Source organism: Tripterygium wilfordii, chromosome 18 (assembly GCF_013401445.1).
Source record: "Tripterygium wilfordii isolate XIE 37 chromosome 18, ASM1340144v1, whole genome shotgun sequence".
Classification (NCBI taxonomy): Eukaryota; Viridiplantae; Streptophyta; class Magnoliopsida; order Celastrales; family Celastraceae; genus Tripterygium; species Tripterygium wilfordii.
In genome coordinates, this window is record NC_052249.1 from 4564204 (window position 1) to 4636292 (window position 72089).

A 72089-nucleotide genomic window follows, 5' to 3' on the forward strand; every position below is an offset into this window, starting at 1 on the left:
TAAGTTGGTTTTCTTTATTTGGATATGGACCTTGTCTAATTTTGTTCGGCATAAGTTGACAATAAGTTTAAATTGATAAGTGACACTTTCCCAATAGTCCATTTATGCCATAAGTTGGTATTTAAAATTAAATCTAATTTATACCATAAGTGGGTATTTTCTTTAAACCTATCCTAAGTTGATAGTGTTTTCCAAAATTTTCTCCAAAACTATCATAAGTTGATAGTAATAATTGAAACTTTTTTTCAAAAACTATCATAAGTTGATAGTAATATTCCAAACTTTTTTCAAAAACTATCATAAGGTGATAGTGTTATTCCAAACTTTTTTTCAAAAACTATCATAAGTTGATAGTATTATTCCAAACCTTTTTCCAAAACTATCATAAGTTGATAGTATTTTTCATATGAACTTTTTCTCAAAACAATTATATCTTGCAAAGAGCAAGTTTCCATGAGATAACATTAAATTAATTAGGGTAACTGTTTTCAAATGGGAGTTGTGGGGTGCCTAACACCTTCCCCACACTCAATCGATCCTCGTACCCATTTTCTCTGGTTCATAGGTCTTTAGGATGTCCAATTGCACCTTAAAACAATTGGTGGCGACTCTAAATGTTTTTTCATCCTCCATCGCCGATTTGCTTCGTGACCCCGGTTGCGACAACTGGCGACTCTGTTAGGGAAACCAGGTTTTTTAAACCTAAGAGGGTCAAGCCCATGTGATTAATTGATTGGCTATGATTACTTCTTTTTGTATGGTTAATTGTTTGTTTCCTTTATATGTTATAGATGTTGATCTATTTTGCTGTGGTAGTTTTTTTTGTCATCTCATACACTTACATTCACTATAGCCTACCACCCGGCCTCTACCTTTAGCATTAGAGAGGGTTGACCACTATTCTCGTGAGATTCTGTATCATCGGATTGACTTCTCTTAAAAGTTAAGGGAGGAGCTTTTGTCCTAATAGTTGGGATTTTAAAAGCAACCTGAACCGAGACCTCGCGAAGTAGTTAGATAAACTTACACATGCACTTTATAAAGCCCTAGTTCCATGTTCGAAACCTCCATAAATTTAGGTTACCCCATGTGATGGCATATTCTATTTTTGTATGATTTATTGGTATTTAATGCTAATGTCTTGTTTTACACATTTTTAATTGTAATTTCCATTACTGATTCCTTTTCCTATGGCATTCACATAGGCACAATCATTGCAATTTGGTTTGATAATATTGTCAACACATATTTCAATTGAAACAGGATGACGTCAAGAGTGTCCACATATGGCAATGATTCAGAACCCGACGTATATTCATCCAGTTGAGACTCATGTGCATGATAATCCGTTCCTAATCAATGATGATACCGCGGGAGTTTTCATTAGCGGAGTAGTGACTGATGGAGTTCAGAATGAAGAAAGTAATTCAATGGATGCAATCATGAAGTTGGAAAAGCGATTAAGGGCCATGGAGGGTTTCAATGCTGCTGGAATGTTGAACCCAGTCAATTTGTGCCTCGTGAGGAATTTGAATATCCCGCACGATTTTGTACTACCAAAATTTAGCTTGTTTGATGGCACTGGAATTCTGTTCGATCATTTAACGATGTATTGTCAGCGTATGCAGCCATATGCAAGTGATGAGAAAGTGTTGGTGCATTATTTCCAAGATAGCCTGACTGGGGCAGCTCAAAGGTGGTTCAATACCCTTAATCCTTCATCAGTATCTTCGTGGGAGGATTTAGCTGAAATGTTTATGAAGCAATATAAGCACAATGAAGAGAAGATCCCTATCATTTATGATCTATAGAACACAGTAATGAAGAATGGAGAAAGTTTCAGGGAGATTGCTCATCGAATGAGGGATTTGGCAGCACAGATAATTCCACCACTTTCAGAAAAGGATTTGTTGAATGCTTTTATTGACGCTCTTAAGGAGCCTTATACTTCTAATTTGACTAGAGGCAGTCATAATAACCTAGCTGATATGATACAAGCAGGAGAACGAGTTGAACATTGTATGAAGAGGGGTACCCTGCACTATCATACCCTTGACAAACTAGACCCAACTAAAGGAAGTAAAGGCAAAAAGACTGAAGTGCATTCTGTGAAATTTGATTCAAATCCAGCCGTTTATAATGCACCTACTTCGGATTATCGCCCAAGGAGCAATGCCCCCAGGATGTCTAGCCTAGGAGCATACTATAATCACCCTCCAAACTCTTATCCATCTCAATTCAATGCATCACCTCCCAATCAATAGCTGTAAAACCCAAACATCTACCAAAACCCTCTCCCAAATTTCCAAAACCCAAGACCCAGAAGGCCAGTTGAACATTTTGATCCTATACCTATGACATATGTTGAGTGTTTCACCAAGTTACAAGCCCAAGGGGCAATAGTACCAATACCGGGTCCGCCTCCATATCCTCCCTGGTGTGACCCAGATTCCATATATCTTTACCACGAGGGTACACTAGGCCATTCAATAGAAGCATGCGTGACATTCAACAGATTAAGACAAGTGATATTGAAAGCGAAATGGCTTAACCTGAATACTGTGGATAAGCCAAATGTTAACAATAACCCGTTACCTAATCATGAAAATGGAGGTGTGAATTGTGTCGACGAATCTCGTGCTGTTAAGAAATGGGTCTCAGAAATTTCAATGCCTTTGGGCCAATTGTTTGAAGTTTTGAGAAATGAGGTATTGGTTGAAAAAGAAACAATGGACACGCCCGTTCAGTATGGATCTTACGATGCAACTAAGATTTGTGAGTTCCATAAGGGACAGAAGGGACATGCCATTGAGGGTTGTTATGGCTTTCAGGAGAAGGTACAAGAACTGATGGATTTGAAATTGATAATGTTTGAATAAGAGGTTAAAGGCCAATTCAATGACATCAACGTCATCGGAGGATACTACAAGGGCCTAGGCCGAATTGTGCTTCGTAATTTGTCTTACAGTATCATGTGGAGGATGCACCACCAGTTGGGCCACCGATCCAAAGATAGATCCTTTGCACAAAAATGACAAGGTTGTGCCATGGAATTATGAAGCAGGAGTTCTTGGAAAGCAAGGAGAAATGGTAGATAATATTTCTGGTGTTAGTGAAGTTACCCAAAGTAAGAGATGTTACGTGAGAAATGAGTCAGAAGGGAATCCGGTTATGGATCTTGAAGCTGAATGCAAAAGAAAGGGGAAGGCAATACCTGAAGTTGAAGGATTAGGTTCTATTCCAGAAGAAAGACTTTTTGTACGTCCAGAAGAGAAAAAGAAAGTTGTAACTGATGTGGAAGTTCAAGAGTTCTTGAAAATTATTCGGCAGAGTGAGTACATGGTAGTGGATCAATTGAAGAGAACTCCTGCAAAGATTTCAATCTTGGAGTTGATAATGAGTTTTGAACCATATCGACAAGTCTTGATGAGGATGTTAAAACAGGCGTATGTATCAGACAAGATTCCTACAGACTCTTTTAATGGCATTGTGGGAAATGTGTTGGCCTCCCATCTGTTATCCTTTGCTGAAGATAATATTCCGCCTAAAGGGATGGGGCACAACAAAGCTTTGCACATTTCAGCCATATGTCGGGGAAAGGAGCTAGCAAGTATCTTGGTAGATAATGGGTTATCACTCAATATTTTACCAAAGGAGACTTTTAAGAAGATGTTGAATGTAGATCTTATTTAAGACAAGTGCCGATGGTGGTGAAGGCATTTAACGGAACTTGTAGAGAAATTATGGGAGAAATCGGAATATCTTTAGAAGTTGCAAGTGTAATGTTTAATGTGCCGTTTGTGGTAATGGATATTTCACCAACCTAGAGTTGCCTATTGGGACGACCTTGGATTCACACTGCGGGATCTGTTCCATCATCATTGCACCAGATGCTCAAGTTTGCTCATGATGGAAGGGTTTATATAGTAAAGGGTCAGTCAGAATGGATGGTTGTCAGCTTGTCCAATAATTCTCCTATTGATGCTTCAACGGAGGGGATTGAAAGTTCATTCCAATCTTTTGAAATTGCTGACGCTAGCTATGTGAAAGAAGGACGTTCTCCCTTGAAGCAGCAGATATCCAATGTTACAAAAAATGTAGCAAAATTTATGTTGAAAAAGGGCTTTTGCCCGGGAGAAGGACTTGGTAAGAATTGATAGGGAATTAAGAAGCCAGTGGAGATGGTGAAACATCCAGAACGTTGGGGTTTGGGTTATAAGCCAACCAGGGCTGACAGGAATCGGGCATAGGTAGAAAAGCAAGCGAATAGGTTTGCTCGTCTAGAAGGAAAGAATTGGAAATTGAAAAGAAATTGATTCCCTGGCTTTATGATAATTTTGTTTATGGAGGGATGCAGAACAAGATAAGTTTGGCTGATACTTGAGCGATACTTTTTATTGCAAGGAATACTTGCAACTCAATACCTACGGGTTTATCCCACTCGCAAGTGTACGTGCTGTCTGACAGTAAAATAGTGAATGGGGTCGAATCCACGAGGACTGTATTAATTACCAACTATAACTACTAACAATAGTGTAGAATAAATATCAGGTGCTTCTAATATTAACTAACAAAATAAAGTTGAACTAAATATCAATAGATGAAAACTAGCTTGGGTTTGGCTTGCCAACTACCTCCACCTGTGCACACAAATTAATACGCAATCACACAATTTAAAAGTTTAACAATGTCAATTGAAAGGCCTTGGTCCAGCTGCAATCAATTAGATTTCCCTAAACAGCGATCCTGACTTTGGTCCAGTTGCAAGATCTTTTCTTATCAAAGGAGTCTTGGTTGGTCTATCCTAAGAGTTTCGTACGATAAGCATAAGCACTAGGAAATCGACAGTTGCACAATCTAGGATAATGGTCTATTACCCAATCAATTATGTTCTATGTTCCCAAAACTTGGATCTTACGCAAGTTCTTGTTACTTCATCAAACACCGGGTAATGGTCAACCGAATATGTTTAACTAACAATTCCTAGAATTATGATGTTGATCAGGCATGCATAACAATAAGAAATAAGCAATCAATCCAGAGAACAAAGAATTAAACTTAGTCTGATTGTCAATCAAATCTGTGCACAAGGTTTATGGTAGAAGAATTACCAAACCCTAGCTAGAAAAGAGTTTAGCTACACATAATCATAATAAAAACCATAAAGATACTCATTAACAATGTTCAAATCAATGGGAGAACTGAGATTTGCCGAAGCTTGATGTGCCTCCTCTCCTCCTTCTTGCCGTCACTCTTTGTCCAAATTAGGTTTCTGTTTTCACCCACTACAGCGTATATTCTCCCCAGCACATGAGCCCCTTTATATAGCTTTAAAACCCTAAGTTGGCCCAGCTGTATTTGCCACATAAGCAACTTAAACGTGTAGACTAATTCCCACGTTCTGCGGCTGCAATAGGTTGCAAAACAGGTTACAAATTCTATCCAATGCCAGCTTTACCCTCCAGTAGTACCTGTTCATAAAAATACCAATATGGACAGTATTTTGCACTAAACAACGTTGAAAAATACTAACTTTAAGCCTAGAAAAATAGGTGTCTTTTACACCTAACAAAATCCCCCAAACTTCAACCTTGCTTGTCCTCAAGCAAGCAATCAAGAAAAAGTTTAAACTATTTAAGCATCATTTGAAAAACTTCAATCAAGAATTAGCAGTACAAGTACTTTCTCATTATTTCAATGCAACGTTGACGTCTGGTAGAGAATTGCACAACCTAAAATCTGCTCACAACTACTCCAGTTTACACACTTATGTTCACACACCCTCACAAAGGTACACACATAATATATAAAAGAAAATTTTCACTCAAGTGTATAAGGGTAGTGTTTACTCTCTTATGAACTCATAACCTGTAGCCATATGCTTGCATGTCCACCAACCTTACTTCACGATAAAATTCTCATTCAATAAATCAAAAGGACTTTATTGGGGGCAAGAAATTTGGCTAAGGAAGGCTCAAAGATGCACAAAATAAATACAAATTGGATTCAAACTAAAGTTATCATAATCCAATCACAAGTAAGTTCAATGTAACAAGGATAAGCTTCAAGGAATAGCATAGGCTAGATAAAGGTACAGTTCAAACAAAACATGTGATGATCATGCCATATACCATAGAGTCTCAAAAATAGGCATCCATCATAAGACTAATCCTAACTCCATCTAACCAACCAACATAATATAATAACAAGAGCTTCCACTCCTCCAAACTAACAAGTCAGAGTATCACCAAAATTAGTGAGATCATCAACATATCAACCAAATAAAATCAGGGCAAGGAGGTCCCGTCACGAATCAAATCAAACATCTCCCTCTGTTGAGCCTCAAATCGCTGCTTCTTACACGCCCGCTTCTTGTCCCTCCTTCAACCTCTGGTAACCATAGATAGATCTTGAATCACGAGCAAACCTTATTAGAATTTTTTTTCTTGAGAGACTTCAGCTTTTTTTTTTTTGAACTGGCTACTTCAGATTTGAGTCTTCAATTTTTGTGTGAGCTTCAGGTAGTACTTAGGTCACAAACAGGTTACAAATTCCCCAGAACTCTATTATACACATCTTTTAATATTCAGAACTGCCTTCTTTCAAACACCATACTTAAACTCCTCCTCATCTTATCAATCACCTTCCAAACGATAGCCTCATGATGGAATTCTATCTTTATAACTTATGAAACATGCATAACACATCACAAAGATGGGAAAGTTTATTGCAAGAGAAGAATATGCAATCAAAGGACTGGGAGCAAAAGCAAGGTTCAAGATAGGCCAAAATTTACAAAGATTGCCTTCATCACTTTCAAAGAATGAAAACTTAGCATTTACTTCAGATGGTCTAATGCAAGTTCTAGCTATACACAGTCATGAAATTCATAGCACACAAAATTTTCTGAAGGCTTCTCACAAGTTAATTGGTGTTGCAAATAATGTGTAAACTAAGCAGACATTCATTGCAAAAGATTATGCAAATAATCACACCATCAGTCTCAAAAGCACTTCATAACAATTAAGCACCAGTATGCCAATTCTCTTCTCAAAACAATTTCAAAATTTTTTTCAAAATTTGTCAACAAAAGCAAATTCCCTCTCCCCTAAACTTGAAATCGACATTGTCCCCAATGTTTAAAAAGAAAGAACAAAACGAAAATTTGTGATGACGAAAATAAATAACAAAATTAAGTGAAGGAAAATGAAGAGAGACTTAGCTGATTTAAGTTGTCAAAATGGTCCTCCTTTTCCACATGGGTTACCTCCCATGAAGTGCTAAATTTATTGTCTTCAGCCGGACATAGTCTTGGACTCTGTCAGAGATCAATAGAGTGAAGGAATACCACTTCATCCACGGGAACTTGTACATTCTCCCAATAAGGCTTCACTCGATGGCCATTAACCTTGAATGTTTGATCAGAATCTTAGTGTTTTAATTCTAATGCACCATGAGGAAACACAACTTGTATTACATACGGGCCATGCCACTTTGATTTGGGCTTTCCCGGAGAAAGTTTCAAATGAGATTTATACACTAACACCTTCTGCCCAACATAAAATTTTTTCCGCACAAGCTTCTTGTCATAGTACCTCTTGGCTCGCTCCTTATGCAACTTTGCATTCTCATAGGCTTTATGCCGTAATTCTTCAAGCTTGTTTAGTTGCAAGCGACGCCTATCTCCAGCTTTGACAACTTCTTTCATATGCGAATTCAATCGCATTTGTGCCTCCCTAGTGGGCTTTGCATCATTCTCCAACAAAATCTGGTGCACACACCCAATTGTGATGATCCCCTTTATGTCAACGATGGTCCACCCAAGAGCTGTCTTATGCTTCCTCAAAATTCGGATCAACTTTTCTTCCTCCCCCAAACTTAGATTTGCAACCACTATCACGGGTAAAGTGTTGTTCTTACCCAAATAGATGTATTTCAAGTGACTAGGCAACTGCTTCAGCTCCAAATCAGGAGCTTTAACTGTTGAGGGAACAAAAGATGTATTAGTAGGCGTCAGTTGCTCAAAAGGAGGAGTAGTCTTACCACCATAGGGCTGGTTCAATTGGAATGCTTGGATAACCTCATCTATTCGGTCATCATTCTCCAAAATTCCTTCAGAAATTGTTCTCATTCAAACCATACGCCACCACTGCTTCAACTGGATCAATACTGGTAACCTGAAACACCTCACTTACAAGATCATGTATAGTATCAACATTAAAACAATCATTATGATAATCATGAGATTTGAGAGCATCAAACACACGAAATTCCAGTTCTTTGTCATTCACCTGCATAGTTATAGTCCCCCTTTTCACACTAATATTCATGTCAGCGGTAATCATAAAAGGTCGTTCAAGAATAATAGGTAAAGATGAGGATCTAGGACTATCCTCCATATCCAACATAACAAAATCAGCAGGCAAGATCAAGTCATTCATAGTTATCAAGACATCTTCTAAAATCCCTTTAGGTCTTTTGACACTACGGTCGGCCAATTGCAAAATTATAGAGGTCTCTTGGAGCTCTCCCACCCAAGTTTTTCATAGACAGAGTAAGGTAACATATTGATGCTTGCTCCAAAGTCTAATAGTGCCATTTCAAAAAATTGATTTCCCACTTTACATGGTATGGTAAAATTACCAGGATCTTTAAGCTTTGGTGGGAGTTTGTTTAACAACACAACACTAACTTCTTCTTTCAAAGCAATTTTTTCATGTGCAGCAAATTTTCTCTTTTGAGTACAACATTTTTTAAGAAATTTAGCATAAGAAGGAATTTGTTTAATAGCATCAAGAAATGGAATATTAATTTCCACCTTATGTAATTTCTCAAAAATATCTAATGCTTTAGAATTAGTTTTCTTTTTGGCAAACCTTTGCGGGAAAGGTGGAGGATCTCTTTCCCATTCCTGTGTCTCCACTGGTGCAGTTTTGTAGCCTGTTTGAACCCTATCTATAGCTTTACTGCAGTTTGTAGTCTCTGTTTGCAGCTGCTCTGTCTTGTTAATTTGTTTGCCACTGCAGAGAGTTGTTAAAACTTTCAATTGCTCTGGTTGCCCAGCTGGGTTATTCAAGGGCGTGAAGGTAATTCTCCCTTCTTTCTTTCACTCATCTCCTTAGCCATTTGTCCTACTTGAGTCTCTAATTTTTGAATGGCTTGAGTTGTTTGTTGCATGAATTGCATCATTGTGATCTCCAGGTCAATCCTCATTGCTGGTTGCTGTGCAGGAGCTGCTGTTTTAGTCGAATTTTGTTCATTCCTCCATGAGAAATTTGGGTGGTTACGCCATGGATAAGCTTGATTTCTCATATTGAAATTTCCTTGCCCCAAGTAATTGGCTTGTTCTTGGTCCGTCATAGAAGTCAATGGATAGGCTTCAGTCACATGATCATTATTTGAACAAATAGCACACACAGTAACTGGCTTTGTTGGCACCGAAGCTTTCATATTCATTCCCTTCATGGCTTCAACGATCATGTCAATTTTTTGATTGATATTTCCCATCTCAACTTGTACCATAGTGTCAGCACTTACTTCGTACATGCCTGGCTTCTTTGTTGAGCTTCTACCCCGTGTAGAAAATTGTTGAGAATCTTCGCTCAATTCTTCGAATAGCTCCATCGCTTCCTCACTACTTTTCCGCATCAACACTCCATTACAAGCTGAATCAACCTTCATCCTATTAACCTCATTCAACCCTTCATAGAAGTGCAGCACAACATCATCCTTATGCAGATTATCAGTTGGGCAATGAGTTAAGCGGCTCTTGAAATCTTTCCAAGCCTCATAGAATAAATCACCATCTTTTTCCTGAAAATTTTGAATTTCTCGCACCAGCTGCTTGGTTCTATGGGCTGGAAAAAATTCCCTTAAGAATTTGGTAGCCATTTGCTCCCATGTGCCAATAGTACTTGCTTCAATAGAGTTGTACTACATCTTGGCTTCTCCTCTAAGAGTGAAGGGGAAGAGTATCAGTTTCAGATTATCAGTAGACATCCCTGTCATATGTTGAGTCCGACAAAGATCGGTAAAATCCTTCAGATGTTGATGTGGATCTTCATCGAACCACCCCTCATAATGTGGCACAGAATTCAGCAATTGGGGCGATAAGCTCACATTAGCTGCTCCCGTAGGTTGGTATATGATACATGATGGCTGGGCAATGTTCTGTGGGATATATCTGTTCATCATGGGTATTCGTGCATTACCCTCAGCATTCCCAGCGCCACCAGCAACTTGAATCTCTCGATTAGATGGATTTTCAGCCATGTTTCTTTGCCTCAAAGCTCTAGCAATTCTTTCAATTTCTAGGTCAAATTCTTCTAGTGGCTTATGTTGAGAATGAGTATTGACCATGCAATTTAAGAGACAATTCTGGACCTGCTCAAGAATTTTTTTTTAGTACGTTTAAGTAGGAAAAATAAACTAAATAAATACACTACTGCCGTAAGAAACAACAGATAATAAACTTAACAGTCCCCGGCAACGGCGCCAAAAACTTGATCGATACTTTTTCTTGCAAGGAATACTTGCAACTCAATACTGACGGGTTTATCCCACTCGCAAGTGTACGTGCCGTCTGACAGTAAAATAGTGAATGAGGTCGAATCCATGAGGACTGTATTAATTACCAACTATAACTACTAACAATAGTGTAGAATAAATATCAGGTGCTTCTAATATTAACTAACTAAATAAAGTTGAACTAAATATCAATAGATGAAAACTAGCTTGGGTTTGGCATGGCAACTACCTCCATCTGTGCATACAAATTAATACGCAATCACACAATTTAAAAGTTTAACAATGTCAATTGAAAGGCCTTGGTCCAGCTGCAGTCAATTAGATTTCCCTAAACAACGATTTTGACTTTGGTCCAGTTGCAAGATCTTTTCTTATCAAAGGAGTCTTGGTTGGTCTATCCTAAGAGTTTCCTAAGACAAGCATAAGCACTACAGTTGCACAATTTAGGATAATGGTCTATTACCCAATCAATTATGTTCTATGTTCCCAAAACTTGGATCTTACGCAAGTTCTTGTTACTTCGTCAAACACCGGTCATGGTCAACCGAATATGTTTAACTAACAATTCCTAGAATTATGATGTTGATCAGGCATGCATAACAATAAGAAATAACCAATCAATCCAGAGAACAAAGAATTAAACTTAGTCTGATTGTCAATCAAATCTGTGCACAAGGTTTATGGTAGAAGAATTACCAAACCTTAGCTAGAAAAGAGTTTAGCTACACATAATCATAATAAAAACCATAAAGATACTCATTAACAATGTTCAAATCAATGGGAGAATTGAGATTTGCCGAAGCTTGATGTGCCTCCTCTCCTCCTTCTTGCCGTCACTCTTTGTCCGAATTAGGTTTCTGTTTTCACCCACTACAGCGTGTATTCTCCCCAGCACATGAGCCCCTTTATATAGCTTTAAAACCCTAAGTTGTCCCAACTGTATTTACCACATAAGCAACTTAAACGTGCAGACTAATTCCGGCGTTCTGCGGCCGCAATAGGCCGCAAAACAGGTTACAAATTCTATCCATTGCCAGCTTTACCCTCCAGTAGTACCTGTTCATAAAAATACCAATATGGGCAGTATTTTGCACTAAACAACATAGAAAAATACTAACGTTAAGCCTAGAAAATAGGTGTATTTTACACCTAACAATAATGGGGCAGTTTTTGGAAAACTGCCATTTGAAAGCTCGATTGATGCAATGGGGCAATTTTTGTAAATTTATGTGATCAATTTGAAGAGTTTCAAGTTGCTGTGCTGGAAGAGGAACAGAGTTCGACCGCTAGACCTTTCTTTGTCATCTCGCGTCTTTCAAATTTCAAACTGGGCAACTGGACTAGTCTAGAGCTCCCAGTATCTCTCAAGAGCCCGCAAGAGTAATCCCGAATGCACTACCATCATTGGCCCAGCTCATGGCCTTCGTTTGGGTCTTTTGTAATGAGTATGCTTATTTTGCTTTCAATAAATTTTATAGTATGGCGATTGCATGTTCTATCTTTGTACATACTTCATTTTTCCATGAAATGAAAGTCTTTTGACATATTCATGCTTCTTTATCTCCATTCAAGTTTTTATCCTCCATTCTCAATACACTTTCATTCATTTCTTTAATAAGATTGAAAATGATGATAATGAAGAGGACGAAGTTAATGAACCAGATTTTGATGCATCCATTAGTAATGTTGAATCTGACTACGAAATAGATGAAGAAGTAGAGATTTTTCCTAAGATGTTAAGACAAGTTAGTCAAGAAGAGAAAATAATACCGCCGCACCAAGAGATAACAGAAGTTGTGAATTTAGGAACTGAAACAGAGAAAAAGGAGGTTAAGGTAGGAGCATCCTTTGAAGGAGAAAGCAAGAAGAAGTTGATAGATTTATTACATAATTACTAAGATATTTTTGCATGGTCTTATCGAGACATGCCCGGTCTGGATACATACATTTTTGTTCACAAGTTGCCATTGATTCCAGAATGTACCCCAGTGAAACAGAAGCTTAGGAGAATGAAAGCAGACATGCTTTTGAAGATAAGAGATGAAGTGAAGAAGCAGTTTGACGCTGACTGTTTAGCAGTGGCGTGATATCCAGAATGGGTGGTGAATATTATACCTATCCCCAAAAAGGATGGTAAAGTTCAGATGTACGTTGACTATAGGGACCTTAATCGCGCAAGCCCGAAGGATAACTTTCATCTTCCTCACATCGATGTTTTAGTGGATAATACGACAAAGCATTATACTTTCTCTTTCATGGACGGATTTTCAGGTTATAATCAGATCAAGATGGGGCCTGAGGATAGTGAGAAAATGACTTCTATTACTTTGTGGGAAACTTTTTGTTATAAAGTCATGCCGTTTGGTTTGAAGAACGCCGATGCTACCTTCCAAAGGGCCATGGTTACTTTGTTTCATGACATGATGCACAGAGAAGTTGAAGTCTAAGTTGATGATATGATAGCAAAATCTAAGGAAGGTGAAGATCTTATCGTGAACCTCCAGAAGTTGTTTGATTGATTAAGGAAGCATCAATTGAAGCTGAATCTAGCTATGTGCACATTTGGGGCAACCTCGGGGAAATTGCTAGGTTTCATTATAAGTAGGAAAGGAATCGAAGTAGATCTTAATAAAGTGAAAGCAATCTTGGAGATGCTTCCTCCTCTCATAGAAAAGGAGGTCAGGGGTTTCTTAAAGAGGTTGAATTATATTGCTCGATTTATTTCACAGTTGACGGCTACTTGTGAACCTATCTTTAAATTGCTGCGTAAGAGCAACTCAACTGAGTGGAATGAAGATTGTCAGATGGCATTTGAAAAGATTAAGCAGTACTTGAAAAGTCCTCCAGTGTTGATGCCTCTTGTGGCTGGTAGGCCACTTATTCTCTATTTGACTGTCTTAGATAGTTCGATGGGATGTGTGCTCGGACAACACGATTCATCTAGAAGGATAGAGCATGACATTTATTACTTAAGCAAGAAATTTACTAGTTGTGAAATAAATTATTCAATATTGAAGAAGACTTGTTGCTCTTTGGTTTGGGCTGGGCATCAACTCAGACAATATATGCTTTATCACACTATATGGTTAGTTTCCAGGATGGATCCTATCAAATACATTTTTGAGAAACCATCTCTTTCAGGAAGGGTAGCCAAATGGCAAATGTTACTGTCGAAATATGATATTTTGTATGTCACACAAGAGGCGAATAAAGGAAGTGCAATAGCAGATTATTTGGCAGATGGAGCGATTATTGATGCTCAGTCTATTGACTTGAAATTTCCAGATATTGATGTCATGAATGTGTCGATAGAAGAGAGGAATCAGAAATGTTTGGCAAAATGGACTATGTTGTTCGATAGTGCTTCTAATATTATGGGATGCAGAATTGGTGCAGTATTGATATCACCTGAAGAAAATGTTATCCCATTTACAGCTAAGTTGTATTTTGAATGTACCAACAATGTGGCTGAGTATGAAGCACGTACGATGGGAATTCAAGCTGCTATTGATATGAAGATTAAAAGGCTACAGGTCTATGGTGATTCATAATTGGTGATTAGGCAATTGAATGATGAATGAGAAACCAAAGATGACAAACTCATTCCATACTACAAGCATATTAAAAAGTTAATCAAGTTTTTCGATTGGGTGGAGTTGGATCATATCCCAAGGGAAAAGAATCAAATAGCAGATGCTTTGGCAACTTTGGCAGTAATGTTCGATGTAGACCCAAGAGGTGAAGTACAAGTGATTAAAATTGAGAAACGAGAGGTCCGAGGCTATTGTTCAAATTTGGAGGAAGAGCCTGATGGTAAGCCACGGTATCATGATATTCAATAGTATATTGAAAAGAAAGAATATGCATCAGGGGCATCAGAGAATGATAAGCGCACCATCAAGAGATTGTCAAGATCTTTCTTCCTGAGCGGAAATGTTCTTTACAAAAGGAATGATGAGATTTTTTCCTACGTTGTGTTAATGTTGCTAAGGCTAAACAAATTATGGAGGAAATTCATGAAGGAATATGTGGGACTCACTCCAGTGGATGTGCAATGGCACGAAAGATTATTAGTGTAGGGTATTATTGGTTAAGTATGGAGAAAGACTGTATAAGTTATGCAAATAGATGTCACAAGTGCCAACAGAATGCATGTCCCCGTTAACTCATTACATGTGTTGATATCACCGTGGCCTTTCTCAATGTGGGGTTTAGATGTCATCGGTCCAATTGAGCCGAAGGCTTCTAACGGGCATCATTTCATTTTGGTTGATATCTATTATTTTACCAAATGGGTGGAGGCCGTTTCATATTCTAATGTGACGAGTAGCGTGGTTGTTCGATTTTTGAGGAAAGTGATTGTGTTGTCGATATGGAGTCCCAGAAAGGATTATTACTAATGGTGAAGGATTTTTGTGACCAATTCAAAATTAATCACCATAATTCAACGCCATACCGCCCAAAGATGAATGGTGTTGTTGAAGCGACGAATAAGAATATTAAGAAGATTATCGGGAAGATGATAGAGAATTACAAAGATTGGCATGAGAAACTCCCTTTTGCTCTATATGGTTACCGGACATCAATACGCACATCTACCGGAGAGACTCCTTTCTCTTTGGTGTATGGTATGGAGGCGATTTTGCCTATTGAAGTAGAGATTCCATCCCTTCAAGTAATTCTGGAGACAAATTTGGAAGAATCGGAATGGACTCGAACAAGATATGAACAGTTGAATTTGATTGAAGAACGAAGGTTATGAACAATTTGCAAAGGGCAATTGTACCAAATAAGATTGATGAAAGCACATAATAAGAAAGTTCAACCTTGCAATTTCGGGGAAGGAGATTTAGCGTTGAGAATGATTTTGTCACCTCAAAAAGATCATCGAGGGAAGTGGACACCGAATTATGAGGGACCCTATATGGTGAAGGCGGCCTTTGAAGGAGGAGCATTAATTTTAACAAGAATGGATGGAGAAGAACTGCCTAATCCGGTGAATGCAGACGCAATCCGAAAAGTACTACCCATAGAAAAAAAGGAAAAGAAAAAGCTCGCTAGATTGAAAACCCAAAAGGGCTGTCTAGACAAAATTAGAGCAACAAAAATCTCGTTGGAGTGAAAACCCCTCGTGAGCGCTTCAGGCAAAAATTAGGGAAAAAGAAAAGTCTCTACTGAAGTGAAACCCTTCCGTGGTGCTTCATGTTACATTGAGATTGGAAGAGGAGTGACAGAAACGATTAAGGAGAATTGGCATAGGCCTTTATGAGAAGTCAAGAAGAATGTGGAGAAATACAGTGATTGACAGATGGCAAGGCTATGCACAGTTGAACTGGTTATGATTAGGGGTATAATTGTAAAGTGGGTGCACACAAAACTGGGGCAGTTTTGTGCGGAATCGGAATTATTTCATTTATATCCTGCAAAGATTTATGCTATTTCCTTTGTTTCTAACCTTTCTGGAATCATATATGTACTTAATCAGTTTCTCCTATTATCTATCCATTTTTAGTACAATACTCTGAGGTCATTCATTTCTGAGTTCTTAATTCATTGATTGTTTTCATCAAGATTCTTATTGCTTGCGTAAAATTCTCATATAGTACAAGCATCGTCATGCTATTGAATTTATTTGAAATTAAGTGAAGTAATAAAAGAATTATGACAAGTGCATTAGGACATTGTTCTTAACAGAAACTTGAAAGATTTTGGCATTCTTGACTGTACAGGAGCTAAAAGGAATTTAAAGGTGTTAAAGGCATGGTGGAACCGGAGAGATGTTGGCATTCTTGAGTGTAAAAGAGCTAAAAGGAATTTAAGGGCATTAAAGGCATGGTGGAACCAGAGAGATGTTGGCATTTTTGATTATCAATGAGCTAAAAGAAATTAAAAGGTGCTAAAGGCTTGGTAGAACCTCTGAGAGATTTTTGATGGATTTGATGGACATATGACTTAAATAGAAAATTGAGAGGAAATTGGGCAAAAGAGAATGAAGGATACAAGGATAAGTGCAATGTGGCATACAGAAAGTAGGAATGATTGATTGTCGTGGAAAGATGTAGTTTTCTCGTGATGGATGATTGCAGGACGATACGAGTGATGAGGCTTTGGACAATTTTATTTTTAAAAAAAAATAATGTTCTTCATATATGTATACATTGTTTCATTCATGAGTGTTTTCTTGCACAAAATTCATCAAAAACATTTTTGGGCAAGCCGGGAATGACCCACTGATCCCGTGAATTTTATTTTAAGCATTTACAGGGCAAGCTGGGAATGGCCCAAAGATCCCATGCACTTTCTTTACTTGTAGGCCAAGCTGGGAATGACCCACAGATCCTGTGCATTTTCTTTACAGGCCAAGCTAGGAATGACCCAAAGATCCCATGCACTTTCTTTTCTTGCATGCCAAGCCGGGAATGGCCCACATATCCCATGCATTTTCTATTTACAGGGCAAGCTGGGAATGACCCAAAGATCCCATGAACTTTCTTTACTTGTAGGCCAAGTGGGGAATGGCCCACAGATCCCTTGCATTTTCTTTACAGGCCAAGCTGGGAATGGCCCAAAGATCCGATGCACTTTCTTTTCTTGCAGGCCAAGTCGAGAATGGCCCACAGATCCCGTGCATTTTCTTTTTACGGGCAAAGCTAGGAATGACCCAAAGATCCCATGCATTTTCTTTTGTTGCAGGCCAAACTGGGAATGACCATAGTGATCCCGCGCATTACCTTTTACAGTTTTTCCGTACGAAACTTGGTTGACTACACCTTTGTTTGCCTTTTCGTCCGGCTGAAGAATAATTAATAAAAGCAAAAATGAGTAAAAAATAAAAAAATATACAAAAATACAAGAATCAAAAATCAAAAATTCCAAGAGCCCGTTTCTCGGGCCCACAAGCCTACAAATATTCAAAAGCCTGTTTCTTGGACCATAAACCCATGAAAATTCAAACCCAAGCCGAATGCAACACAACCCTAGAAAATATCTAAAATAAGAGAAATAAAAAATTTAAAGTAAAACCTTAAAAAGGAAAAGGTGGCACCTTTTTACCTTATGAAATGTTGCACGAAAGTAAACTAGCAAGTTAGACTTCTAAGAATACTAATTAGAGTACAATGGTCCACTTTGATGCTTTGGAATTGCTCAACTCTCTCAATAGATGAGTTTTTCATGTTTTTTTTTTTATAATTTTGAATATAACTTGGTCTATGGGTATCGTTTTATTACGAAATATTGTGTGAAAGCTAAAATAGCATGTTAGACTTCTAAGAACACTAAATAGAATACAACGGTCCACTTTGATGCTTTGCAATTGCTCAACTCTCTCCATAGACAAGTTTTTCATGCTTTTATACAATTCTGAACATAACTTGGTGTATGGTCATCGTTTTGTTATGAAATGCTCTATGAAAGCGAAACTAGGAAGTTAGACTTATAATAACACTAAATAGAGTACAACAGTCCACTTTCATACTTTGGAATTGCTCAACTCTCTCCATAGATGAGATTTTCAAGTTTTTCTGCAATTTTAAACATAACTAGGTATATTGGAATCTTTTACCTTATGACACATTTGTACAAAAGGTAAACTAGCAAGTTAGACTTCTAAGAACACTAATTAGAGTACAACGGTCCACTTTGATGCTTGCTCAACTCTTTCCATCGACGAGCTTTTCACTTTTTTGTGTAATTTCAAACATAACTTGGTCTATTGACATCTTTTGGTTACAAAATGTTGTATGAAAGCTAAACTAGCAAGTTAGACTTTTAAGAACACTAAATAGAGTACAACGATGCAATTTCATACTTTGAAATTGCTCAACTTTCTCCATAAACAAGTTTTTCACATTTTTATGCTAGATTTAATTGATACCATGCTGATCCACAGGCCACTAATTTTATACAGACTTGTTCATGGCAGATATAAGTATTTGACAACTTATAATTAACCCTTAAGTCTGTGTTATCAGCTGTGGTTAAGGTTTGAGATGTTTTCTCAAAGTATTTAGTAGATATTAACCCTTCTCTGATGCAGTGTCTGTCGGCTCCTGAGTCAACTAAAGCTAAGGTAGAGATTGTTAATTCATTATGAATAACTTCAGAAACTTTAATACAATATCGTCTACTCATTATTTCATGAACTACTGCTAAATATTCTCTCTCAGGTGGGTTAATAGTGGCCAGCCCATATGTAGTACCTTCTGAATCTAAAAAGAATTTGGGAGAAATTCAAAAACAGGGAAACTACACTAACCTATGTCTTAAAACAATGATGGAACAAATGGATAGAGTAGAAAACCAATTAAAAGTTACTGAGATTAAATCTTCAGTGCAGTCTATTCCTCCAGTAGGTTCAAGTAATCAAACCCAAACCTCAAACGCAAAATCTGAAGTTAAACCTACCCTAATCCGACTAGGACTAGAAATCTCTCAAGAATTCAATCTAGGAGATGAACCTTCGGAAGAATTCGTTAAACGATTAGCCGATAAGCTAAAAGGAGTTAAGATCTCCGACAAGCAAAAAGGAAACATCTCTGTACTATCTCATAATTCTGAGATAGAAACAGATCCAGACTCTGAAGAATTAGAAAATTTTAGAAGTCAATTAATCGAAAACCAAACTAGTAGGATCATGCCAGTTAACACTAGAGGAAATCGGATAACTTATCCACCTTCTGCACCTACTAGGCAATACTATCCTAGACCAACTCCTCAAGATCTTCTCTTTGAAGAAAACTACATCAATACAGTCGCTGAATATAGCAGCAGAACTATCTATGAATGGAATGTCGATGGACAATCCGATTATCAGTTGATAAACACTTTGCATAATATGCTAATGTTTGCAACTATCTGTAGAGCCAATGGCAATACAGATCCCCAAATCGTCGGCTTTATTACAGTCGGATTTACCGGATAACTTAAAGGTTGGTGGGATCATTATCTCACCGAAATTCAAAGGAATGAAATTAGGAATGCTGTTAAAACAGAAAATGGTCAAATTGATGTAGTTTATACTCTTTGTCTTTCTATTTATCACCATTTTCTAGGCGATGCTAATAACGTTGCTGATAGGGGAAAAGATCAACTAATGAACTTAAGATGCCCCACTCTTACTCATTTTCGGTGGTACAAAGACGTTTTTATGACTAGAGTCTTGATGAGGCTTGATTGTAACAATGTCTTTTGGAAAGAGAGGTTCTTAGCAGGTTTACCTCCTTTATTTGCTGAATGAGTTAAAACTCATCTTAGGAATATCCATGGTGGAACATATGATCTAACTCAATATTCCTATGGTAGTCTCATAAATGAAAGTACTAAATAATTAGCTCTTTGTAATGATATGAATTTAAGAAATCAACTTAAAAAACAAAGGCTAACTGGTAAGAAGGAAGTCGGACAATTCTGTCAACAGTTTGGATAAAATTTAAGTATGCCAAAACCACCTTCTTCCTCCAAGAAAGAAAAATTTTTTAAGAAAAGAAATTTTTATAGAAAGTCTCCTAAATTTGTCCGTAGGACAGATAAACCTGTTTCTACACCTTATAGGAAGAAATCCTTTCCCAAATGGGGTACTAAACGTACCAGAACTGCTAAGGAACCTACCAGACCACGAAATAGACAATCGGTTTGTTGGAAATGTGGTCAACCTGGTCATTACCAAAATCATTGTAGGGCACAACAAAGAATTAATCAATTAGCCATTCTTGATAATGATAAAGCTGAACTCCTCAAAATCTTATATGAAGATTTTGATATACAATCTCATTCTTCTGATGAGGATCATATCCACATCAATGACTCTTCCTCCTGTTCTGAGCAATCCAAATCTGACTGTGAAAAGAGTGAGTGTGAGTGTGATTATTATAAAGCCATCATAAAAATGAATGGTTTGAGCATTAACACTCTTACACAGAATGAGAGTTTTATGCTAGATTTAATTGATACCATTGCTGATCCACAAGCCAAGCGGGAAGCTATAGAAAAATTTTTAAACCTACAAAAAGATAAGACCCCCAGGGACTTTAAACAAGATCCCAAGGAGATTATTACTTTTCCTGCCTGTACTCTAAAGGAAGTCTTAGAAAGAGCTTCTCCCCCCAAACCTATAACCTTACAAGATTTAAAACAAGAGGTCAATAACCTAAAATCTGAAACAAAGTCTCTTAGGCAGAGAATAGAGATTCTTGAACTACAAGCTGAAGTTAATTACTCAGTCACTCCTTCTTCTTCCTCGTTCTCTTTTCCTGATATTACTGACATAGCAGGACCATCTGAACACAAAGTTGATAAAGGAAAAAGATTATTAATTAATGAATCAAATAAAGCATTTTCACCCCCGTAGTAACAAACAATAAAGGAATAGTAATTTCAGAACCATCTTCAGTTATACCCACAGAAAATATAGGAGTAGTGTATGAACAAAACCCACCTGAGAGAGAATATTTAGCAGTAGTTCATGAAATAATGAGTAGACGATATTGTATTAAAGTTTCTGTAGTTATTCATAATGAATTAACAATCTCTACCTTAGCTTTAGTTAACTAAGGAGCCGACAGACACTGCATCAGAGAAGGGTTAATACCTACTAAATACTTTGAGAAAACATCTCAAACCTTAACCACAGATGATAACACAGACTTAAGGGTTAATTATAAGTTGTCAAATACTTATGTCTGTCATGAACAAGTCTGTATAAAAATAGTCTTCGTTCTGGTTAAAAACTAAACACTGATATTATCTTAGGAAACCCATTCCTTACTCTGTTAGAACCTTATACGGTTGATAACAATGGAATTCATTCTGTTTTAAGAGGGAAAGAGGTAACATTTAAATTTGTTTTCCCCAAGAAGGTAGCCTTTATAAATAGCCTTCACCATTCGGTTTCTCACAAGGAAAAGTAAATTGCTTTCCTAAAACAAGAAATTAATACCATCTCACTCCAAAAACAGGTAGACCATCCAGCTACTCAGGAAAAGGTAAAAGCCTTTATGTCAAAATTAGAAAAGGAAGTGTGTAGTGAAATTCCCACCGCTTTCTGGGAACGAAAAAAGCATATGGTTAAATTAGCATATGAATCTGACTTCAATGAAAGGAATATACCTACCAAAGCCAGACCAATTCAAATGTCAAAAGAACTGGTAGGATATTATAAAAAAGAAATAGACCAGCTTTTAGAAAAGGGTCTAATTCGAAAAAGTTACTCCCCTTGGAGCTGCTCAACTTTTTATGTTTATAACGCTACTGAAATTGAAAGAGGAGCCCCTACGTTAGTAATTAATTATAAACCCTTAAACAAGGTTTTACAATGGATACGATATCCAATCCCTAATAAAAGGGATTTACTAAATAGGCTTTATGAAGCCAAGATATTTTCAAAATTTGATTTGAAAAGTGGTTTTTGACAGATTCAAATTGCAGAAGATGATCAGTACAAAACTGCTTTCACTGTCCCATTTGGACACTACGAATGAAATGTTATGCCATTTGGCTTGAAGAATGCCCCTTCTGATTTTCAAAATATTATGAATGACATTTTTAGCTTTTTCTTGGAATTCATTATTGTTTATATTGATGATGTTTTAATATACTCTTTTGATATCTCACAGCATTGGAAACATCTTCATATTTTCTTTGACACTATTAAGAGAAATGGTCTTGTATTATCTTTGAAAAAAATCAAACTTTTTCAAACCAATGTTTGTTTCTTAGGACATCGCATTACTCAAGGATCAATCACCCCCATTGATCGAGCTTTATATTTTGGTGAAAAATTTCCATATGAATTGAAAGATAAAAACCAATTACAATGGTTTTTGGAAAGTCTAAATTATGTTGTTGATTTTTATAAAGATCTGGCCCAAGATTGCAAACCTTTGTTTGCAAGGTTAAAGAAAGAACCTGCTCCATGGACAGACGAGCATACCAAGGCTGTCCAGACTGTGAAAAGTAAGATACGGTATTTACTGTGCCTTCCTATCCCAAACCCACATTTTTATAAAATTATTGAAACTGATGCTTCTGAACTAGGTTTCGGTGGAATTTTAAAGCAAAAGGGACCTGCTGGTAAAGAACAATTGGTAAGATTTACTTCAGATTTATGGAAACCTGCTTAGCAGAAGTATTCTACCATCAAAAATGAACTTTTGTCCATTGTCCTTTGCATCACTAAATTCCAAGATGATTTATTAAATCAGCATTTTCTCTTACGCATTGATTGCAAAGCGGCAAAAGATGTTTTAGAAAAAGATGTTAAAAATCTTGCTTCCAAACAAATTTTTACTCGCTGGCAAGATTGCTAGCCATTTTTTATTTTAATATTGAATTTATTAAAGGCGACTCTAATAATTTTCCTGATTTTCTTACTCGTGAATATTTGCAGGGCGATGGCAAGCTCTAGTCGTCGGGGAAGGGGACGAATGTCTTTTAATAAAGGCAAACAACCAGAAAAAGAAAACACTATAAAAACCGAATATATTCGAAAACCTTTTGCAATACCAGTTATGTGCGTTGAACCAACAGAATGTGAGCAATCTAAAAATTGCCCTAATCTTTTGGCACTTCAATACGTGCCAGATGAAGAACACTTTCCCACTTTTGGGATCAAACCAAGGATATTTTATGAAAAGATCGTTGAAGAAACTGGATCTGTGGCCTTTTATCATACCCCTCGGGGTAATGGTCCACAAATAGCTTATTCCAAAGATATTATCAAGAAGGTTATGACCTTCGACGAATTTGGGAGAGATCCTAACCGAAATCGTTCTCTTATAGAGAAATTGCCTTATAGACAGTATAATTATTGGGACTATATTGAGTCCTCGACAAAAACATTCTTTTATCAAAATAGTTTTGGAAAACATTCCTGGTTTTTTCAAATTGATGAAAATTTTGAGGCACATTGCCCTAAATGGTTTTTACTTTGGTGGGATCAATTTGGTCCTGAAAAATCATTTTTACCTGAAGACTTATATCAAGTCTTTTTATATTACTGCTCGCTGTTATCACAACAAACAACTTTTAAAGATTATACTTTTGTTAAACATGAAAAGCTTCTCTATTTCCTTATCGATTTCGAAATACCCTGGATTTGGGCATGGCAATATGCCCTAGAAGAAATCAATTATTTTCCCACTCTAGTTCGAATACTTAATTTTCGTTGGTGGGCCTTATATAATTATGAGTCTATTATCAAGCAAAATGTTTTAAAAACTCTTAGTCCGACAGTTGGTTCTAAATATCCTCAGAGAATGCTAGACGAAAAATACGAAGGAAAAGATCTACCGGAAATCCTTCTTCAACTAAAGGAAAGCCAGCCGAATGCTTCTCAAGCCGACCTAATAGTCCAGGCTAAAAAGCTTGCTTATCAGAAAAAACAGAAGGATCTTTCTAGCAACGACATTACATTAATTGATTCATCCGAGGAAAACACTTCTGATGAGACTTATGAGCCTTATCAAAATGAGGATGTCGGACTCACCCAGCCATCCTATTCACAAATTGATAGAAACTTTGATGGAAATAGAGTTTGACGATGGGATCTACCTATGAATTATGACTCAGCATCTACTCAACCGTTTTGGACATATCCTACCAAAGACAATTACTTTGGATCAACTGACGAAGTAATGACTCAGCATCCACTCAGCCTCGTTGGATATATCCAACTTTATTAAAGTAGCTTTATAAAAGTATCTTTTAAATTTTGTCGTTTTCTTCTTTTGGCCAACAATTGTAATTGGTCGATGGGGCCCAATGAGCACCCGCTTTTACTTGTATGCCCTTAGAAGAGTCTATGAATAGGATTTAGATTTCTTTGTAAACTACCTTGTAATTTGAGAAGAGAATTTTTGTTCTGTAAGAGTTAATAAAAGCTCTGCAAAGTTTATTCAACACTTCTGGTATTTTTCTAACCTTCTTTGCATATTCTTTCATAAGTATGCTCTGTTTCTGCAACCTAGTTTGATCTGGAACATCAGAAATTTGTGTGCATATTCATCACTTGCATTGTCTATAATACTTTTATTTTTATTATGTCTTTATTATGCTCATGTCTCTAATCCAATTGCGTAGACAATTAAGAGAAATTGAAAGACAATTGGATCTAGCACATATTAGATTAACTGAAGCTCAGCTTCTGCTTAGGTTAAGTACTCCGATCACTTATATTCCCCTCCGTCAAAGTGGACTGTTGTACTCTATTTAGTGTTCTTACCTGTCTAACTCTCTAGTTTAGCTTTCGTAGAACGTTTCGTAACCAAAAGATTCTAATAGACCAAGATATGTTTGAAGTTGCACAAAAACGTGAAAAGCTCATCCATGGAGAGTGTTGAACAATTCTAAAGCATCAAAGTGGACCGTTCTACTCCATTTAGTGTTCTTACACGTCTAACTTGCTAGTTTAGCTTTCGTAGAACGTTTCGTAACCAAAAGATGTCAATAGACCAAGTTATGTTTGACATTGGACAAAAACGTGAAAAGCTCGTCTATGGAGACGTTTCGTAAGGTATAGATGCCAATAGACCAAGTTATGTTACAAATTTCACAAAAACGTCAAAAGCTTGTCTATGGAGAGAGTTGAGCAATTCCAAAGCATCAAAGTGGATCGTTGAACTCTATTTAGTATTCTTAGAAGTCTAAGATGCTAGTGCAGCTTTCATGCAACATTGTATGAAGGCTAAACTAGCAAGTTAGACTACTAAAAATACTAAATAGAGTACAACGGTCCACTTTGATACTTTGGGAATGCTCAATTCTGTCCATAGACGAGCTTTTCAAGTTTTGTGTAATTTCAATCATAACTTGGTCTATTAGCATCTTTACCTAACAAAACGTTGTATGAAAGCTAAACTAGCAAGTTAGTTTTCTAGGAACTCTAAATAGAGTACAACGGTCCACTTTGATGCTTTGGGAATGCTCAATTATGTCCATAGACGACTGAATAGAGTACCAAGGTACACATTGATGCTTTGGAATTGCTCAACTCTCTCCATAGATGAGCGTTTCATGTTTTTGTGTCATTTAAAACATAACTTGGTCTATTCGCATTATTACCTTACAAACGTTGAACGAAAGCTAAACTGGCAAGTCAGACTTCTGAGACCACTAAATAGAGTACAACGGTCCACATTGATGCTTTGAAATTGCTCAACTCTCTCCATAGATGAACGTTTCACGTTTTTGTGTCATTTAAAACATAACTTGGTCTATTCGCATCGTTACCTGATGAAACGTTGAACGAACGCTAAACTAGCAAGTCAGACTTCTCAGAACACTAAATAGAGTACAACGGTCCATATTGAAGCTTTGGAATTGCTCAACTCTCTCAATAGACGTGCTTTTCACGTTTTGTGCATTTTCAAACATAACTTGGTCTATTGGCATCTTTACCAAGCGAAACGTTGTACGAAAGCTAAACTAGCAAGTTAGACTTATAAGAACACTAAATAGAGTTTGACGGTCCACTTTGATGCTTTGGAATTGCTCAACTTTCTCCATAGACGAGCTTTTCAAGTTTTTGTGTAATTTCAAACATAACTTGGTCTATTGGCATCTTTACCTAACGAAACGTTGTACGAAAGCTAAACTAGAAAGTTAGACTGCTAAGAACACTAAATTGAGTACAACGGTCCACTTTGATGCTCTTGGAATGCTCAATTCTATCCATACACGAGCTTTTCAATTTTTGTGTAATTTCAAACATAACTTGGTCTATTGGTATCTTTACCTAACGAAACGTTGTACGAACAAAATATTGCACGAAAGCCAAACTAGCAAGTTTGACTTCTAAGAACACTAAATAGAGCATAACAGTCCACTTTTATGCTTTGGAATCTTGAAACATCGAAGTGGACCGTTATACTCTATTTAGTGTTCTTAGAAGTCTAAAGCTCGTCTATAGACCAATTTATGTTTTAAATGACACAAAAACGTGTAACGCTCATCTATGGAGAGAGTTGAGCAATTTCAAAGCATTAATGTGTACCTTTGTACTCTATTCAGTGTTCTTAGAAATCTGACTTGCTAGTTTAGCTTTCTTTCCACATTTCGTAAGGTAACGATGTGAATAGATAAAGTTATGATTTCAATGACACAAAAACGTGAAACGCTCATCTATGGAGAGAGTTTAGCAATTCCAAAGTATCAATGTGGACCGTTGTACTCTATTTGGTGTTCTCAGAAGTCTGGCTTGCTAGTTTAGCTTTCGTTCAATGTTTCATAAGGTAACGTTGCGAATAGACCAAGTTATGTTTGAAATTGCACAAAAAAGAGAAACGCTCATCTATAGAGAGAGTTGAGCAATTCCAAAGCATCAATGTGTACCTTTGTACTCTATTTAGTGTTCTTAGAAGTCTGACTTGCTAGTTTAGCTTTTGTTTAACGTTTCATATGATAACGATGCGAATAGACCAAGTTATGTTTGAAACAACACAAAAATATTAAACGCTCATCTATGGAGAGAGTTGAGCAATTCCAAAGCATCAATGTGTACCTTTGTACTCTAGTCAGTGTTCTTAGAAGTCTGACTTGCTAGTTTAGCTTTCTTTCAACATTTCGTAAGGTAACGATGCGAATAGATCAAGTTATGATTTAAATGACACAAAAGCGTGAAATGCTCATCTATTGAGAATGTTGAGCAATTCCAAAGCATCAATGTGGACCATTGTACTCTATTTAGTGTTCTTAGAAGTCTGACTTGCTAGTTTAGCATTCGTTCAACATTTCGTTTATGTTTTAAATGACACAAAAACGTGAAACGCTCATCTATGGAGAGAGTTGAGCAATTCCAAAGCATCAATGTGTACCTTTGAACTCTATTCAGTGTTCTTAGAAGTCTGACTTGCTAGTTTAGCTTTCTTTCAACATTTTGTAAGGTAACAATGCGAATAGATCAAGTTATGATTTAAATGACACAAATATGTGAAACGCTCATCTATGGAGAGAGTTGAGCAATTCCAAAGCATCAATGTGGACCGTTGTACTCTATTTAGTGTTCTTAGAAGTCTTACTTGCTAGTTTAGCTTTCTTTCAACATTTAAGTAACAATGCGAATAGATCAAGTTATGATTTAAATGACACAAATACATGAAACGCTCATCTATGGAGAGAGTTGAGCAATTCCAAAGCATCAATGCGGACCGTTCTACTCTATTTAGTGTTCTTAGAAGTCTAACTTGCTAGTTTAGCATTCGTTCAACATTTCGTAAGGTAATGATGCGAATAGACCAAGTTATGTTTGAAATGACACAAAAACGTGAATAGACGTGCGTTTCATGTTTTTGTGCAATTTGAAACATAACTTGGTCTATTGGCATCTTTACCTTACGAAACGTTGCATGAAAGCTAAACTAGCATATTAGACTTCTAGGAACACTGAATAGAATACAACAGTCCACTTTGATGCTTTGGAATTGCTCAACTCTCCCATAGACTGGCTTTTGACATTTTTGTGCAATTTGTAACATAACTTGGTTTATTGGCATCTTTACCTTACGAAACGTTGCACGAAAGCTAAACTAGCATGTTAGACTTCTAAGAACACTAAATAGAGTACAACGATCCACTTTGATGCTTTGGAATTGCTCAACTCTCTCCAAAGACGAGATTTTCAAGTTTTTTATGCAATTTCAAACATAACTTGGTCTATTGAAATCTTTACCTTATGAAATTTTGAACATAACTTGGTGTATGGTCATCGTTTTGTTTTGAAATGCTCTATGAAAGCTAAACTAGCAAGTTAGACTTATAATAACAATAAATAGAGTACAACAATCCACTTTGATGCTTTAGAATTGCTCAACTCTCTCCATAGGTGAGATTTTCAAGTTTTTTATGCAATTTCAAACATAACTTGGTCTATTGGAATCTTTACCTTATGAAATGTTGTACGAAAGTAAACTAGCAAGTTAGACTTCTAAGAATACTAATTAGAGTACAATGGTCTACTTTGATGCTTTGAAATTGCTCAACTCTCTCAATAGATGAGTTTTTCATGTTTTTTTATAATTTTGAACATAACTTGGTCTATGGACATCGTTTTATTACGAAATGTTGTATGAAAGCTAAAATAGCATGTTAGACTTCTAAGAACACTAAGTAGAGTACAACGGTTCACTTTGATGCTTTGTAATTGCTCAACTCTCTCCATAGACAAGTTTTTCATGTTTTTATGCAATTCTGAGCATAACTTGGTGTATGGTCATCGTTTTGTTACGAAATGCTCTATGAAAGCTAAACTAGCAAGTTAGACTTATAATAACACTAAATAGAATACAACGATCCACTTTGATGCTTGGGAATTCCTCAACTCTCTCCATAGACGAGATTTTCATGTTTTTATGCAATTTCAAACATAACTTGGTCTAATGGAATCTTTACCTTATGAAATGTTGTACGAAAGCTAAACTAGCAAATTCGACTTCTAAAAACACTAAATAGAGTACCACGGTCCACTTAGATGCTTTGGAATTGCTCAACTCTCTCCATAGACGAGTTTTTCACGTTTTTGGGCAATTTTGAGCATAACTTGGTTTATTGGCATCTTTTCCTAATGAAATATTGTACGAAAGCTAAAGTAGCAAGTTAGACTTAGACTTCTAAGAAAACTAAATAGAGTACAACGGTCCACTTTGATACTTTGAAATTGATTAAGTCTCTCCAAAGATGAGCTTTTCAAGTTTTTGTGCAATTTCAAACATAACTTGGTCTATTTGCATCCTTTGGTTACAAAATGTTGTATGAAAGCTAAACTGACAAGTTAGACTGCTAAGAACGCTAAATAGAGTACAACGGTCCAATTTGATACTTCGGAATTGCTTAACTCTCTGTATAGACAAGTTTTTCACGTTTGTACGCAATTTTGAACATAACCTGGTCTATTGGCATCTTTTGGTTACGAAATGTTGTATGTGTAAGAAAAATCATTTGTAAAATATAGTTTTAGGTTTCAAAAATTTTTGTTTATGCAACGGAAGCTTTCTAAAACTCGATACATGTTCATTATCCTTTCAGAACTACATTCAATCAACCCAAGTCTGCAGAATCATAGTTATGTATTTTGAAAAATACCTTTTGGATTTTCCGGATGAAGATCCACAAGGAGAGTTCAACAATCTATTTATTGTAACTCCTAAAAACTTGATTCCAAATCTGGTGTGTTGTAGATGAGATTCGAACTTCTATGACTTGCAAATCTTCCTCCTTATTCCCTAGAATCAATCCCTGATGTGGAGAGTGGTCTCTACAACAAAGATCGTTAGCACCAAACTAATGAACTAAAACGAAAGAATACCTTGGGAGGAACTTTTCACACACTTATATGTGTTGTATCCTATATGGCCGGCCAAGCTTAGTATTTATAATACCCTTGGCCTACCCCCACTCTAGGGTTTCCTAGAGTGGGCCGGTCATAAGCTTGTGCAATACAACAAACCCAATTCTCTCTTATTTAGTTCATAACCTATTTGGTCCAACTCAATTCTTATATGGGCTACACCATATTTAAAAGTCCAAACCCATTGTAGTAACCGGTTTCAGTCCGGCCAAAAAACACAAAAAATAGAAAAAAAAAATACAAAAGCCTATTCTTGAGCCCACAATCCCAAAAAACTTCAAAAAAAACCCCTTTTTGGACTCACAAGCCTATAAAAAGTCATTACCTTGACCCATGAGCCCAATGCAACTAAACCCTAGAAAATATCTAAAAATAAGAGAATTAAAAAATTTTAAAATTAAACCTTAAAAAAAAAAAAGAGAAAAGGGGGCACTTTTTTAGGGTTTTGCAAGAAGAATGGAAAAGACAAAAAAGTTAGTTTCTTAGGATTTCTAAAGAAAGAAGAAATAAGGTTTGGGGGGGCCTTTTGGCAAAAAAAGAAAATACTTGTTGAATGAAACATACTTGCTTGCTCTTTAATGTCGATATCTGGTTCACATTACATGTTGCTTACTATGGTAGCATTGGTTTGAATGCTGGGTTCTGTTCTTGGTGCTGGTTTGAATTCCTGATTATGTCATTTGACTTTTGTCTATATGTACATGTATGTATGCTCCTATTGATTCTCTAAAATCTGTTTAGGTGGGCTTTGGTAGCATTAATCTGTTGGCGTTGCTTGCTTTTGTTCATATTGATATGTTGGTTTTGTACGGTTTCTGAACATTGTTTTATATGTATATTTTGTTCATATAGGTGATAAATCTTTATGTGTTTATGTGTTTATATGTTTATAAATCTTTTAATATAGGACAGATTTGGTAGAATCTTGATTATATTTGAGTATCCATTTGACCATTTTTATGTTTAATTTGTTGGGTTTGGACTGGGCTTGACTCTACTTGGGCCGGACTTGATTTCGTTTTGTTGGAAACATGCAACTAGAGGAAGCGTATAAGGACCTCATAGACATAAACGATAGCTAGACAAGTTTCAAAAATTTCTTATCAAATACTAATCACTATAGCATAAACCATATATCAATTAATTGCAAGTAGATTATATACCTTGAGATCTCTCTGATTTGATCTCTAATAATCAGGAACGAATGATGGAGTCAGCGAGTTTGATACTAAGCTCAAACTTGTGGATCTTCCACCGTATGCACCAATTCCCAAACTTGGATTGAGAGGGTGGTCTCTTTTCTCCAAGAACCTGAAGAACACAAACCAAAACTAGTGGAAACGATTAGAAAGTAGACAGGCCAACTGGTGTCTCAAAACTTGTGTTAACAAAACAAACACTATGAGTCTATTTATAGGGTCGGCCACACCTAGGGTTTTCTCCCTAGGTGGGTCGGCCCCTAAGCCTCTCCCTCTCCTAATTATGGTCCATTTTAGTTTTCCTGTATCTTCTAGTATTGGGTTTTTGGGCTACAGTGGGGACCAACTAGGAAAAAAAAAACATGGGCTTCCTATGAATTTAATTATCAGCCAAACCCATGGACATAATTATAATTCATAAATGATAATATATTCTACTAAAATATTATAATTGCACTCCTCGTTTTATCTCAAATTAAATCTGAGCCTTTCGTTATACTTGTTCATAAAATTCCTCACGTTAAGTTACAGATACCCGTCAATTAAATATGTCACTGACATATAATATTTAATTGACATCTTTAAATATTTCCTTGTGCTTACCGCTTAACTTATTTGAATGTGTTGGATTAATTAAAATCCACCTATAGGGTTTTGACACAATCTCAAATCCTATAAGCATTCTTAAGCGGGTATCATCAATCCATAATTGGATGTGAATTTTATTAACAGATTATTTTTCATCGTACAATTAAGGCGGTGACCCAACTCACTTGATGTTTGATGGCCTGTACAAAAAGACTTTAGCCTTTAGTAAATGAAAGTCCCGTGCATTAAATGCACATGTACTAATAATCTTTAATAAATTAAGAATATGAACAATTCTATAACGTCTTGTGTGAGTGTACAATTTTTCATATAGTCAGACTGGGAAAATTGACTCACACGTAGTCCTGATCAATACACTCCAAGTGTACTGGTATAGTAAGTTCAAGCTTTGCCGCTTTCCGTAACCAAGATAGGTATACTGAAATACTATACCACAACCAAGCCAATGGTTTGTCCAATTCCGTCTTAGCTGTGATCACTTACTTATGTTCGATAGGAACTTATGAATTGATCTTCCGTGTGTAAGCTTAGACTCTACACGTCAATTCATATACCATATAGAATAAAAGACACTGATGTCAATATGTCTTTTCTCATTTTGAATGCAACATATATTTTATTCAAATAAATAAATCGAGTTTGAATATTACATAAAATAATGGCCTTTAGCATACTATTCCTATCAATCTCCCACTTTTGTTCAAGGCCATGACGACATCACCTCTCCGTACGATCTTTTATATCAACTGATACTTGCGTTCAATATGTTTTCCTTTTGAATGAGCCCCTGATTCCTTTGAATTTGCAACTGCTCTGCTATTATCACAGTAAAGTGTAATAGGCGACAGAGCTGTAGGCACCACATTCAAGTCTGTAAGAAAGTTCTGGAGCCACACTGAGTCTTTAGCTGCCTCAGAGGCTGCTACATATTCAGCTCCCATAGTGGAGTCATCAATACAAGATTTCTTGACACTTCTCCAACTAATGGCTCCACCTCCCAATGTGAAAACATACCCTGAAGTTGATTTCCTAGAATCTTTGTCTGACTGAAAATCTGAATCTCTATACCCAGTGGGTATAAGCTCATCAAATTTGTAAACCAGCACATAATCTCTCGTTCCCCTTAGGTACTTGAGTATGTACTTTACAACAATCCAATGTTCTATACCTGGATTAGACTGATATTTGCTAACTAGACCAACCATATAACATATGTCCAGTCTAGTACACATCATGGCATACATAAGGCTTCCCACTGTCGAAGCATATGGTACTTGACTCATTTTCTTTATCTCATCAGCATCCATCTCGACATAAAGTGACTCCATATCTGTCAGGAAGAAATCCTTTCTTGGAATCTTTCATGCCGAATCTTGCCAGGATGGTGTCAATGTAGACTCCTTGAGATAGGCCCAACATTCTTTGTTTCCGATTTCTTAGTAGTTTGATCCCAAGAATGTGGCCGGCCTCTCCCAAATCTTTCATTTCGAATTGACTACTCAACCAGACTTTAACAGTAGATAATATAGCTACATCGCTTCCGATGAGTAATATATCATCTACATAAAGTACTAAGAATACCACCACACTTCCATTGCTCCTCCGATGGACACAAGGGTCGTCAGGACATTGCTCAAATCCATAGGATTTTATGGCCTGGTCAAATCTTATATTCCAAGACCTAGATGCCTGCTTGATTCCATAAATGGATCTCTTAAGCTTGCACAACAGGTGCTCTTGGTTTCTCGCTACAAATCCATCTGGTTGCACCATATATGGATGCTTTCGTCAAGACTTCCAGTTAGGAAAGCTGTCTTAACATCCATTTGTCATATTTCATAATCATGATATGCTGCAATGGATAAAAGTATCCGGACAGATTTAAGCATGGCTACCGACGAAAAGGTTTCCTCATAATCGATCACTTCTTTCTGAGTGTACCCTTTCACAACAAGCCTAGCTTCGAAGGTTTCAACCTTCCCATCCACCCCCTTCTTTCTCTTGTAGATCCACTTGCAACCAATGGGTTTTACACCATTCGGTGGTTCTACAAGTTCCCAGACTTGATTTGAGTACATGGACTCCATCTCAGATTTCATAGCTTTCTTCCAAGATATTGCAACTTTATCTTGGAGAGCTTCTTTATAGTTATTGGGATCAGTATCTTCTTCAGTTGGGATCATTTCATACACTTCACCCAATAGAGCATACCGACTAGGTAATCTAGTTACCCTCCCACTACGACGAGACCCTGTTTGTTCGTTTAGAGTATTTTGGTGTGATGATTCTGTTCGATTTGTATCAGGATCTTCATACTGATCTGGTTGATTCCCCAGCATGTCCTGATTATCCCTCTGAACAGAATCAGTTTGGGATTCCACAATTCTCTCACTGTTATGTGGTACAAGATCGTTATCCTCAACTGGTGTTCCTTGAGTTATTTGGTTTCCTTATGTTTCCGCTCTTAATTCTTCAAGAACAATCTTACTTTTGGGTTTGTGATTCATCATATAGTCTTCTTCTATGAATCAGGCATTGGTGCTGACAATGACCTTCTGATCCTTAGGACTATAAAACAAACCACCTTTGGTACCTTGAGGGTATCCAAAAACATACTTCTGTTCCTGATTCCAACTTCCTAGTGTTCCCTTTACCAGCGCATTGGCCGGACTACCCCATATCTGTATATGGGCCAAGCTAGGCTTTCACCCTGTTCATAATTTTGTAGGAGTAGTTGGTACTAACTTAGAAGGAACTAAGTTCAGAATGTAGGCAGCTGTTTCTGGGGCATAGGCCCAGAAGAAATTAGGCAACTCAGAAAAACTCATCATCAATCTTACCATTTCCATAAGAGTCCGATTCCTCCTTTCTGTCACACCATTTTGTTGTGGTGTGCCTAGCGCAGTCAGCTGGGATGAAATCCCCTCTGCATTTAAGTATTCGATAAACTCTCCGGAGAGGTATTCACCACCACGATCATATCGTAGTGTTTTGATACTCTTTCCTAAACGCTTCTCCGTAACTGCCTTATAGCTTTTGGACATCTCAAAAGTTTCAGACTTATGGTGCATTAGAAAAATGTATCCATACCATGAGTAGACGTCTATGAAAGTGACGAAGTACTCATAACCTCCTCTCGCTTGGATAGTCATTGGACCACACACATCAGAATGTACCAACTCCAAACATTCTTTGGCTCTATACCCCTTGGCCGAAAATGGCCTCTCAGTCATCTTACCTTCCAAACAGGAATCACAGACTGGAAGTTCCTCAACTTCTATGAACTCAAAGGTCCATCTCGTACCAGTCTAGTAATCCTGTTTAGATTTATATGACCTAAGCGTAGATGCCAAAGATAAGTTTGATTTGGTTTCGAAGGTTCCTTTCTCTTAGATGGCAAAATTGTTGAGTTATTCAATTCGTTATATTTAGTAGAATTTGGACTTATAATGTAAAGATTATCTACCAAAGTACCAGAATAGATAAAACGTTTATTGTACCTGATAACAATAGAGTTATCAAACTCAACACAATATCCATTCAAAGCTAAAGCTGGAACTGAAAGTAAATTTCATCTCATAGCTGGTACGTAAAGACAATCGTTCAAAATTAAAGTCCTATCACCATTAAAACTCAAATGAAAAACGCCTACTACTTCTACTCTTAGTTTTGTTGCATCTCCCAAAAGCACGTCTTCTTTATTTGGTCATCTGGTTTCCTGGAACCCCTGCAACAAATTGCAAACATGATTAGTGGCTCCAGTGTCTACACACCAAGATCCAGTAGACACAACCACTAATTGTGTTTCGACAACAAATAAAAGAAAGTTACCTTGAGTATTCTTACTTAGCCATGTCTGAAATTGCTTTTTCCAATGTCCCTTCTGGCCACAGTCAAAAAGTTTCTATGCTTATAGTCGTTTGCTTGTTTGATTGATTGGTCACCAATTGAATGATTAGTTAGACTCATCTAGTTAGGACTAAGGAATGAACATAATTCACATATCCTAGTAGAATTGAAATTAAGGAAATCAATTGTCAACTGCTATGAACAAGGTTTAGGTGATTGGTTGGTAGTTATAATTATTTAGATCTTAATGAGTTATTAGCTTTAGGTTAACAACTGCGAATGAATAGGATTAATCCATTGTTAATAATATTTGTTGGCACTGCGAATGAAAGAACCAACATATTTAAAAAAGAATCAACCCTTGTTGTGTGCTTGTTAATCGAATGCTTGTGATAGTATTGCTAGGTGAAATCAGTGCCCTAGTATCATTCTCATATTGATAACACAAAAATCTATTTTTGCTTTGTTAGTTTTCTTTAATTCATCATTCAAATTTTCATTCTTTCGTCAAATCTCATTCATACATCAAGTTAGGTATATTAATTGAATTAAACTAGTCTCTATGGGATCGACCTCATACTTGCATACACTGTGTTATTCATAGACTCTTGTGCACTTGCAAGAATTATTACGTCAACAATTTAACTTACATTACAAGGGCCAAACATAACTGCATCTCAGTTATATCTTACAACTTGAGAGATCAAGTTACAAAGGCCGAGAAATATTATAAGTCAACGTTGCAACTTAAATCAAGTTACAAGGGCCAAACATAACTACATCACAGTTATACCTTACAACTTTAGAGATCGAGTTACAAGGGCCGAGCAATATTATAAGTCGACCTTACAACTTAAGACGTTAAATTACAAAGGCCAACCAACAACTAAACATCGGATTATCCTTACCACAAAGAAATCAATCCGAGCTATAGAGACCGAGCAAAATCACAGCTTGATATGCATATATTTGTATCACACTTTTGTGCATATTTTTTTTATTGTTCTTAGTAAATTTTGATGGAATTGAGTTGGATTACTTGCTTTCCTTGTGTTATATTATAGGTAAGTTGGCGTAAAGATATGGCGTGAAAAAGAGGTAAAATTGGACAAATTTGAGCAAAAAGGCACAAGAATGCACTTAAGCGCTGGAGGGCACTCGAACATGAAAGAATAAGGCCACGAAAATAGCACGGGTGCTTGTGGCTGCTTGAGTGGGCCAGTTGTGAGGTGCTGAAACAGACATACGATTTTGGGCCGCTCAAGCGGTCAAGGTCGCTCGAGCGGCCCTCGATGTAGCAGTTTTTTGAATTTATCTAGTTTTTGGTATCTTACTTCTCTAACCTTAAGATATAAATAGGGAACCCACGAAATTAGTAGATACACATTATTTTTTGGCTTTTTAGGTAGCAAACCTTCTTTTCTCCAAGCTTTTACAAGGATCCAAGGAATCAAAGGTTACTGCCCAATTTCAATTCCATCAATCTAAATGGGATTTTCTTCATCTTCTTCCTATGAATTCTTCTTTTTGATTTTGTTTTTGCTTCTTAGATGATGGATTGTAACTAAACTCACTTGCTAGGGCTTAATGTAGCCTAAAATGATTATTGCAAGCTATGTACAACGTTTCGTAACCAAAAGATACCAATGGACCAAGTTATGTTCTTTAATGCACAAAAACGTTAAAAGCTCATCTATGGAGAGAGTTGAGTAATTCCAAGGCATCAAAGTGGACCATTGTACTCTATTTAGTGTTCTTAGAAGTCTAAGTTGTTAGTTTAGCTTTCGTACAACGTTTTGTAACCAAAAGATGGCAATAGACCAAGTTATGTTTTCAAAGGCACAAAAATGTGAAAAGCTCGACTATGGAGAGAGTAGAGCAACTCCAAGGCATCAAAGTGGACCGTAGTACTCTATTTCACTTTACTAGAATTCTAAAAAGTTAGTGTAGGTTTCGTACAACATTTCATAACCAAAAGATACCAATAGACCAAGTTATGTTCTCAAAAGCATAAAAACTTTAAAAGCTCCTCTATGGAGAGAGTAGAGCAAATCCAAGGCATCAATGTGGACCGTTATACTCTATTTCGTGTTCTTAGAAGTCTGGGAAGTTAGTGCAGCTTTCGTACAACGTTTCGTAACCAAAAGATACCAATGGACCAAGTTATGTTCTTTAATGCACAAAAACGTTAAAAGCTCATCTATGGAGAGAGTTGAGTAATTCCAAGGCATCAAAGTGGACTATTGTACTCTATTTAGTGTTCTTGGCAGTCTAAGTTGTTAGTGTAGCTTTCGTACAATGTTTCGTAACCAGAAGATGTCAATAGACCAAGTTATGTTCTCAATTGCACAAAAACGTGAAAAGCTCGTCTATGGAGAGAGTAGAGCCACTCCAAGGTATCAAAGTGGACCGTAGTACTCTATTTCATGTTCTGAGAAGTCTAAAATGTTAGTGTAGCTTTTCTACAACGTTACATAACCAAAAGATACCAATAGACTAAGTTATGTTCGCAAAAGCGCAAAACGTGGAAAGCTCGTCTATGGAGAGAGTAGAGCAAATCCAAAGCATCAAAGTGGACCATTACACTCTATTTAGTATTCTTAGCAGTCTGAGAAGTTAGTGTAACTCTCGTACAACGTTTCGTAACCAAAAGATGCTAATAGACCAAGTTATGTTCTCAAATGCACAAAAAAGTGAAAAGCTCGTCTATGGAGAGACTAGAGCAACTACGAGGTATCAAAGTGGACCGTAGTACTCTATTTCATGTTCTTGGAAGTCTAAAAAGTTAGTGTAGCTATCGTACAACGTTTCGTAACTAAAAGATACCAATAGACCAAGTTATGTTCTCAAAAGCACAGAACGTGAAATGCTCGTCTACGGAGAGAGTAGAGCAAATCCAAAGCATCAAAGTGGACCGTTATACTCTATTTAGTGTTCTTAGAAGTCTAAGAAGTTGGTGTAGCTTTCGTACAATATTTCGTAACCAAAAGATGCCAATTGACCAAATTATGTTCTTTAATGCACAAAAACGTTAAAAGCTCATCTACGGAGAGAGTTGAGTAATTCCAAGGCCTCAAAGTGGACCGTTGTTTTCTTTTTAGTGTTCCTAGAAGTCTAAGTTTTTAGTGTATCTTTTGTAGAACGTTTCGCAACCAAAAGATGCCAGTAGAACAAGTTATGTTCACAAATGCATAAAAACGTGAAAAGCTCTTCTATGGAGAGAGTAGACCAACTCCAAGGAATCAAAGTGCACCGTAGTGCTCTATTTCATGTTCTTAGAAGTCTAAAAAGTTAGTGTAGCTTTCCTACAACGTTTCGTAACCAAAAGATCCCAATAGACCAAGTTAAGTTCTCAAATGCACAAAAATGTGAAAAGCTTGTCTATAGAGAGAGTAGAGCAACTCCAAGGCATCAAAGTGGACCGTAGTACTCTATTTCAGGTTCTTAGAAGTCTAAGAAGTTAGTGTATCTTTCGCAAAATGTTTCGTAATCAAAAGATACCAATAGACCAAGTTATGTTCTCAAAAGCACAGAATATGAAAAGCTCGTCTATGGAGAAAGTAGAGCAAATCCAAAGCATCAAAATGGAACGTTATACTCTATTTAGTGTTATTAGAAGTCTAAGTTGTTACCGTAGCTTTCGTACAATGTTTCATAACCGAAAGAAACCAATTGACCAAGTTATGTTCTCAAAGGCACAAAAATGTGAAAAGCTCGTCTATGAAAAGAGTAGAGCAACTCCAAGTCATCAAAGTGGACCGTAGTACTCTATTTCACGTTCCCCGAATTCTAAAAAGTTAACGTAGGTTTCGTACAACGTTTCGTAACCAAAAGATACCAATAGACCAAGTTATGTTCTCAAAAGCATAAAAACATTAAAAGCTCCTCTATGGAGAGAGTAGAGCAAATCCAAGGCATCAAAGTGGACCGTTATACTCTATTTAGTATTCTTAGCAGTCTGAGAAGTTAGTGTAACTCTCGTACAACGTTTCGTAACCAAAAGATGCCAATAGACCAAGTTATGTTCTCAAATGCATAAAAACGTGAAAAGCTCGTCTATGGAGAGACTAGAGCAACTACGAGGTATCAAAGTGGACCATAGTACTCTATTTCATGTTCCTGGAAGTCTAAAAAGTTATTGCAGCTATCGTACAATGTTTCATAACCACAAAATACCAATCGACCAAGTTATGTTCTCAAAAGCATAAAAACATTAAAAGCTCCTCTATGGAGAGAGTAGAGCAAATCCAAGACATCAAAGTGGACCGTTATACTCTACTTTGTGTTCTTAGAAGTCTAGGAAGTTAGTGCAGCTTTTGTCCAACGTTTCGTAACCAAAAAATATCAATGGGCCAAGTTATGTTCTTTAATGCACAAAAAGGTTCAAAGCTCATCTATGGAGAGAGTTGAGTAATTCCAAGGCATCAAAGTGGACTGTAGTACTCTATTTAGTGTTCTTAGCAGTCTAAGTTGTTAGTGTAGCTTTGTCCAACGTTTCGTAACCAAAAGATGCCAATAGACCAAGTTATGTTCTCAATTGCACAAAAATGTGAAAAGCTCGTTTATGGAGAGAGTACAGCCACTCCAAGGTATCAAAGTGGACCGTAGTACTCTAGTGCATGTTCTGAGAAGTCTAAAATGTTAGTGTAGCTTTTCTACAACGTTACATAACCAAAAGATACCAATAGATCAAGTTATGTTCGCAAAAGCGCAAAACGTGGAAAGCTCGTCTATGGAGAGAGTAGAGCAAATCCAAAGTATCAAAGTGGACCATTACACTCTATTTAGTATTCTTAGCAGTCTGAGAAGTTAGTGTAACTCTCGTACAACGTTTTGTAACCAAAAGATACAACGTTTCGCAACCAAAAGATGCCAATAGACCAAGTTATGTTCTCAAATGCACAAAAATGTGAAAAGCTCGTCTATGGAGAGACTAGAGCAACTACGAGGTATCAAAGTGGACCGTAGTACTCTATTTCATGTTCTTGGAAGTCTAAAAAGTTAGTGTAGCTATCGTACAACGTTTCGTAACTAAAAGATACCAATAGACCAAGTTATGTTCTCAAAAGCACAGAATGTGAAAAGCTCGTCTACGGAGAGAGTAGAGCAAATCCAAAGCATCAAAGTGGACCGTTATACTCTATTCAGTGCTCTTAGAAGTCTAAGAAGTTGGTGTAGCTTTCGTACAATATTTTGTAACCAAAAGATGCCAATTGACCAAGTTATGTTCTTTAATGCACAAAAACGTTAAAATCTCATCTACGGAGAGAGTTGAGTAATTCCAAGGCCTCAAAGTGGACCGTTGTACTCTATTTAGTGTTCCTAGAAGTCTAAGTTTTTAGTGTATCTTTTGTAGAACGTTTCGTAACCAAAAGATGCCAATAGAACAAGTTATGTTCACAGATGCAAAAAAACGTGAAAAGCTCTTCTATGGAGAGAGTAGAGCAACTCCAAGGCATCAAAGTGCACCGTAGTGCTCTAGTTCATGTTCTTAGAAGTCTAAAAAGTTATTGTAGCTTTGGTACAGCGTTTCGTAACCAAAATATCCCAATTGACCAAGTTAAGTTCTCAAATGCACAAAAATATGAAAAGCTCGTCTATAGAGAGAGTAGAGCAACTCCAAGGCATCAAAGTGGACTGTAGTACTCTATTTCAGGTTCTTAGAAGTCTAAGAAGTTAGTGTATCTTTCGTAAAACGTTTCGTAATCAAAAGATACCAATAGACCAAGTTTTGTTCTCAAAAGCACAGAACATGAAAAGCTCGTCTATGGAGAAAGTAGAGTAAATCCAAAGCATCAAAGTGGACCGTTATACTCTATTTAGTGTTCTTAGAAGTCTAAGTTGTTAGCGTAGCTTTCATACAATGTTTCGTAACCGAAAGAAGCCAATTGACCAAGTTATGTTCTCAAAGGCACATAAATGTGAAACACTTATCTATGAAGAGAGTAGAGCAACTCCAAGGCATCAAAGTGGACCGTAGTACTCTATTTCACGTTCCTAGAATTCTAAAAAGTTAATGTAGGTTTCGTACAGCGTTTCGTAACCAAAAGATACCAATAGACCAAGTTATGTTCTCAAAAGCATAAAAACATTAAAAGCTCCTCTATGGAGAGAGTAGAGCAAATCCAAGGCATCAAAGTGGACCGTTATACTCTATTTAGTGTTCTTAGCAGTCTGAGAAGTTAGTGCAACTGTCGTACAACGTTTCGTAACCAAAAGATGCCAATAGACCAAGTTATGTTCTCAAATGCACAAAAATGTGAAAAGCTCGTCTATGGAGAGACTAGAGCAACTACGAGGTATCAAAGTGGACCGTAGTACTCTATTTCATGTTCTTGGAAGTCTAAAAAGTTATTGTAGCTATCGTACAACGTTTCGTAACCACAAGATACCAATGGACCAAGTTATGTTGTCAAAAGCATAAAAACATTAAAAGCTCCTCTATGGAGAGAGTAGAGCAAATCCAAGGCATCAAAGTGGACCGTTATACTCTATTTAGTGTTATTAGAATTCTAAGTTGTTAGCATAGCTTTTGTACAATGTTTCGTAACCGAAAGAAGCCAATTGACCAAGTTATGTTCTCAAAGGCACAAAAATATGAAAAGCTCGTCTATGAAGAGAGTAGAGCAACTCCAAGACATCAAAGTGGACCGTATTACTCTATTTCACGTTCCTAGAATTCTAAAAAGTTAATGTAGGTTTCTTACAACGTTTCGTAACCAAAAGATACCAATAGACCAAGTTATGTTCTCAAAAGCATAAAAACATTAAAAGCTCCTCTATGGGGAGAGTAGAGCAAATCCAAGGCATCAAAGTGGACCGTTATACTCTATTTAGTGTTATTAGCAGTCTGAGAAGTTAGTGTAACTCTCGTACAACGTTTCGTAACCAAAAGATGCCAATAGACCAAGTTATGTTCTCAAATGCTCAAAAACGTGAAAAGCTCGTCTATGGAGAGACTAGAGCAACTACGAGGTATCAAAGTGGACCATAGTACTCTATTTCATGTTCTTGGAAGTCTAAAAAGTTATTGTAGCTATCGTACAACGTTTCGTAACCACAAGATACTAATGGACCAAGTTATGTTCTCAAAAGCATAAAAACATTAAAAGCTCCTCTATGGAGAGAGTAGAGCAAATCCAAGGCATCAAAGTGGACCGTTATACTCTATTTCGTGTTCTTTGAAGTCTAGGAAGTTAGTGCAGCTTTTGTACAACGTTTCGTAACCACAAGATACCAATGGACCAAGTTATGTTCTTTAATGCACAAAAACGTTAAAAGTTCATCTACGGAGAGAGTTGAGTAATTCCAAAACATCAAAGTGGACCATTTTACTCTATTTAGTGTTCTTAGAAGTCTAAGTTGTTAGTGTAGCTTTCGTACAACGTTTTGTAACCAAAAGATGCCAATAGACCAAGTTATGTTCTCAAATGCACAAAAACGTGAAATGCTCGTCTATGGAGAGACTAGAGCAACTACGAGGTATCAAAGTGGACCGTAGTACTCTATTTCATGTTCTTGGAAGTCTAGAAAGTTATTGTAGCTATCGTACAACGTTTCGTAGCCACAAGATACCAATGGACCAAGTTATGTTCTCAAAAGCATAAAAACATTAAAAGCTCCTCTATGGAGAGAGTAGAGCAAATCCAAGGTAACAAAGTGGACCGTTATACTCTATTTCGTGTTCTTAGAAGTCTAGGAAGTTAGTGCAGCTTTTGTCCAACGTTTCGTGACCAAAAGATACCAATGGGCCAAGTTATGTTCTTTAATGCATAAAAACGTTCAAAGCTCATCTATGGAGAGAGTTGAGTAATTCCAAGGCATCAAAGTGGACTGTGGTACTCTATTTAGTGTTCTTAGCAGTCTAAGTTGTTAGTGTAGCTTTCGTACAATGTTTCGTAACCAAAAGATGCCAATAGACCAAGTTATGTTCTCAATTGCACAAAAACGTGAAAAGCTCGTCTATGGAGAGAGTAGAGCCACTCCAAGGTATCAAAGTGGACCGTAGTAATCTATTTCATGTTCTGAGAAGTCTAAAATGTTAGTGTAGCTTTTCTACAACGTTACATAACCAAAAGATACCAATAGACCAAGTTATGTTCGCAAAAGCGCAAAACGTGGAAAGCTCGTCTATGGAGAGAGTAGAGCAAATCCAAATCATCAAAGTGGACCATTACACTCTATTTAGTATTCTTAGCAGTCTGAGAAGTTAGTGTAACTCTCGTACAACGTTTTTTAACCAAAAGATGCAACGTTTCGTAACCAAAAGATGCCAATAGACCAAGTTATGTTCTCAAATGCACAAAAAAGTGGAGAGACTAGAGCAACTACGAGATATCAAAAGCTCGTCTATGGAGAGACTAGAGCAACTATGAGGTATCAAAGTGGACCGTAGTGCTCTATTTCATATTCTTGGAAGTCTAAAAAGTTAGTGTAGCTATCGTACAACGTTTCGTAACTAAAAGATACCAATAGACCAAGTTATGTTCTCAAAAGCACAGAACGTGAAAAGCTCGTCTACGGAGAGAGTAGAGCAAATCCAAAGCATCAAAGTAGACCGTTATACTCTATTTAGTGTTCTTAGAAGTCTAAGAAGTTGGTGTAGCTTTCGTACAGTATTTCGTAACCAAAAGATGCCAATAGACCAAGTTATGTTCTCAAATGCACAAAAATGTGAAAAGCTCGTCTATGGAGAGACTAGAGCAACTACGAGGTATCAAAGTGGACCGTAGTACTCTATTTCATGTTCTTGGAAGTCTAAAAAGTTATTGTAGCTATCGTACAACGTTTCGTAACCACAAGATACCAATGGACCAAGTTATGTTGTCAAAAGCATAAAAACATTAAAAGCTCCTCTATGGAGAGAGTAGAGCAAATCCAAGGCATCAAAGTGGACCGTTATACTCTATTTCGTGTTCTTAGAAGTCTAGGAAGTTAGTGCAGCTTTTGTCCAACGTTTCGTAACCAAAAGATACCAATGGGCCAAGTTATGTTCTTTAATGCACAAAAACGTTCAAAGCTCATCTATGGAGAGAGTTGAGTAATTCCAAGGCATCAAAGTGGACTGTAGTACTCTATTTAGTGTTCTTAGCAGTCTAAGTTGTTAGTGTAGCTTTGTCCAACGTTTCGTAACCAAAAGATGCCAATAGACCAAGTTATGTTCTCAATTGCACAAAAATGTGAAAAGCTCGTCTATGGAGAGAGTAGAGCCACTCCAAGGTATCAAAGTGGACCGTAGTACTCTAGTTCATGTTCTGAGAAGTCCAAAATGTTAGTGTAGCTTTTATACAACGTTACATAACCAAAAGATACCAATAGACCAAGTTATGTTCGCAAAAGCGCAAAACGTGGAAAACTCGTCTATGGAGAGAGTAGAGCAAATCCAAAGCATCAAAGTGGACCATTACACTCTATTTAGTATTCTTAGCAGTCTGAGAAGTTAGTGTAACTCTCGTACAATGTTTTGTAACCAAAAGATACAACGTTTCGTAACCAAAAGATGCCAATAGACCAAGTTATGTTCTCAAATACACAAAAACGTGGAGAGACTAGAGCAACTACGAGGTATCAAAAGCTCGTCTATGGAGAGACCAGAGCAACTACGAGGTATCAAAGTGGATCGTAGTACTCTATTTCATGTTCTTGGAAGTCTAAAAAGTTAGTGTAGCTATCGTACAACGTTTCGTAACTAAAAGATACCAATAGACCAAGTTATGTTCTCAAAAGCACAGAACGTGAAAAGCTCGTCTACGGAGAGAGTAGAGCAAATGCAAAGCATCAAAGTGGACCGTTATACTCTATTTAGTGTTCTTAGAAGTCTAAGAAGTTGGTGTAGCTTTCGTACAGTATTTCGTAACCAAAAGATGCCAATTGACCAAGTTATGTTCTTTAATGCACAAAAACGTTAAAAGCTCATCTACGGAGAGAGTTGAGTAATTCCAAGGCCTCAAAGTGGACCGTTGTACTCTATTTAGTGTTCCTAGAAGTCTAAGTTTTTAGTGTATCTTTTGTAGAACGTTTCGCAACCAAAAGATGCCAATAGAACAAGTTATGTTCACAGATGCACAAAAACGTGAAAAGCACTTCTATGGAGAGAGTAGAGCAACTCGAAGGCGTCAAAGTGCACCATAGTGTTCCATTTCATGTTCTTAGAAGTCTAAAAAGTTAGTGTAGCTTTCGTACACCGTTTCGTAACCAAAAGATCCCAATAGACCAAGTTAAGTTCTCAAATGCATAAAAATATGAAAAGCTCGTCTATAGAGAGAGTAGAGCAACTCCAAGGCATCAAAGTGGACCGTAGTACTCTATTTCAGGTTCTTAGAAGTCTAAGAAGTTAGTTATCTTTTGCAAAACGTTTCATAATCAAAAGGTACCAATAGACCAAGTTATGTTCTCAAAAGCGTAGAACATGAAAAGCTCGTCTATGGAGAAATTAGAGCAAATCCCAAGAATCAAAGTGGACCGTTATACTCTATTTAGTGTTATTAGAATTCTAAGTTGTTAGCATAGCTTTTGTACAATGTTTCGTAACCGAAAGAAGCCAATTGACCAAGTTATGTTCTCAAAGGCACAAAAATATGAAAAGCTCGTCTATGAAGAGAGTAGAGCAACTCCAAGACATCAAAGTGGACCGTATTACTCTATTTCACGTTCCTAGAATTCTAAAAAGTTAATGTAGGTTTCGTACAACGTTTCGTAACCAAAAGATACCAATAGACCAAGTTATGTTCTCAAAAGCATAAAAACATTAAAAGCTCCTCTATGGAGAGAGTTGAGCAAATCCAACGCATCAAAGTGGACCGTTATACTCTATTTAGTGTTCTTAGCAGTCTGAGAAGTTAGTGTAACTCTCGTACAACGTTTCGTAACCAAAAGATGCCAATAGACCAAGTTATGTTCTCAAATGCTCAAAAACGTGAAAAGCTCGTCTATGGAGAGACTAGAGCAACTACGAGGTATCAAAGTGGACTGTAGTACTCTATTTCATGTTCTTGGAAGTCTAAAAAGTTATTGTAGCTATCGTACAACGTTTCATAACCACAAGATACTAATGGACCAAGTTATGTTCTCAAAAGCATAAAAACATTAAAAACTCCTCTATGGAGAGAGTAGAGCAAATCCAAGGCATCAAAGTGGACCGTTATACTCTATTTCGTGTTCTTAGAAGTCTAGGAAGTTAGTGCAGCTTTTGTACAACGTTTCGTAACCACAAGAGACCAATGGACCAAGTTATGTTCTTTAATGCACAAAAACGTTAAAATTTCATCTACGGAGAGAGTTGAGTAATTCCAAAGCATCAAAGTGGACCATTTTACTCTATTTAGTGTTCTTAGAAGTCTAAGTTGTTAGTGTAGCTTTCGTACAACGTTTTGTAACCAAAAGATGCCAATAGACCAAGTTATGTTCTCAAATGCACAAAAACGTGAAAAGCTCGTCTATGGAGAGACTAGAGCAACTGCGAGGTATCAAAGTGGACCGTAGTACTCTATTTCATGTTCTTGGAAGTCTAGAAAGTTATTGTAGCTATCGTACAACGTTTCGTAACCACAAGATACCAATGGACCAAGTTATGTTCTCAAAAGCATAAAAACATTAAAAGCTCCTCTATGGAGAGAGTAGAGCAAATCCAAGGCAACAAAGTGGACCGTTATACTCTATTTCGTGTTCTTAGAAGTCTAGGAAGTTAGTGCAGCTTTTGTCCAACGTTTCGTAACCAAAAGATATCAATGGGCCAAGTTATGTTCTTTAATGCACAAAAACGTTCAAAGCTTATCTATGGAGAGAGTTGAGTAATTCCAAGGCATCAAAGTGGACTGTGGTACTCCATTTAGTGTTCTTAGCAGTCTATGTTGTTAGTGTAGCTTTCGTACAATGTTTCGTAACCAAAAGATGCCAATAGACCAAGTTATGTTCTCAATTGCACAAAAACGTGAAAATCTCGTCTATGGAGAGAGTAGAGCCACTCCAAGGTATCAAAGTGGAATCTATTTCATGTTCTGAGAAGTCTAAAATGTTAGTGTAGCTTTTCTACAACGTTACATAACCAAAAGATACCAATAGACCAAGTTATGTTCGCAAAAGCGCAAAACGTGGAAAGCTCGTCTATGGAGAGAGTAGAGCAAATCCAAAGCATCAAAGTGGACCATTACACTCTATTTAGTATTCTTAGCAGTCTGAGAAGTTAGTGTAACTCTCGTACAACGTTTTGTAACCAAAAGATGCAACGTTTCGTAACCAAAAGATGCCAATAGACCAAGTTATGTTCTCAAATGCACAAAAACGTGGAGAGACTAGAGCAACTACGAGATATCAAAAGCTCGTCTATGGAGAGACTAGAGCAACTATGAGGTATCAAAGTGGACCGTAGTGCTCTATTTCATGTTCTTGGAAGTCTAAAAAGTTATTGTAGCTATCGTACAACGTTTCGTAACTAAAATATACCAATAGACCAAGTTATGTTCTCAAAAGCACAGAACGTGAAAAACTCGTCTACGGAGAGAGTAGAGCAAATCCAAAGCATCAAAGTGGACCGTTATACTCTATTTAGTGTTCTTAGAAGTCTAAGAAGTTGTTATAGCTTTCGTATAGTATTTCGTAACCAAAAGATGCCAATTGACCAAGTTATGTTCTTTAATGCACAAAAACGTTAAAAGCTCATCTACGGAGAGAGTTGAGTAATTCCAAGGGCTCAAAGTGGACCGTTGTACTCTAGTTAGTGTTCCTAGAAGTCTAAGTTTTTAGTGTATCTTTTGTAGAACGTTTCGCAAGCAAAAGATGCCAATAGAACAAGTTATGTTCACAGATGCACAAAAATGTGAAAAGCTCTTCTATGGAGAGAGTAGAGCAACTCCAAGGCGTCAAAGTGCATCATAGTGCTCCATTTCATGTTCTTAGAAGTCTAAAAAGTTAGTGTAGCTTTCGTACAACGTTTCGTAACCAAAAGATCCCAATAGACCAAGTTAAGTTCTCAAATGTATAAAAATATGAAAAGCTTGTCTATAGAGAGAGTAGAGCAACTCCAAGGCATCAAAGTGGACCGTAGTACTCTATTTCAGGTTCTTAGAAGTCTAAGAAGTTAGTGTATCTTTTGCAAAACGTTTCGTAATCAAAAGATACCAATAGACCAAGTTATGTTCTCAAAAGCACAGAACATGAAAAGCTCGTCTATGGAGAGAGTAGAGCAAATCCAAAGAATCAAAGTGGACCGTTATACTCTATTTAGTGTTATTAGAATTCTAAGTTGTTAGCATAGCTTTTGTACAATGTTTCGTAAACGAAAGAAGCCAATTGACCAAGTTATGTTCTCAAAGGCATAAAAATATGAAAAGCTCGTCTATGAAGAGAGTAGAGCAACTCCAAGACATCAAAGTGGACCGTATTACTCTATTTCACGTTCCTAGAATTCTAAAAAGTTAATGTAGGTTTCGTACAACGTTTCGTAACCAAAAGATACCAATAGACCAAGTTATGTTCTCAAAAGCATAAAAACATTAAAAGATCCTCTATGGAGAGAGTAGAGCAAATCCAAGGCATCAAAGTGGACCGTTATACTCTATTTAGTGTTATTAGCAGTCTGAGAAGTTAGTGTAACTCTCGTACAACGTTTCGTAACCAAAAGATGCCAATAGACCAAGTTATGTTCTCAAATGCTCAAAAACGTGAAAAGCTCGTCTATGGAGAGGCTAGAGCAACTACGAGGTATCAAAGTGGACCATAGTACTCTATTTCATGTTCCTGGAAGTCTAAAAAGTTATTGTAGCTATCGTACAACGTTTCGTAACCACAAGATACTAATGGACCAAGTTATGTTCTCAAAAGCATAAAAACATTAAAAGCTCCTCTATGGAGAGAGTAGAGCAAATCCAAGGCATCAAAGTGCACCGTTATACTCTATTTCGTGTTCTTAGAAGTCTAGGAAGTTAGTGCAGCTTTTGTACAACGTTTCGTAACCACAAGATACCAATGGACCAAGTTATGTTCTTTAATGCACAAAAACGTTAAAAGTTCATCTACGGAGAGAGTTGAGTAATTCCAAAACATCAAAGTGGACCATTTTACTCTATTTAGTGTTATTAGAAGTCTAAGTTGTTAGTGTAGCTTTCGTACAACGTTTTGTAACCAAAAGATGCCAATAGACCAAGTTATGTTCTCAAATGCACAAAAACGTGAAATGCTCGTCTATGGAGAGACTAGAGCCACTCCAAGGTATCAAAGTGGACCGTAGTAATCTATTTCATGTTCTGAGAAGTCTAAAATGTTAGTGTAGCTTTTCTACAAAGTTACATAACCAAAAGATACCAATAGACCAAGTTATGTTCGCAAAAGCGCAAAACGTGGAAAGCTCGTCTATGGAGAGAGTAGAGCAAATCCAAATCATCAAAGTGGGCCATTACACTCTATTTAGTATTCTTAGCAGTCTGAGAAGTTAGTGTAACTCTCGTACAACGTTTTGTAACCAAAAGATGCAACGTTTCGTAACCAAAAGATGCCAATAGACCAAGTTATGTTCTCAAATGCACAAAAACGTGGAGAGACTAGAGCAACTACGAGATATCAAAAGCTCGTCTATGGAGAGACTAGAGCAACTATGAGGTATCAAAGTGGACCGTAGTGCTCTATTTCATATTCTTGGAAGTCTAAAAAGTTAGTGTAGCTATCGTACAACGTTTCGTAACTAAAAGATACCAATAGACCAAGTTATGTTCTCAAAAGCGCAGAACGTGAAAAGCTCGTCTACGGAGAGAGTAGAGCAAATCCAAAGCATCAAAGTGGACCGTTATACTCTATTTAGTGTTCTTAGAAGTCTAAGAAGTTGGTGTAGCTTTCGTACAGTATTTCGTAACCAAAAGATACCAATAGACCAAGTTATGTTCTCAAATGCACAAAAATGTGAAAAGCTCGTCTATGGAGAGACTAGAGCAACTACGAGGTATCAAAGTGGACCGTAGTACTCTATTTCATGTTCTTGGAAGTCTAAAAAGTTATTGTATCTATCGTACAACGTTTCGTAACCACAAGATACCAATGGACCAAGTTATGTTGTCAAAAGCATAAAAACATTAAAAGCTTCTCTATGGAGAGAGTAGAGCAAATCCAAGGCATCAAAGTGGACCGTTATACTCTATTTCGTGTTCTTAGAAGTCTAGGAAGTTAGTGCAGCTTTTGTCCAACGTTTCGTAACCAAAAGATACCAATGGGCCAAGTTATGTTCTTTAATGCACAAAAACGTTCAAAGCTCATCTATGGAGAGAGTTGAGTAATTCCAAGGCATCAAAGTGGACTGTAGTACTCTATTTAGTGTTCTTAGCAGTCTAAGTTGTTAGTGTAGCTTTGTCCAACGATTCGTAACCAAAAGATGCCAATAGACCAAGTTATGTTCTCAATTGCACAAAAATGTGAAAAGCTCGTCTATGGAGAGAGTAGAGCCACTCCAAGGTATCAAAGTGGACCGTAGTACTCTAGTTCATGTTCTGAGAAGTCCAAAATGTTAGTGTAGCTTTTCTACAACGTTACATAACCAAAAGATACCAATAGACCAAGTTATGTTCGCAAAAGCGCAAAACGTGGAAAGCTCGTCTATGGAGAGAGTAGAGCAAATCCAAAGCATCAAAGTGGACCATTACACTCTATTTAGAATTCTTAGCAGTCTGAGAAGTTAGTGTAACTCTCGTACAATGTTTTGTAACCAAAAGATACAACGTTTCGTAACCAAAAGATGCCAATTGACCAAGTTATGTTCTTTAATGCACAAAAACGTTAAAAGCTCATCTACGGAGAGAGTTGAGTAATTCCAAGGCCTCAAAGTGGACCGTTGTACTCTATTTAGTGTTCCTAGAAGTCTAAGTTTTTAGTGTATCTTTTGTAGAACGTTTCGCAACCAAAAGATGCCAATAGAACAAGTTATGTTCACAGATGCACAAAAACGTGAAAAGCACTTCTATGGAGAGAGTAGAGCAACTCGAAGGCGTCAAAATGCACCATAGTGTTCCATTTCATGTTCTTAGAAGTCTAAAAAGTTAGTGTAGCTTTCGTACACCGTTTCGTAACCAAAAGATCCCAATAGACCAAGTTAAGTTCTCAAATGCATAAAAATATGAAAAGCTCGTCTATAGAGAGAGTAGAGCAACTCCAAGGCATCAAAGTGGACCGTAGTACTCTATTTCAGGTTCTTAGAAGTCTAAGAAGTTAGTGTATCTTTTGCAAAACGTTTCATAATCAAAAGGTACCAATAGACCAAGTTATGTTCTCAAAAGCATAGAACATGAAAAGCTCGTCTATGGAGAAAGTAGAGCAAATCCCAAGAATCAAAGTGGACCGTTATACTCTATTTAGTGTTATTAGAATTCTAAGTTGTTAGCATAGCTTTTGTACAATGTTTCGTAACCGAAAGAAGCCAATTGACCAAGTTATGTTCTCAAAGGCACAAAAATATGAAAAGCTCATCTATGAAGAGAGTAGAGCAACTCCAAGACATCAAAGTGGACCGTATTACTCTATTTCACGTTCCTAGAATTCTAAAAAGTTAATGTAGGTTTCGTACAACGTTTCGTAACCAAAAGATACCAATAGACCAAGTTATGTTCTCAAAAGCATAAAAACATTAAAAGCTCCTCTATGGAGAGAGTTGAGCAAATCCAACGCATCAAAGTGGACCGTTATACTCTATTTAGTGTTCTTAGCAGTCTGAGAAGTTAGTGTAACTCTCGTACAACGTTTCGTAACCAAAAGATGCCAATAGACCAAGTTATGTTCTCAAATGCTCAAAAACGTGAAAAGCTCGTCTATGGAGAGACTAGAGCAACTACGAGGTATCAAAGTGGACCGTAGTACTCTATTTCATGTTCTTGGAAGTCTAAAAAGTTATTGTAGCTATCGTACAACGTTTCATAACCACAAGATACTAATGGACCAAGTTATGTTCTCAAAAGCATAAAAACATTAAAAACTCCTCTATGGAGAGAGTAGAGCAAATCCAAGGCATCAAAGTGGACCGTTATACTCTATTTCGTGTTCTTAGAAGTCTAGGAAGTTAGTGCAGCTTTTGTACAACGTTTCGTAACCACAAGAGACCAATGGACCAAGTTATGTTCTTTAATGCACAAAAACGTTAAAATTTCATCTACGGAGAGAGTTGAGTAATTCCAAAGCATCAAAGTGGACCATTTTACTCTATTTAGTGTTCTTAGAAGTCTAAGTTGTTAGTGTAGCTTTCGTACAACGTTTTGTAACCAAAAGATGCCAATAGACCAAGTTATGTTCTCAAATGCACAAAAACGTGAAAAGCTCGTCTATGGAGAGACTAGAGCAACTGCGAGGTATCAAAGTGGACCGTAGTACTCTATTTCATGTTCTTGGAAGTCTAGAAAGTTATTGTAGCTATCGTACAACGTTTCGTAACCACAAGATACCAATGGACCAAGTTATGTTCTCAAAAGCATAAAAACATTAAAAGCTCCTCTATGGAGAGAGTAGAGCAAATCCAAGGCAACAAAGTGGACCGTTATACTCTATTTCGTGTTCTTAGAAGTCTAGGAAGTTAGTGCAGCTTTTGTCCAACGTTTCGTAACCAAAAGATATCAATGGGCCAAGTTATGTTCTTTAATGCACAAAAACGTTCAAAGCTCATCTATGGAGAGAGTTGAGTAATTCCAAGGCATCAAAGTGGACTGTGGTACTCTATTTAGTGTTCTTAGCAGTCTAAGTTGTTAGTGTAGCTTTCGTACAATGTTTCGTAACCAAAAGATGCCAATAGACCAAGTTATGTTCTCAATTGCACAAAAACGTGAAAAGCTCGTCTATGGAGAGAGTAGAGCCACTCCAAGGTATCAAAGTGGAATCTATTTCATGTTCTGAGAAGTCTAAAATGTTAGTGTAGCTTTTCTACAACGTTACATAACCAAAAGATACCAATAGACCAAGTTATGTTCGCAAAAGCGCAAAACGTGGAAAGCTCGTCTATGGAGAGAGTAGAGCAAATCCAAAGCATCAAAGTGGACCATTACACTCTATTTAGTATTCTTAGCAGTCTGAGAAGTTAGTGTAACTCTCGTACAACGTTTTGTAACCAAAAGATGCAACGTTTCGTAACCAAAAGATGCCAATAGACCAAGTTATGTTCTCAAATGCACAAAAACGTGGAGAGACTAGAGCAACTACGAGATATCAAAAGCTCATCTATGGAGAGACTAGAGCAACTATGAGGTATCAAAGTGGACCGTAGTGCTCTATTTCATGTTCTTGGAAGTCTAAAAAGTTATTGTAGCTATCGTACAACGTTTCGTAACTAAAATATACCAATAGACCAAGTTATGTTCTCAAAAGCACAGAACGTGAAAAACTCGTCTACGGAGAGAGTAGAGCAAATCCAAAGCATCAAAGTGGACCGTTATACTCTATTTAGTGTTCTTAGAAGTCTAAGAAGTTGTTATAGCTTTCGTATAGTATTTCGTAACCAAAAGATGCCAATTGACCAAGTTATGTTCTTTAATGCACAAAAACGTTAAAAGCTCATCTACGGAGAGAGTTGAGTAATTCCAAGGCCTCAAAGTGGACCGTTGTACTCTAGTTAGTGTTCCTAGAAGTCTAAGTTTTTAGTGTATCTTTTGTAGAACGTTTCGCAAGCAAAAGATGCCAATAGAACAAGTTATGTTCACAGATGCACAAAAATGTGAAAAGCTCTTCTATGGAGAGAGTAGAGCAACTCCAAGGCATCAAAGTGCATCATAGTGCTCCATTTCATGTTCTTAGAAGTCTAAAAAGTTAGTGTAGCTTTCGTACAACGTTTCGTAACCAAAAGATCCCAATAGACCAAGTTAAGTTCTCAAATGCATAAAAATATGAAAAGCTCGTCTATAGAGAGAGTAGAGCAACTCCAAGGCATCAAAGTGGACCGTAGTACTCTATTTCAGGTTCTTAGAAGTCTAAGAAGTTAGTGTATCTTTTGCAAAACGTTTCGTAATCAAAAGATACCAATAGACCAAGTTATGTTCTCAAAAGCACAGAACATGAAAAGCTCGTCTATGGAGAGAGTAGAGCAAATCCAAAGAATCAAAGTGGACCGTTATACTCTATTTAGTGTTATTAGAATTCTAAGTTGTTAGCATAGCTTTTGTACAATGTTTCGTAAACGAAAGAAGCCAATTGACCAAGTTATGTTCTCAAAGGCATAAAAATATGAAAAGCTCATCTATGAAGAGAGTAGAGCAACTCCAAGACATCAAAGTGGACCGTATTACTCTATTTCACGTTCCTAGAATTCTAAAAAGTTAATGTAGGTTTCGTACAACGTTTCGTAACCAAAAGATACCAATAGACCAAGTTATGTTCTCAAAAGCATAAAAACATTAAAAGCTCCTCTATGGAGAGAGTAGAGCAAATCCAAGGCATCAAAGTGGACCGTTATACTCTATTTAGTGTTCTTAGCGGTCTGAGAAGTTAGTGTAACTCTCGTACAACGTTTCGTAACCAAATGATGCCAATAGAGCAAGTTATGTTCTCAAATGCACAAAAATGTGAAAAGCTCATCTATTGAGAGACTAGAGCAACTACGAGGTATCAAAGTGGACCGTAGTACTCTATTTCATGTTCTTGGAAGTCTAAAAAGTTATTGTAGCTATCGTACAACGTTTCGTAACCACAAGATACCAATGGACCAAGTTATGTTCTCAAAAGCATAAAAACATTAAAAGCTCCTCTATGGAGAGAGTAGAGCAAATGCAAGGCATCAAAGTGGACCATTATACTCTATTTCGTGTTCCTAGAAGTCTAGGAAGTTAGTGCAGCCTTTGTACAACGTTTCGTAACCACAAGATACCAATGGACCAAGTTATGTTCTTTAATGCACAAAAACCTTAAAAGCTCATCTACGGAGAGAGTTGAGTAATTCCAAAGCATCAAAGTGGACCATTTTACTCTATTTAGTGTTCTTAGAAGTCTAAGTTGTTAGTGTAGCTTTCGTACAACGTTTTGTAACCAAAAGATGCCAGTAGACCAAGTTATGTTCTCAAAGGCACAAAAACGTGAAAAGCTGGACCATGGAGAGAGTAGAGCAACTCTAAGGCATCAAAGTGGACCGTAGTACTCTATTTCACGTTCCTAGAATTCTAAAAAGTTAGTGTAGGTTTCATACAACGTTTCGTAACCAAAAGATACCAATAGACCAAGTTATGTTCTCAAAAGCATAAAAACGTTAAACGCTCCTCTATGGAAAGAGTAGAGCAAATCCAAGGCATCAAAGTGGACCGTCACGCTCTATATCGTGTTCTTAGAAATGTAGGAAATTAGTGCAGCTTTTGTACAACGTTTCGTAACCAAAAGTTACCAATGAACAAAGTTATGTTCTTTAATGCACAAAAAGTTAAAAGCCCATCTATGGAGAGAGTTGAGTAATTCCAAGGCATCAAAGTGGACTGTTGTACTCTTTTTAGTGTCCTTAGCAGTCTAACTTGTTAGTGTAGCTTTCGTACAACGTTTCGTACCAAAAAGATGCCAATAGACCAAGTTATGTTCTCAATTGCACAAAAACGTGAAAAGCTTGTCTATGGAGAGAGTAGAGCAACTCCAAGGCATCAAAGTGGACCGTAGTACTCTATTTCATGTTCTTAGAAGTCTAAAATGTTAGGGTAGATTTCGTACAACGTTTCATAACCAAAAGATGCCAATAGACCAAGTTATGTTCTCAATTGCACAAAAACGTGAAAAGCTCGTCTATGGAGAGAGTAGAGTCACTCCAACGTATCAAAGTGGACTGTAGTACTCTATTTCATATTCTGAGAAGTCTAAAATGTTAGTGTAGCTTTTCTACAACGTTACATAACCAAAAGATACCAATAGACCAAGTTATGTTCGCAAAAGCGCAAAACGTGGAAAGCTCGTCTATGGAGAGAGTAGAGCAAATCCAAAGCATCAAAGTGGACCATTACACTCTATTTAGTATTCTTAGCAGTCTGAGGAGTTAGTGTAACTCTCGTACAACGTTTCGTAACCAAAAGATACAACGTTTCGTAACCAAAAGATGCCAATAGACCAAGTTATGTTCTCAAATGCACAAAAATGTGAAAAGCTCATCTATGGAGAGACTAGAGCAACTACGAGGTATCAAAGTGGACCATAGTACTCTATTTCATGTTCTTGGAAGTCTAAAAAGTTAGTGTAGCTATCGTACAACGTTTCGTAACTAAAAGATACCAATAGACCAAGTTATGTTCTCAAAAGCACAGAACGTGAAAAGCTCTTCTACGGAGAGAGTAGAGCAAATCCAAAGCATCAAAGTGGACCGTTATACTCTATTTAGTGTTCTTACAAGTCTAAGAAGTTGGTGTAGCTTTCGTACAATATTTCGTAACCAAAAGATGCCAATTGACCAAGTTATGTTCTTTAATGCACAAAAACGTTAACAGCTCATCTACGGAGAGAGTTGAGTAATTCCAAGGCCTCAAAGTGGACTGTTGTACTCTATTTTGTGTTCCTAGAAGTCTAAGTTTTTAGTGTATCTTTTGTAGAACGTTTCGCAACCAAAAGATGCCAATAGAACAAGTTATGTTCACAGATGAACAAAAACGTGAAAAGCTCTTCTATGGAGAGAGTAGAGCAACTCCAAGGCATCAAAGTGCACCGTAGTGCTCTATTTCATGTTCTTAGAAGTCTAAAAAGTTAGTGTAGCTTTCGTACAACGTTTCGTAACCAAAGGATCCCAATAGACCAAGTTAAGTTCTCAAATGTACAAAAATAAGAAAAGCTCGTCTATAGAGAGAGTAGAGCAACTCCAAGGCACCAAAGTGGACCGTAGTACTCTATTTCAGGTTCTTATAAGTCTAAGAAGTTAGTGTATCGTTCGCAAAATGTTTCGTAATCAAAAGATACCAATAGACCAAGTTATGTTCTCAAAAGCACAGAACATGAAAAGCTCTTCTATGGAGAAAGTAGAGCAAATCCAAAGCATCAAAGTGGACCGTGATGCTCTATTTAGTGTTATTAGAAGTCTAAGTTGTTAGCGTAGCTTTCGTACAATGTCTCGTAACCGAAAGAAGCCAATTGACCAAGTTATGTTCTCAAAGGCACAAAAATGTGAAAAGCTCATCTACGAAGAGAGTAGAGCAACTCCAAGACATCAAAGTGGACCGTATTACTCAATTTCATGTTCCTAGAATTCTAAAAAGTTAATGTAGGTTTCGTACAACGTTTCGTAACCAAAAGATACCGATAGACCAAGTTATGTTCTCAAAAGCATAAAAACATTAAAAGCTCCTCTATGGAGAGAGTAGAGCAAATCCAAGGCATCAAAGTGGACCGTTATACTCTATTTAGTATTCTTAGCAGTCTGAGAAGTTAGTGTAACTCTCGTACAACATTTCGTAACCAAAAGATGCCAATAGACCAAGTTATGTTCTCAAATGCACAAAAATGTAAAAAGCTCGTCTATGGAGAGACTAGAGCAACTACGAGGTATCAAAGTGGACCGTAGTACTCTATTTCATGTTCTTGGAAGTCTAAAAAGTTATTGTAGCTATCGTACAACGTTTCGTAACCACGAGATACCAATGGACCAAGTTATGTTCTCAAAAGCATGAAAACATTAAAAGCTCCTCTATGGAGAGAGTAGAGCAAATCCAAGGCATCAAAGTGGACCGTTATACTCTATTTCGTGTTCCTAGAAGTCTAGGAAGTTAGTGCAGCTTTTGTACAACGTTTCGTAACCACAAGATACCAATGGACCAAGTTATGTTCTTTAATGCACAAAAATGTGAAAAGCTCATCTACGGAGAGAGTTGAGTAATTCCAAGGCATCAAGGTGGACCATTTTACTCTATTTAGTGTTCTTAGAAGTCTAAGTTGTTAGTGTAGCTTTCGTACAACGTTTTGTAACCAAAAGATGCCAATAGACCAAGTTCTGTTCTCAAAGGCACAAAAACGTGAAAAGCTGGACTATGGAGAGAGTAGAGCAACTCTAAGGCATCAAAGTGGACCGTAGTACTCTATTTCACTTTCCTAGAATTCTAAAAAAGTTAGTGTAGGTTTCGTGCAACGTTTCGTAACCAAAAGATACCAATAGACCAAGTTATGTTCTCAAAAGCATAAAAACATTAAAAGCTCCTCTATGGAAAGAGTAGAGCAAATCCAAGGCATCAAAGTGGACCGTTACGCTCTATTTCGTGTTCTTAGAAGTGTAGGAAATTAGTGCAGGTTTCGTACAGCGTTTCGTAACGAAAAGTTACCATTGGACAAAGTTATGTTCTTTAATGCACAGAAAGTTAAAAGCCCATCTATGGAGAGAGTTGAGTAATTCTAAGGCATCAAAGTGGACTATTGTACTCTTTTTAGTGTCCTTAGCTGTCTAGGTTGTTAGTGTAGCTTTCGTACAACGTTTCGTAACCAAAAGATGCCAATAGACCAAGTTATGTTCTCAATTGCACAAAAACGTGAAAAGCTCGTCTATGGAGAGAGTAGAGCAACTCCAATGCATCAAAGTGGACCATAGTACTCTATTTCATGTTCTTAGAAGTATAAAATGTTAGGGTAGCTTTCGTACAACGTTTCATAACCAAAAGATACCAATAGACCAAGAATTGTTCTCAAAAGCGCAAAACATGGAAAGCTCGTCTATGGAGGGAGTAGAGCAAATCCAAAGCATCAAAGTGGACCGTTACACTCTATTTAGTGTTCTTAGCAGTCTGAGAAGTTAGTGTAACTCTCGTACAACGTTTCATAACCAAGAGATGCCAATAGACCAAGTTATGTTCTCAAATGCATAAAAACGTGAAAAGCTCATCTATGGAGAGACTAGAGCAACTACGAGGTATCAAAGTGGACCGTTGTACTCTATTTCATGTCCTTGGAAGTCTAAAAAGTTAGTGTAGCTATCGTACAACGTTTCTTAACTAAAAGAAATCAATAGACCAAGTTATGTTCTCAAAAGCACAGAACGTGAAAAGCTCGTCTATGGAGAGAGTAGAGCGAATCCAAAGCATCAAAGTGGACCGTTATACTCTATTTAGTGTTCTTAGAAGTCTAAGAAGTTGGTGTAGCTTTCGTACAATATTTCGTAACCAAAAGATGCCAATTGACCACGTTATGTTCTTTAATGCACAAAAACGTTAAAATCTCATCTACGGAGAGAGTTGAGTAATTCTAAGGCCTCAAAGTGGGCCGTTGTACTCTATTTAGCGTTCTTTGAAGTCTAAGTGTTTTTAGTGTATCTTTTGTAGAACTTTTCGTAACCAAAAGATGCCAATAGACCAAGTTATGTTCTGAAATGCACAAAAACAAGAAAAGCTCTTCTAAGGAGAGAGTAGAGCAACTCCAAGGCATCAAAGTGGACCGTAGTACTCTATTTCATGTTCTTAGAAGTCTAAAAAGTTAGTGTAGCTTTCGTACAACGTTTCGTAACGAAAAGATCCCAATTGACCAAGTTAAGTTCTCAAATGCACAAAAATGTGAAAAGCTCATCTATAGAGAGAGTAGAGTAACTCCAAGGCATCAAAGTGGACCGTAGTACTCTATTTCAGGTTCTTAGAAGTCTAAGAAGTTAGTGTATCTTTCCCAAAATGTTTCGTAATCAAAAGATACCCATAGACCAAGTTATGTTCTCAAAAGCACAAAACGTGAAAAGCTCGTCTATGGAGAGAGTAGAGCAAATCCAAAGCATCAAAGTGGATCGTTATACTCTATTTAGTGTTATTAGAAGTCTAAGTTGTTAGCATAGCTTTCGTACAATGTTTCGTAACCGAAAGATGCCAATTGACCAAGTTATATTCTATAATCCACAAAAACGTTAACAGCTCATCTATGGAGAGCGTTGAGTAATTCCAAGGCATCAAAGTGGACCATTGTACTCTATTTAGTGTTCTTAGAAGTCTAAGTTGTTAGTGTACCTTTCATACAACGTTTTGTAACCAAAAGATAACAATAGACCAAGTTATGTTCTCAAAGGCACAAAAACGTGAAAAGCTCATCTATGGAAAGAGTAGAGAAAATCCAAGGCCTCAAAGTGGACCGTTATACTCTATTTCGTGTTCTTAGAAGTCTAGGAAGTTAGTGCAGCTTTCGTACAATGTTTCGTAACCAAAAGATACCAATGGACCAAGTTATGTTCTTTAATGCACAAAAACGTTAAAAACTCATCTATGGAGAGATTTGAGTAATTCCAAGGCATCAAAGTGGACCATTGTACTCTATTTAGTGTTCTTAGAAGTCTGAGTTGTTGGTGTACCTTTTGTACAACGTTTTGTAACCAAAAGATGCCAATAGACCAAGTTATGTTCTCAAAGGCACGAAAACGTGAAAAGCTCATCTATGGAGAGAGTAGAGCAACTCCAAGGCAGCAAAGTGGACCGTAGTACTCTATTTCACGTTCCTAGAATTCTAAAAAGTTGGTGTAGGTTTCGTACAACGTTTCATAACCAAAAGATACCAATAGACCAAGTTATGTTCTCAAATGCATAAAAACATTAAAAGCTCCTCTATGGAGAGAGTAGAGAAAATCCAAGGCATCAAAGTGGAACATTATACTTTATTTTGTGTTCTTAGAAGTCTAGGAAGTTAGTGCAACTTTCGTACAACGTTTCGTAACCAAAAGATACCAATAGGCCAAGTTATGTTCTTTAATGCACAAAAAGTTAAAAACTCATCTATGGAGAGAGTTGAGTAATTCCAAGGCATAAAAAATGGATTGTTGTACTCCATTTAGTGTTCTTAGCATTCCAAGTTGTTAGTGTAGCTTTCATACAACGTTTCGTAACCAAAAGATGCCATAGACCAAGTTATGTTCTCAATTGCACAAAAACATGAAAAGCTTGTCTATGGAGAGAGTAGAGCAACTCCAAGGTATCAAAGTGGACCGTTGTACTCTATTTTTTGTTCTTAGAAGTCTAAAATGTTAGTGTATCTTTCGTACAATGTTTCATAACCAAAAGATACCAATAGACCAAGTTATTTTCTCAAAAGCACAAAATGTGAAAAGCTCATTTATGGAGAGAGTAGAGCAAATCCAAAGCATCAAAATAGACCATTACACTCTATTTAGTGTTCTTACCAGTCTGAGAAGTTAGTGTAATTCTCGTACAATGTTTCGTAACCAAAAGATGCCAATAGACCAAGTTATGTTCTCAAATGCACAAAAACGTGAAAAGCTCGTCTATGGGGAGACTAGAGTAACTACAAGGTATCAAAGTGGACCGTAGTACTCTATTTCATGTTCTTGGAAGTCTAAAAAGTTAGTGTAGCTATCATACAACATTTCGTAACTAAAAGATACCAATGGACCAAGTAATGTTCTCAAAAGCACATAACGTGAAAAGCTCGTCTATGGAGAGAGTAGAGCAAATCCAAAGCATCAAAGTGGACCGTTATACTCTATTTAGTGTTCTTAGAAGTCTAAGAAGTTGGTGTAGCTTTCGTACAATATTTCGTAACCAAAAGATGCCAATTGACCAAGTTATGTTCTTTAATGCACAAAAACGTTAAAAGCTCATCTACAGAGAGAGTTGAGTAATTCCAAGGCCTCAAAGTGGACCATTGTACTCTATTTAGCGTTCTTAGAAGTCTAAGTTGTTAGTGTATCTATTGTAGAACGTTTCGTAACCAAAAGATGCCAATAGACCAAGTTATGTTCTCAAATGCACATAAATGTGAAAAGCTCTTCTAAGGAGAGAGTAGAGCAACTCCAAGGCTTCAAAGTGGACCGTAGTACTCTTTTTCATGTTCTTAGAAGTCTCAAAAGTTACTATAGCTTTTGTACAACGTTTCATAACCAACAGATCCCAATTGACCAAGGTCAGTTCTCAAATGCACAAAACTGTGAAAAGCTCGTATATAGAGAGAGTAGAGCAACTCCAAGGTATCAAAGTGGACTGTAGTACTCTATTTCAGGTTCTTAGAAGTCTAAGAAGTTAGTGTATCTTTAGCAAAACGTTACGTAATCAAAAGATACCAATAGACCAAGTTATGTTCTCAAAAGCACAAAACGTGAAAAGCTCGTCTATGGAGAGAGTAGAGCAAATCCAAATCATCAAAGTGGACCGTTATAATCTATTTAGTGTTATTAGAAGTCTAAGTTGTTAGCGTAGCTGTCGTACAATGTTTCGTAACCGAAAGATGCCAATTGACCAAGTTATGTTCTCTAATCCATAAAAACGTTAAAAGCTCATCTATGGAGAGAGTTGAGTAATTCCAAGGCATCAAAGTGGACCATTGTACTCTATTTAGTGTTCTTAGAAGTCTAAGTTGTTAGTGTAGCTTTCGTACAACGTTTGGTAACCAAAAGATGCGAATAGACCAAGTTATGTTCTCAAAGGCACAAAAACGTGAAAAGCTCGTCCATAGAGAGAGTAGAGCAACTCCAAGGCATCAAAGTGGACCGTAGTACTCTATTTTACGTTCCTAGAATTCTAAAAAGTTAGTGTAGCTTTCGGACAACGTTTCGTAACCAAAAGATACCAATAGACCAAGATATGTTCTCAAATGCATAAAAACAACAAAAGCTCCTCTATGGAGAGAGTAGAGCAAATCCAAGGCATCAAAGTGGAGCGTTATACTTTATTTCGTGTTCTTAGAAGTCTAGGAAGTTAGTGCAGCTTTCGTACAACGTTTCGTAACCAAAAGATACCAATGGACCAAGTTATGTTCTTTAATGCACAAAAACGTTAAAAGCTCATCTATGGAGAGAGTTGAGTAATTCCAAGGCATCAAAGTGGACTGTTGTACTCCATTTCGTGTTCTTAGCATTCTAAGTTGTTAGTGTAGCTTTCATACAACGTTTCATAACCAAAAGATGCCATAGACCAAGTTATGTTCTCAATTGCACAAAAAGTGAAAAGCTCGTCCATGGAGAGAGTAGAGCAACTCCAAGGTATCAAAGTGGACCGTAGTACTCTATTTCATGTTCTTAGAAGTCTAAAATGTTAGTGTAGCTTTCATACAACGTTTCATAACCAAAAGATACCAATACACCAGGTTATGTTCTCAAGAGCGTAAAACGTGAAAAGCTCGTCTATGGAGAGAGTAGAGCAAATCCAACGCATCAAAGTGGACCGTTACACTCTATTTAGTGTTCTTAGCAGTCTGAGATGTTAGTGTAACTCTCGTACAACGTTTCGTAACCAAAAGATGCCAATAGACCAAGTTATGTTCTCAAATGTACAAAAACGTGAAAAGCTCATGTATGGAGAGACTAGAGCAACTACGAGGTATCAAAGTGGACCGTAGTACTCTATTTCATGTTCTTGGAAGTTTAAAAGTTATTGTAGCTATCGTACAACGTTTCGTAACTAAAAGATACCAATAGACCAAGTTATGTTCTCAAAAGCACAAAATGTTAAAAGCTCGTCTATGGAGAGAGTAGAGCAAATCCAAAGCATCAAAGTGGACCGTTATACTCTATTTAGTGTTCTTAGAAGTCTAAGAAGTTGGTGTAGCCTTCATACAATATTTCGTAACCAAAAGATGCCAATTGACCAAGTTTTGTTCCTTAATGCACAAAAACGTTAAAAGCTCATCTACGGAGAGAGTTGAGTAATTCCAAGGCCTCAAAGTGGACCGTTGTACTCTATTTAGCGTTCTTAGAAGTCTAAGTTGTTAGTGTATCTTTTGTAGAACCTTTCGTAACCAAAAGATGCCAATAGACCAATTTATGTTCTCAAATGCATAAAAACGTGAAAAGCTCTTCCAAGGAGAGGGTAAAGCAACTCCAAGGCATCAAAGTGGACCGTAGTACCCTATTTCATGTTCTTAGAAGTCTAAAAAGTTAGTGTAGCTTTCATAGAACGTTTCGTGACCAAAAGATCCCAATTGACCAAGGTAAGTTCTCAAATGCACAAAAATTTGAAAAGCTAGTCTATAGAGAGAGTAGAGCAACTCCAAGGCATCAAAGTGGACCGTAGTACTCTATTTCAGGTTCTTAGAAGTCTAAGAAGTTAGTGTATCTTTCGCAAAACGTTTCGTAATCAAAAGATACCAATAGACCAAGTTATGTTCTCAAAAGCACAAAACGTGAAAAGCTCGTCTATGGAGAGAGTAGAGCAAATCCAAAGCATCAAAGTGGACCGCAATATTCTATTGAGTGTCCTTAGAAGTCTAAGTCGTTGGCGTAGCTTTCGTAACCGAAGGATGCCAATTGACCAAGTTATGTTCTGTAATCCACAAAAACGTTAAAAGCTCATCTATGGAGAGAGTTGAGTAATTCCAAGGCATCAAAGTGGACCATTGTACTCTATTTAGTGTTCTTAGAAGTCTAAGTTGTTAGTGTAGCTTTCGTACAACGTTTTGTAACCAAAAGATGCCAACAAACCAAGTTATGTTCTCAAAGGCACAAAAACGTGAAAAGCTCGACTATAGAGAGAGTAGAGCAACTCCAAGGCATCAAAGTGGACCCTAGTACTCTATTTCACGTTCCTAGAATTCTAAAAAGTTAGTGTAGGTTTCGTACAACATTTCGTAACCAAAAGATACCAAGAGACCAAGTTATGTTCTCAAATGCATAAAAACACTAAAAGCTCCTCTATGGAGAAAGTAGAGCAAATTCAAGGCATCAAAGTGGACCGTTATACTTTATTTCGTGTTCGTAGAAGTCTAGGAAGTTAGTGCAGCTTTCGTACAACGTTTCGTAAGCAAAAGGTACCAATGGACCAAGTTATGTTCTTTAATGCACAAAAAGGTTAAAAGCTCATCTATGGAGAGATTTGTGTAATTCCAAGGCATCAAAGTGGACCATTGCACTCCATTTAGTGTTTTTAGCATTCTAAGTTGTCAGTGTAGCTTTCGTACAACGTTTCATAACCAAAAGATGCCATAGACCAACTTATGTTCTCAATTGCACAAAAACGTGAAAAGCTCGTCCATGGAGAGAGTAGAGCAACTCCACGATATCAAAGTGAAGCGTAGTACTCTATTTCATGTTCTTAGAAGTCTAAAATGTTAGTGTAGCTTTCGTAGAACGTTTCATAACCAAAAGATACCAATAGACCAAGTTATGTTCTCAAAATCGTAAAACGTGAAAGGCTCATTTATGGAGAGAGTAGAGCAAATCCAAAGCATCAAAGTGGACTGTTACACTGTATTTAGTGTTCTTAGCAGTCTGAGAAGTTAGTGTAACTCTCGTACAACGTTTCGTAACCAAAAGATGCAAATAGACCAAGTTATGTTCTCAAATGCACAAAAACTTGAAAAGCTCGTCCATGGAGAGACCAGAGCAACTACGAGGTATCAAAGTGGACCGTAGTACTATATTTCATGTTCTTGGAAGTCTAAAAAGATAGTGTAGCTATCATACAACGTTTCGTAACTAAAAGATACCAATAGACCAAGTTATGTTCTGAAAAGCACAGAACGTGAAAAGCTCATCTATGGAGAGAGTAGAGCAAATCCAAATCATCAAAGTGGACCGTTATACTCTATTTAGTGTTCTTATAAGTCTAAGAAGTTGGTGTAGCTTTCGTACAATATTTCGTAGCCAAAAGATGCCAATTGACCAAGTTATGCTCTTTAATGCACAAAAACGTTAAATGCTCATCTATGGAGAGAGTTGAGTAATTCCAAGGCCTCAAAGTGGACCGTTGTACTCTATTTAGCGTTCTTAGAAGTCTAAGTTGTTAGTGTATCTTTTGTAGAACGTTTCGTAACCCAAAGATGCCAATAGACCAAGTTATGTTCTCAAATGCACAAAAACGTGAAAAGCTCTTCTAAGGAGATAGTAGAGCAACTCCGTGGCATCAAAGTGGACCGTAGTACTCTATTTCATGATCTTAGAAGTCTAACAAGTTAGTGTAGCTTTCGTACAATGTTTCGTAACCAAAAGATCCCAATTGACCAAGTTAAGTTCTCAAATGCACAAAAATGTGAAAAGCTCGTCTATTGAGAGAGTAGAGCAACTCCAAGGCATCAAAGTGGACCGTAGTACTCTATTTCAGGTTCTTTGAAGTCTAAGAAGTTAGTGTATCTTTCGCAAAATGTTTCGTAATCAAAAGATACCAATAGACCAAGTTATGTTCTCAAAAGCACAAAACGTGAAAAACTCGTCTATGGAGAGAGTAGAGCAAATCCAAAGCATCAAAGTGGACCGTTATGCTCTATTTAGTGTTATTAGAAGTCTAAGTTGTTGGCGTAGCTTTCGTACAATGTTTCGTAACCGAAAGATGCCAATTGACCAAGTTATGTTCTGTAATCCACAAAAACGTTAAAAGCACATCTATGGAGAGAGTTGAGTAATTCCAAGGCATCAAAGTGAACCATTGTACTCTGTTTGGTGTTCTTAGAAGTCTAAGTTGTTAGTGTAGCTTTCGTACAACGTTTTGTAGCCAAAAGATGCCAATAGACCAAGTTATGTTCTCAAAGGCACAAAAACGTGAAAAGCTCATCTATGGAGAGAGTAGAGCAACTCCAAGGCATCAAAGTGGACCGTAGTACTCTATTTTACCTTCCTAGAATTCTAAAAAGTTAATGTGGGTTTCGTACAACGTTTCATAACCAAAAGATATCAATAGACCAAGTTATCTTCTCAAAAGCATAAAAACATTAAAAGCTCCTCTATGGAGAGAGTAGAGCAAATCCAAGGCATTAAAGTGGACCGTTATACTCTATTTCGTGTTCTTAGAAGTCTAGGAAGTTAGTGCAGCTTTCGTACAACGTTCCGTAACCAAAAGATACCAATGGACCAAGTTTTATTCTTTAATGCACAAAAACGTTAAATGCTCATCTATGGAGAGAGTTGAGTAATTCCAAGGCATCAAAGTGGAACATTGTACTCTATTTAGTGTTCTTAGAAGTCTAAGTTGTTAGTGAAGCTTTCGTACAACGTTTTGTAACCAAAAGATGCCAACAGACAAAGTTATGTTCTCAAAGGCACAAAAATGTGAAAAGCTCGACTATGGAGAGAGTAGAGCAACTCCAAGGCATCAAAGTGGACCGTAGTACTCTATTTCACATTCCTAGAATTCTAAAAAGTTAGTGTAGGTTTCGTACAACATTTAGTAACCAAAAGATACCAATAGACCAAGTTATGTTCTCAAAAGCATAAAAACATTGAAAGCTCCTCTATGGAGAGAGTAGAGCAAATCCAAGGCATCAAAGTGGACCGTTATATTCTATTTCATGTTCTTAGAAGTCTAGGAAGTTAGTGCAGCTTTCGTACAACGTTTCGTAACCAAAAGTTACCAATGGACCAAGTTATGTTCTTTAATGCATAAAAAGTTAAAAGCCCACCTATGGAGAGAGTTGAGTAATTCCAAGGCATCAAAGTTGACTGTTGTACTCTATTTAGTGTTCTTAGAAGTCTAAGTTGTTAGTGTAACTTTCGTACAATGTTTCGTAACCAAAAGATCTCAATAGACCAAGTTATATTCTCAAATGAACAAAAACGTGAAAAGCTCATCTATGGAGAGACTAGAGCAATGACGAGGTATCAAAGTGGACCGTAGTACTCTATTTCATGTTCTTGGAAGTCTAAAAAGTTACCGTAGCTATCGTAAAACGTTTCGTAACTAAAAGATATCAATAGACCAAGGTATGTTCTCAAAAGCACAGAACGTGAAAAGCTCATCTATGGAGAGAGTAGAGCAAATCCAAAGCATCAAAGTGGAAGTTATACCCTATTTAGTGTTCTTAGAAGTCTAGGAAGTTGGTGTAGCTTTCGTACAATATTTCGTAACCAAAAGATGCCGATTGACCAAGTTATGCTCTTTAATGCACAAAAACGTTAAAAGCTCATCTACGGAGAGAGTTGAGTAATTCCAAGGCCTCAAATTGGACCATTGTGCTCTATTTAGCGTTCTTAGAAGTCTAAGTTGTTAGTGTACCTTTTGTAGAATGTTTCGTAACCAAAAGATGACAATAGACCAAGTTATGTTATCAAATGCATAAAAACGTGAAAATCTCTTCTAAGGAGAGATCAGAGCAACTCCAAGGCATCAAAGTGGACCGTAGTACTTTATTTCATGTTCTTAGAAGTCTAAAAAGTTAGTGTATCTTTCGTACAACGTTTCGTAACCAAAAGATCCCAATTGACCAAGTTAAGTTTTCAAATGCACAAAAATGTGAAAAGCTCGTCTATAGAGAGAGTAGAGCAACTCCAAGGCATCAAAGTGGACCGTAGTACTCTATTTTAGGTTCTTAGAAGTCTAAGAAGTTAGTGTATCTTTCGCAAAACGTTTCATAATCAAAAGATACCAATAGACCAAGTTATGTTCTGAAAAGCACAAAACGTGAAAAGCTCGTGTATGGAGAGAGTAGAGCAAATCCAAAGCATTAAAGTGGACCGATATACTCTATTTAGTGTTCTTAGAAGTCTAAGAAGTTGGTGTAGCTTTCGTATACTATTTCGTAACCAAAAGATGCCAATTGACCAAGTTACGTTCTTTAATGCACAAAAACTTTAAAAGCTCATCTACGGAGAGAGTTGAGTAATTCCAAGACAAAAAAGTGGACCTTCGTACTCTATTTAGCGTTCTTAGAAGTCTAAGTTGTTAGTGTATCTTTTGTAGAACGTTTCATAACCAAAAGATGCCAATAGACCAAGTTATGTTCTCAAATGCACAAAAACGTGGAAAGCTCTTCTATGGAGGGAGTAGAGCAGCTCCAAGGCATCATAGTGGACCGTAGTACTCTATTTCATGTTCTTCGAAGTCTAAAAAGTTAGTGTCTCTTTTGTACAACGTTTCGTAACCAAAAGTTCCCAAAAGACCAAGTTAAGTTCTCAAAAGCACAAAAACGTGAAAAGCTCGTCCATAGAGAGAGTAGAGCAACTCCAATGCATGAAAGTGAACCGTTATACTCTATTTAGTGTTCTTAGAAGTCTAAGAAGTTAGTGCAGCGTTTGTACAACGTTTTGTAATCAAAATATACCAATAGACCAAGTTATGTTCTCAAAAACACAAAAAGGTTAAAAGCTCCTCTATGGAGAGAGTAGAGCGAATCCAAGGCATCAAAGTGGACCGATATACTCTATTTTGTGTTCTTAGAAGTCTAAGAAGTTTGTCTAGCTTTCGTACAATGTTTCGTAACCAAAGGATACCAATAGACCAAGTTATGTTCTCAAAAGCATAAAAACGTTTAAAGCTCCTCTACGGAGAGAGTAGGGGAAATCCAAGGCATCAAAGTGGACCGATATACTCTATTCCGTGTTCTTAGAAGTCTAAGAAGTTAGTGTAGCTCTCGTACGATGTTTCGTAACCAAAAGATACCAATAGACCAAGTTAAGTTTTCAAAAGCATAAATATGTTAAAAGCTCCTCTATGGAAAGAGTAGAGCAAATCCAACGTATCACGGTGGACCGTAGTACTCTATTATTACATGTTCTTAGAAGTGTAAAAAGTTAGTGTAGCTAACGTTTGTAACCAAAAGATACCGATAGACCAAGTTATGTTCTCGATTGCTCAAAAACGTGAAAAACTCGTCTATGGAGAGAGTTAAGTAATTCCAGGGCATCAAAGTGGACTATTGCACTCTATTTAGTGTTCTTTAGAGTCTAAGTTGTTAGTGTAGCCTTCGTACAACGTTTCGTAATCGAAACGTACCAATAGACCAAGTTACGTTCATAATAGCACAAAAACATGAGAAGCTCATCTATGGAGAGAGTAGAGTAACTCCAGCTCATCAAAGTGGACCGTTATACTCTATCTAGTGTTCTTAGAAGTCTAAGAAGTTAGTGTAACTTTCGTACAACGTCTCGTAACCAAAAGATACCAATAGACCAAGTTATGTTCTCAAAAGCATAAAAACGTTGAAAGCTCCTGTACGGAGAGAGTAGAGGAAATCCAAGGCATCAAAGTGGACCGTTATACTCTATTCCGTGTTCTTAGAAGTCTAAGAAGTTAGTGTAGCTCTCGTACGATGTTTCGTAACCAAAAGATACCAATAGACCAAGTTACGTTCTCAAAAGCATAAAAATGTTAAAAGCTCCTCTATGGAAAGAGTAGAGCAAATCCAACGTATCAAAGTGGACCGTAGTACTCTATTATTACATGTTCTTAGAAGTGTAAAAATTTAGTGTACCTTTCGTACAACGTTTGTAACCAAAAGATACCGATAGACCAAGTTATGTTCTCGATTGCTCAAAAACGTGAAAAACTCGTCTATGGAGAGAGTAGAGCAAATCCAAGGCATCAAAGTGGACCGTTATACTCTATTTAGTGTACTTAGCAGTCTAAGTTGTGAGTGTAGCTTTTGTACAACGTTTCGTAACCAAAAGATGCCAATAGATCAAGTTATGTTCTCAAATGCACAAAAATGTGAAAAGCTCTTCGATGGAGAGAGTAGAGCAACTCCAAGGTGTCAAAGTGGACCGTAGTACTCTATTTCATGTTCTTAGAATTCTAAAATGTTAGTGTAGCTTTCGTACAACGTTTTGGTAACCAAAAGATCCCAATAGACCAAGTTAAGTTCTAAATAGCACAAAAACGTGAAAAGCTCGTCTATGGAGAGAGTAGAGTGACTCCAATGGATCAAAGTGGACCGTTATATTCTATTTGGTGTTCTTAGAAGTCTAAGTTGTTAGTGTAGCTTTCGTACAACGTTTCGTAACCAAAAGATGCCAATTGACCAAGTTATGTTCTTTAATGCATAAAAACGTTAAAAGCTCATCTACGGAGAGAGTTGAGTAATTCCAAGGCCTCCTAGTGGACCTTTATACTCTATTTAGCGTTATTAGAAGTCTAAGTTTTTATTTTATTTTTCGTACAACGTTTCGTAACCAAAAGATGCCAATAGATCAAGTTATGTTCTCACATGCGTAAAAACCTGAAAAGCCTTCTATGGAGAGAGTAGAGCAACTCCAAGGCATCAAAGTGGACCGTAGTACTCTATTTCATGTTCTTAGAAGTCTAAAATATTAATGTAGCTTTTGTGCAATGTTTCGTAACCAAAAGATCCCAATAGACCAAGTTAAGTTCTAAAAAGCACAAAAAGTGAAAAGCTCGTCTATAGAGAGAGTAGAGCAACTCCACCGGATCAAAGTGGACCGTTATACTCTATTTAGTGTTCTTAGAAGTCTAAGTTGTTAGTGTAGCTTTCGTACAACGTTTCGTAACCAAAAGATGCCAATTGACCAAGTTATGTTCTTTAATGCATGAAAACGTTAAAAGCTCATCTACGGAGAGAGTTGAGTAATTCCAAGGCCTCAAAGTGGACCGTTGTACTCTATTTAGCGTTATTAGAAGTCTAAGTTTTTATTGTATTTTTCGTACAACATTTCGTAACCAAAAGATGCCAATAGATCAAGTTATGTTCTCATATGCATAAAAACATGAAAAGCCTTCTATGGAGAGAGTAGAGCAACTCCAAGGCATTAAAGTGGACCGTAGTAATCTATTTCATGTTCTTAGAAGTCTAAAATGTTAATGTATCTTTTGTACAACGTTTCATAACCAAAAGATCCCAATAGATCAAGTTAAGTTCTCAAAAGCACAAAAACGTGAAAAGCTCGTCTATAGAGAGAGCAGAGCAACTCCAATGGATCAAAGAGGACCATTATACTCTATGTAGTGTTCTTAGAAGTCTAAGTTGTTAGTGTAGCTTTCGTACAACGTTTCGTAACCAAAAGATACCGATAGACCAAGTTATGTTCTCGATTGCTCAAAAATGTGAAA